The sequence below is a fragment of the Chelon labrosus genome (genome assembly GCF_963514085.1).
Source record: "Chelon labrosus genome assembly, chromosome: 11".
NCBI classification, from domain to species: domain Eukaryota; kingdom Metazoa; phylum Chordata; class Actinopteri; order Mugiliformes; family Mugilidae; genus Chelon; species Chelon labrosus.
The window spans coordinates 27,161,625-27,233,713 of NC_140344.1; the positions used below are offsets into that span (position 1 = coordinate 27,161,625).

At 43.4% G+C, this 72,089-nt stretch overlaps 1 protein-coding gene across 1 annotated transcript; it reads right to left on the bottom strand.

Moving 5' to 3' along the window:
- Positions 1-496: 496 nt before the first annotated feature.
- Positions 497-45,220, bottom strand: syt9b (synaptotagmin IXb; the record flags this gene model as incomplete). Its single annotated transcript, XM_084554594.1, has 8 exons — positions 497-574; positions 8,386-8,515; positions 8,595-8,766; positions 8,887-9,007; positions 21,091-21,631; positions 21,817-22,034; positions 24,744-24,919; positions 45,073-45,220. The coding sequence occupies 8 exons, from the start codon at positions 45,218-45,220 to the stop codon at positions 497-499; spliced, it is 1,584 nt and encodes a 527-aa protein (XP_084410720.1).
- Positions 45,221-72,089: the final 26,869 nt, after the last annotated feature.

Here is a 72,089-nt window from a genome sequence, read left to right on the forward strand (position 1 = left end):
CCATCTATGATAGCCAAGCACTCACATTAATCAACAGTTACAGCTCCACACGTTTGCCTAAAAATAAAAAGGATTTTGGTCCACAAACTGTAAAGTTGCTAAAAAAAAAAAAAAGTAAAGTAAAACAATAAAAGCCTGACCCGTTAGTTAATCTCAATCTGTTAATACTGTCAGCAACAGCTTAATATGACAAATAGAAAGCATCGTAGTAGTTCACTTGGAATGTAGTTAAGTAATTTTTTGGTTGTGAAGACACAGGAGGAGGAAGTAAGAAGTGGGGGTTAGCCTAGCTCACGCTAATGACTCGTCAGTTTGAGACTCGGCTTGTAGCTGATGTTACTACCGCGGTCACTTGTTAGTCACACCTTCTACTGTATTTTTAAATTTTTTTTCATTTTTTTAACATCTAAGTCGGACTATCCATAGGTCCATCATCCATCCATCCATCCTCTACCACCCTGAGGCCGTTGATGTGTGTGCGGGGGGTCGTGTGCGGTCATGGCGACGGAGGCGTCTTCAGGGAATTGGTGGATCCTCCTTGGCTTCCACTCACCGTCGCTCCCTGTCCGACCCACTGGACCGAAACAGAGAAAGAGAGAGTTAGCCAGTTAGAGACAGAGGTGGAACAAAAAGTTTTGGATGAACTGTCTCAGAGAATCGCTAAATATGAGTATAACTTTGAGATGAGGACATAAACACTATCAGAGAGACATTATTGCAGCATGGCCAACTGACATTTTGGCCTAAAGAGTAAGTTCACGTGGTAATGAAACACTTTATCCTCTGGGTGCAATACTTGATAACTAACTGGGCAAAACGTTTGGCGACGTGAAGTGAGCAAGTTGAACTAAAACAAACTTTGAGGTGACAATCCAATGGGATCATCTGATACAGAGTTACCCACACGTTTACCGCAAGGAAACACCGTCCTACTACCAAATTCATTATGTTGATAGTGGATTTAAAGTAAGTAGTACAGTATTTTCTTTTCAATTAGACACTGGTAATGGCAATCCACAGATTTTAAAGATGGACGACAGAACTGCTCCTCTAAAGTGAAACCAAAGCAAGTAGAGCTCCCCCTGGTGTCTGGCGGCAGTATAGGTCATAAGCTCCACCTCCTCCATGTTAGTGGATGGGACATGGGCCAAACTAAAAAACTCTAAATTACACATTAAATATTTTTTTTTTTCAAGGATGATTTCTGTCGTTTTAGGTAGTTAATATAATGCTGAGGCATATTCAAGTGTCAATTTATGAGATACGTTTCATTTTAGTTATTTGACGCTATAGAAACAGGATGTGACATAATGCCCACCACCAGTTGCCATGCCAACCGCTCTGTGAAGCGGTCCCATGAGACCGTGACAGTTGTAAAAACAACTTTTAAATTCAGGTACAGTGTATAATCCACTCTCAGACCGTACTGATCAGACTCTGGCTCCAAATTCGCAAGATGGCGCCGCCCGTATCCCCGGGAAAATAGCGTCAGCCTGGCCAATGCAAGGAAGTGGGGACGCGTAGTCCATATTTATATACAGTCTATGGTCTACGCAGTTTTACGCCGAATCATTTGGAATGAGAAATTTAAAACGGGTGTTACCAAAGCATTACAGCGCCAAAAAGCACATGGGCCGCCAAAAGACAGAGCTACTATTGATGTCATCTTTTTTAAACAGTACTAAAAGTGCGCTAATTAGTATTCCTATTTCAAAATGAATCAAATTACTACTTAGAATAAGAAAGAGGTTATCCACAGTCTGATTGTTTTGGTTTTTGCAGCTTGTCACCAAACGACAGACATGTTTTGTTGCCTCCAAGTGGCCGTAAAAGACCATTAATGCATCTTTAAGTACATTTCTTGTTCTTGTATTTCTTTTCTCATGTCATTTCAGACTCTAGCTTTTCCCCCAAACGCCCTGTAGTTGCTCCCTGGTGTGTTGCCGCCTCTCACAGCCTCCCGGCCCCTTCAGCTTCTAGCAGTTCACCCCCTCTCCGTTCTCCTGTTAGCTCCCTTGTACATAACCAGCCCCCTGTTAGTTGTCCGGTTATTTTATCCAGTCACAGTGTGGCTGTTCGTTATCGCCGCCTGCCCTTGGTGTCTTTACATCTGCTACGTTTGATCTTTGACAAGCTGTTACAGAGCCTTACTGTGAAATTTACCAATTAATCTGGATTCCACCTTCAGCTGCTCTGCCTTTGAGTCCTCTGTGTCCACATTTATAGAAGGTTAAAAACTTTAATAACCGTATATTGAGTACATCGTGCCCGCAAGGTCTCATTTCCTACATGAATTCATGTTTAATCAAACTTTTCTAAAATAAGTGACCACTCTAAAAGAAATGGAGCCAGTTTATGTTGTAGCATAGAAGTGGTGTGGATGTAGAGCTGTGTTTAAACTGGTTGACCACCTTCCTAATATTGTGTAGGTCTCCCTTGAGGGGACTCATCAGAGAATGGACATGGGCCTTCTGAGGGTGTCCTGTGGTGGGGGCTTTGAGGGGAGGGGCCTCTGTGGATCATCCCACAGATACTTGATCAGTTTGGGATCTAGTGAATTTGAAGGCCAGGTCAACACCTTGCGCGGATCTTCATGTTTTTTTTAGTTGTTCCTAAAGTGTTTTTTTTTGTGTGTGTGTCTGTGTCAGGCTGCATCCTGCTGGGGATGGCTGCTACCATCAAGGAGTGTCATTGCTATGGGGTGGGGGTGCCTGGTCTGGTCTAGGTGGGTGCTACATGTCTAAGTGACATCCACACCAATGAATGCCAGGTCCAGAAGTTTCCCAGCAGAACGTTGAATTGTCACGAGATCAATGTTATTTACTTCTCCTGTCCGGTCATAATGTTGTGGCTGATCAATGTAAAGAAGTATGAAGTAGTTTTGCAAAGAAAGGTTCTAGAGAAGTGTTCTCGTTCCAAAGGTCTCCATCTTGGCAGTGTCCCACCTGTCGCTCAAATCTGCCACAGCTTTACACCTTAATATATTAGCTTCTGTTTTGGCTTCATTTTTTAGAGACGGAGGAGGCTGCTTGGTTTAAATGTCTTCTGTGAAAAAGGGTTTATTCATTTTTAGGGTACCTTGTCAAATGTGGAGGGCTGTGGCTGCAAAGCGACAGATGGTGGACTGACAAACTGACACACCTGACATCCCTCAAAAGGAGTCATGCCACAGAAAGTCACGTGCACTCTGACGGGTTCATCTCTGAGAGTATATTTAAACCCAGGGCAAATATGTCTGAGCAGCTTAATGCGGCTAAACCTGTCAAAGCAATGCTGCACAGTCCAGGTGTCATTTAGGATCCTCTCTGAATACATCACTGTCGAAAACCACAGCGATGGCACCTTGGTGAACTCTGCAAATGTTTTTATAGTGTATTAAGCGAACTGAATTAAACTTTTAAATTAATGTCGTGGCCAGGACTCATGACATGTTAAGTTATTTCAAATATAAGACTAAACTGGATTCTATTTCAACCCTGTCAGAGTTGATTTCCTGATTTCGGTCTGCATCTCTTTGATCTGAATTCAACCTGCCCTGTGGCGTCCATGGTGACACGTTTTAACCTGAGCCAACCCTGCCACACCGAAAAAGCCAGAGATGCTGCATGGGCACAAAGCTGTCTTGGCAACACACTAACCTGCCTTCATGTTAGCAGCCCCTGCGGTCTTTTCATATATTTTTCCCCTCTTATCCAGCCACTCATTCATGCGACAAAGCAGAAGCAAGTGAGCTTTCAGCTTCCTGCGTTTCCTTTACTTTCCGCTCAATAGCGTCAGAACCGGCTTCAAATGGCTCTGGGGAATTCAGTAACATTTTGTTGTTGTTGGTCATGGTCTTGTGTGCATCTCTCTCTGTGTGTTTGCAGCCCTGGCTGAAGGGATCAAGCTGGTGAATTATTAATGCTCTCAGTCTGTGGTCAGGAGGTCGGCGAAGCTTACTCCAACACTTCAGAACAACCATAAAACCTAAAGTGGGGAAGGAACCTGTGTGTGCGTCAGAGAGAGTATGTGTGCATGAAAGACGGCTTATTGGAAAATATGAGATTGAAATCTCCTAATTTAATGCATTGTGCATCGGGAAAGTTTATTATTAGATGCATATGTGCACATAGCCTTGTGTGTGTGTTTGTGTGCATGCATGTGTGCATTCGGCCCAGTTCCCTCAGGGCTTTTGTAGATCTTTTAAAGAAACTCAAATAAGCCATTAGTTGCCATATCTCAGACAGACATGGCTGCTGTCCTCCAGAGCTGCTGCTAATGGCCTCAGACAAGAACCGCTACTGGAGAGTGTTTGACAGAACCCCGTGCGCGTGGGCCGCAGAGACGGTGAGGGAGCTCGTCAGACCTCGATATCGCTGTAAATATCAGGGTCGCTGACCTCCCACCCGTACCGACAGTCCTCCACTGATAAACACAACGAGACGGCCAGTGTTTCATTTACTTCCTTTACAGACTGATGAAATGCTCAGAGAAACGCTGAGTTGGGATCCTGGCGTCGGGATGTGGCAAATTGATTTTGAGGTGTAGTAAGAGGTGTTAGAGACCGTGCACTCTTTTTTTAAAAGCCGAACAAACTGCAGCGTGTTGATCCACCCACTGACCTACCTCAAATACACACAGGCCGAGTGAAGGCAGGTCATGACAGATGCAAAGCTGTTGCAGGTTCACAGAAGACTAATAAACTCTGCACAGCATATCCATAAATACACTGGCTCTCCTCCTGGATTTAACTCAGCATAGGTAGGAGCCTCCTATTGGATAATTACTGCATGGGTGATTATCTTTCAGCTGACAACAAGTTATTTAAGCCCAACTGATGCAATGAGTAGCTTCTCATTTCTTCAACAACCATGTCTAAAGACACATCATGTGGTCGTGGAAAAGATGTTAGTCTGTTTGAGAAGGGTCAAATCATTGGCATGCATCAAGTAGAGAAAACATCTAAGGAGATTGTAGAAACTACTAAAACTGGGTTAAGAACTGTCCAACGCTTTATTAAAAACTGGAAGGATAGTGGAGAACCATCGTCTTCCAGGAAGAAATGTGGTCGGAAAAAAATCCTGATTGATGATGATCGGTGATCACTTAAACGTTTGGTGAAATCAAATGGAAGAAAAACAACAGTAGAACTCAGGGCTATGTTCAATAGTGAAAGTAAGAACATTTCCACACGTACAATGTGAAGGGAACTCAAGGGATTGGGACTGAACAGCTGTGTAGCCTTAAGAAAACCACCAATCAGTGAGGCTAACTGGAAAAAAAAGGCTTCAATTTGCTAGGGAGCATAAAGATTGGACTCTGGAGCAATGGAAGAAGGTCGTGTGGTCTGATGAGTCCAGATTTACCCTGTTCCAGAGTGATGGGGGCATCAGGGTAAGAAGAGAGGCAGATGAAGTGATGCACCCATCATGCCTAGTGTCTACTGTACAAGGCTGTGGGGGCAGTGCTATGATCTGGGGTTGCTGCAGTTGCTCAGGTCTAGTTTCAGCAACATTATGTGTCCAAAAAATGAGGTCAGCTGACTACCTGAATATACTGAATGACCAGGTTATTCCATCAATGGATCTTCTTCCCTGTGGAATGTGGAAACATCTTGGTCATCTTCTTCTTTGGAAGGAATTCAGTGCTGTCAATTAAGTAGGACACAAGGATTTTCTTCTTCTTTTGTTCTATTTCCAGGAGCCTTGATGCTCCACAGCGCAGCAGAGCCACTTTGTTCTACAGATATTTATATTTTGATTCAACACTTTATAATAGTTGAGGCAGGAACCAAGACGAGAATTAGCATCACTTAGTTGTAAGCAGCACACATTTACCAAATCAGTCATCTGGGTGGCAAAATAATTTAAATAGGCTAGATTCATTATAATAATTATAGATGTAAATTATTGTTATTGACGAGAGTCAGTGACACAGCAGTTAGAGATGGAATAATATTCCTGGCCTCCCTCACCTCTCTCATAACGAACATCGACAGACGTCCTGTGGTCTAAATTAATGATGTCTGAAGAGGGCTTACGTCAGCCGACCTCACGGAGGCCCACCTCCGGCTCCAGCTAGCTGCTAACCGTTAGGCGGGGTACGAAATGCTAAACATGCCAACACATCCCCCAAGCGAAGCTGAAGTAAATCCTCAAACTCTCCAGGTGGGAGAAGAGACACATAATGAGCTGGCACATGCTAATACGTGTCACGGCGGATGCTAGGCGTTAAATTTACCGGGGTGACAAACCATTCCGAGGCATTCTATCTCCTGACCCCTTCAGCTGAGCACCAATATATTTAGCTTCGGCAACTCGACATGAATTTACATGAATCAGTCCAGCATCTGTTTTAGCGTGCTCTGTTTTTTTAATGAGTGTGGGCTGGGAATTCAGAAATAGAAACAGCTCTGTGAATGTCTCTCTCTCTCTCTCTCTCTGAAAGCTAGCTGCCTCTGTTGTGGAAATCACAGCAAAACAAGTCAAGTATATATCAGGGTTATGCAGTATTTGTGTTATGTAATTGCTTTATTTTTTAAATTTTTTATTATTATATCTCGAAATAGAAACCCACAGCGCGGCATCATGGAATATGACACTAATTTAAAACCATTTGTTTTTCTAAAATTAGCTCTGCTCTGGATTAAGAAGCTTTTTTTTTTTACTTATTTTTTTTACAGGGTGTTGTTGGAGGTGTTTCATTAACATTGCATTTCCTTCGCTTGATAATCAGATTGGATTTAAAGTTTGCTTCGCATGAATGAATCTGAATAGAGGAAACAAAACTTGATATGTGGGTGATAGGACGTGAGCCGAGTTGTGATTCAGATCACAAAGATCACAAAGACTGTGGTTGTGAAAACACCGTGACATTTATGGTACCCAGAAAATAAATCCTTCCAACTCTGGAGATCCCCTCACTTTACTGCGTGTGTTTTTATCTGAACGGGTTTAAACAGGAGACTAATGTGGTATTGATGGTAACTAATGATTTTGGCGTTCTTTTTATTTAGCGCCAACCTCAAGATAATTTCTTTACTTGCACTGCAACACACCTTAATACCTACCAGATTAAATGGAGAGACATCAAAGATTTTTGAGGATCCCCTGACTCTTGACATTTGTGGTCTTGAACGTTCCTCTAACCAACTAAGCCTAACTAAGCACTGGATTGATTGAAATGAAATTGGTTTGAGACATTCATGTTCACATCAGGATTAAAAGTAGAGAAATCAATGTTGTTTTTTCTCTACCTTTCATCGAACACATTCATGAGAACCAATTATTGCTGCACTTTGGTTACGACCAAATACCAGTCTTGGATTTGTACTTTGTGTTTGGTGCTAGTTAGCATGTTAGCATGCCAGCACGTTTATTTGATTGGTACTTGCTAAACATTTGCAGGTTATTGTTGCTGTTTTACACCGATCAGGCATAACATTATGACCACCTTCCTGATATTGTGCAGGTCCCCCTTGTGGTGACTCATCAGAGAATGGACATGGGCCTTCTGAGGGTGTCCTGTGGTGTCTGCCTACATAATGTTGTTAGTGGGGGGGCCTTTGAGGGGAGGGGCCTCTGTGGATCATCCCACAGATACTTGATCAGTTTGGGATCTAGTGAATTTGGAGACCAGGTCAACACCTTGTGCTGTTCTTCATGTTTTTTTTTTTGTTGTTCCTAAAGTGTTTTTGTGTGTGTGTCTGTGTCAGGCTGCATCCTGCTGGGGATGGCTGCTGCCATCAAGGAGTGTCATTGCTAAGGGGTGGGGGTGCCTGGTCTGGTCTAGGTGGGTGCTACATGTCTAAGTAACATCCACACCAATGAATGCCAGGTCCAAAAGTTTCCCAGCAGAACACTGAACTGTCACAAGATGGTTTAAATGTTATTTACTCCTCCTGTCAGTGGTTTTAATGTTGTGGCTGAGCAGTGTATGTCCCCTTGAAATGCATGTTAAGGCCATGTTAAGGCCATGGCACAGACAGGTCACGGTCAACTGTTTGTCAGTGTCGGGCTGCCAGTGAGAGTCTTTTTCTGTGGTGTTTCCCACGTCGTTGGTACTAGCTAACTGAGTATGTTGAGTCAGCAGCGGAACTAGGTGGTCGTAAAGATCAATCTGATTGGCTGGTAAGCTAGACAGGCTCTGTATAATGATTTGAATCTCTTCCTAGCTTCACAGCTAATAGTAGCTCCTCCTGTTTCCCCTTTTTAATGACAAATACTGAATACTGGTACCTGCTGGTAACAGGTGTTTTTCCTTTGAAGCTGTTGCCAAAGTGTAACTTTACTGTCCAGACACAGTTGGCCTTCGTTGCTGGCAGTTGTTTGACATTGCTTCGGTGTGTGTGTGTGTGTGTGTGTACATTTAAATGTGTTGTACACCACAACCCAGATCATTCCATACCTCTATGAGCGGGTGCCAGTGTGCGATGGGTTTCCGCGGGTACGTCAGCATCTCACTCCAGTGGTCTCGCCCCAGGCTCTCGGCCTCATTGCCCACCCTGCACACCCCGATCACTTCATTATGCCCGACCCTGCACGACAGCAAATAACAGCAAAACGTAAGAGACATTACAACCCACACATGAGGGTGAAAAACTGTGCACGGCTTACCGGTCGTAGTCCATGACGGCTATGAGGAGGCTGATCTGGTCGATGTTCTCAGGAGGGACATCAAACACGATGGCTTCATTGTAGACCGGGTTCAGAGTGTTACGCTTGGTTGACGTCTTTCTCTTCTTCAGCCTCCGGCCTTCGCACATCAGGGACACTTTCACGTATGGATCTAGAGTAAGAGCACAATAATTCTATTAGAGAGCCACCGACAGGAATAAAGCACTTGAAAACCTTCTGTGTGTTATCTTCCTATACGTTTTTTCAGTGGTATTATAACATCGTCAGTGACCTGAAGCTCCTGTGATGTCCATGGCTTTGAGATTTCTGGCTTTGATCATGGTGATGGTCAGCCTGCCGGCCGTGGGGAGATAGCACAATGAGAACATCAGCTCCCCCAGGTCCACATTGTCCTGTAAAGACATATATATGTATTTCTATATCAGTGCTGCTCGCTCGTTCTCCTCTCATACCGCGGCAACATTTTCATATCAAACCTTAATTTACATATGAGTCATTACTGTAGTCAAAGGTGGCACACGCTGGAATCTGTAAATATACTTAGTCCCATGTGAAAAGATCTGATTTTATTACAAGATCAGAAGGTGAAATAAATAATGCTAGATAATGAAACTGGTGCCAGGAAAATGTAAGCAGGAGAACAAAAACATAAATCTATTTTTGGGGTCTTTGAACTGAAATGAAAACCTCATTGGTTCAGGGATGAGGGTTTGTAATGAAAAAGGAAGGTTAATTCAACAGAAGGCACATTATAATAAGTGAATTACACAAGGGTTCACACCTCAGGTCATGCCCAGAAAAGACGTGGAAACATTTTTGGAGATCACATCTGCAACCTTCACCACTGAAGTGACTCATTAGTCACAGGAATATCAGAACTCGACCCCATTCTGGATTCTTGTCTCTTAAATCAGACTCGGATGGAATCCGCCGCCACGTCTGATGCTTTCCTACGAGAGCGTCCCTGCCTTTCGCAACTTCTCCGAGCACATGCCAAGCTCGTTTCCCAATTAACACGTCCGAAAATAACGTGTGAGGGCGTGAAGGCGGGCGGCGCATTTACACAAGAAGGTTTCTTACAGAGGGAAACTCTGATTTTTATGTTTTCTTCCAAATATAGGACCGAGGACGGAGGAAGAATTTTTGGATCACGACAAGGATTTTTAAGGGAAATTGCAACTAACTGACTCACAGTCTCAGTCGACACTACTTGCATTGTAACACACCTTAAAGGGGAATTACAGTTCTTTACTTGCACTGCAGCTGGCCTTTTTTTCTGGCATAAAATATGATCGTTTACTCACCCATATAACTTTGGTGTCATTTGGAGTCATTCGGAAGATATTTAGATCCAGCGGAGCGCTGCATATATCCATATAGTGGGAGTGACTGGGGCACCGAAACGCAGCCTCTAAATAACGCATTATCTGCCGCGAAACTCGTTTATTTCACCAATATTTTGTTATGATACGCTAGTGCTATTCCCCGTTGAGTCAGGAGTTACCTGTTTGGTCTGTAGATTGACCTACTAACCTCTGACCTGGATGATGTCACAGTCAACGTTATCGTTTTGAGCCAGAGTATACGGATGAGGAGCTCATTGAAAGGAGGATGCGGAGGCAGAGAGAGGAACAGCTGGCCAAAGAACAACAAACCGCTGCACGTCCGCGAATAGATAACAGGTAACTCCGGACTCAACGGGAAATAGCACTAGTGTATCATAACAAAATATTGGTGAAATGAACGAGTTTCGCGGCAGATAATGCGTTATTTAGAGGATGCGTTTCGGTGCCCCAGTCACTCCCACTATATGGATATACGCGGATCTAAATATCTTCCGAACGACTCCAAATGACACCAAAGTTATATGGGTGAGTAAATCATCGCATTTTATGCCAGAAATAAGGTTCAGGTTGGTAATTCCCCTTTAACACCTACAAGATTAAACGGAGAAACGAGACTTTTGATGATCCCCCGACTCTTGACATTTGTGGTCATGAACGTCCCTCTAACCAACTAAGCCCTACTAATCACTGGATTGATTGAAAAGAAACTGATTTGAGGCAATACACTTTTCTTCTACCTTTCATCCAACACATTTATGAGATCCAATTACTGTTACACTTTGGTTATGACCAAATACCAGCGTTAAGTCTTGGATTTGTACTTTGTGTTTGGTGCTGGTTAGCATGTTAGCATGCCAACACGTCGAATTGATTGGTAAACGTACTTGCTTAACATTTGCAGGTTATTATTGATGTTTTACTGAATGTTAGGGGTTGGGGCTTCTTTGAGGGGAGGGGCCTCTGTGGATTATCCCACAGATCGTTTGGGATCTAGTGAATTTGGAGGCCAGGTCAACACCAGGACAATTTTTGGATCACAACAAGGATTTTAAAGGGAAATTGCAACTAACTAACTGACACAGTCTCAGTCAACACTACTTTATAGCAGGTTAACACAAACTAAGCCGGCGTGTCTCGATGCATTCTGTCCCATCAGTGATTAATACACAAGCAGCAGTTAGTGATTTTGCATTTAGGCTTTGTCAGGAGCTAACCAATTAGCTAGAAAGCCTCATTAAAGGTCAGATGTAGCGGTTACAGTGGAAAATCCTTGTTCCACTCGCACGTCAATAAGTGCTGCTTCTCATGCTGATTAAGATTAACTGGAGTCAGATTAAATTGGCAGAGAACACATACACACACACACACACACATTAGAGAAGCTACTGCTCCGAGCTCGAAATTGCTGAAAATCAAATTCAACAAAATGAGTAGATTTATCACGGATGTCAGCTTCTGCAGAACACACACACACACACAGGGGTACAAAGAAGAATGTGGTCCAGGATCTGAGACGTTCTGACTTCATCACACGTGTCGCCAAGGCAGCATCCACCTCCAACACTGCATCGTCACCCTTGCTCCAGGCCTCGGGGCGTCAGTGGTTTACAGCTCATGATGCCTCCGAGGTGGAACGAGCGCAGGAACGCACAAGCAGACGACACGGTGGATCAACAAGCCCTTCAGCTCTCCACTCATAAATCCGATATCCGTCTCCCATCACACACAGACCCACACTCCGTTTTCAGACGATAGAGTGTCGGTCACTACTCTTACGAGCACTCAAATCAAGCCTGCGGTTGGGATTATGGTCACTCGTGCTCGGGCAATGAAATTAGACCGGCGCTCTAAAGTGCCTCAATAAATCAGACAGAGAGAGAGAGAAAGAGGGAGACAGAGAGTGGACAGTCCATCTTCTCCAATTATAATACTAACACCTGCTCTCCCTCAGGAGCAGCCAGGCCTTTATCTACAAGCCTCTCTCTCAGGCTGTGTCTTTCATAATCACAGACTGGCTCTAACTCGATCATCACTCCTCTGGTCCTCATTACTCCCTCTCCTCCTCCGTCCTTCCACCCGTCCAGGCCTTTCTTCAAAGCGTCTTGTTTGACACGGCGTTGACTGAGAAATTAACCAGATCCCCTTCCATCCCTGACAGAGTAGGAGAAATGTTTTAAACTTCCCCGGAAGCTCGCTCTGACACACGGCTGTGCTGTAAACCTCAGAACCAGACATCCTCAAAAAGACCAAAAGCTGACGATGAAGAAAAGAAGCTCAGCATGAAGAGGGAGCTGTTTGTCTTCGCTCACACCTGACACTGCAAAAACTGAACTCTAACTGAGATGACATATCTTAAAACAAGGAAAATGTGCTTGTTTTTTTGCCTTACAACATAATTCTTCTTATTTGGCAGCCCAAGCACCTTATTTTGTTTTTATTTTTATTATATTTGTTACCCATACTTCTTCTGCAATAACATGTGAATATAACATGTGTATATATGTACACTTCTATATGTTATATATACTTTGTATGTTCTTTATATATATTATTTAGATTTTTTTCACCCAAGCACCTTATTTTATTTTTCTTTTTTTGCTACCCATACTTCCTCTGCAATAACGTGTAAATATATAACCCCTGTAATTCCTTTTACACTTTATTCACTTTACTCTTCCTGTCATGTCATTTATGGCAAAGGTTTATTTTTTATTTATTTTGTATATACCTTGTATTGTTGTATTTTTTGTTTTTTCTTCCTTAAAAGTGTCTTGTTCTTGCACGTCACGCTGCTCACTTGTCCCATAAAATGACAAATAAAGTTTTCTGAATCTGAATCTGAACCTTCATAGATTCCACCTCACTGTACTTTTTATTTTTTACCCTTTTTTCCTGACTATAATTCCTCTTGTCTCTGAGTAATGACGCTACTGCATACCAAATTTCCCATGGGATAAATAAAGCAAGCATCCATCCATCTATCTGCATTCAGAAGCCACAGAAGCTGAGATCTCCTGGCTTTCAGTGACTAACACTGCTCCAAAAACACAGGGTCCTACATTTCCCACAATGCTAATCCATAACTTATTTCAATAGATTGTGGAAAACAACTTTCAATAATTCATAGCGTCAGTAGTGCTCAATAATTAGTTTGATTTAATTAAGTTTTTTTTTTTTTCACCTGCCTCCAGGCTTCATGTCCAGCTTGTTCACCGTCCAAATCCAAATTTTAAGTAAGAAGAAGAGACACAACCACAACTAGAGGAAAACTGGTTCCTCCACTCACTGGACGACACGTGAACCACAGTGTAAATGTGGAATTATCTGAGACACGTAAAAGTTGATTAAAATCCAAATCATTCCTTCTTTAATGAGTTTCTGTGTTGTGCGTGCTCAGAAGTCTCTTTCTTTCAGCATTTCACCAATATTTTCCTTCTCTGGTCACTGACATCATTGAAACCATCAAATGTGCTATTTTTAGACTTGTTTGTGCAGTTTAACACAAATGCTCCCACCACGGGGACCGTATCCATGGCAAACTGGTTACAGGTTCGTTATATTATTGGATCTTAACAGCTTTACATGGTTTTCATACTTTCCTGTATTATATTATGTTTATTTTAAGCAGTTTAAGTTAAACTGTTTTCTAAAATGATTAACAGAGAAAGTACACTATTATTAGAAATGTACAGAGAGTCTTTGAGGGTGGAAGTTGTGATTAAAATAAAGCTGTAAGTAGGTTTTTTATTTTTCAATTTAACTGCATGTGAACAACAAAAGAGCAAGACACTCGGTACCGCAAGGACAAATGAAAAAGAAAAGACGAGGGTTTGTTTCCGCTCACTTACACACTGAAGATCCTTTTACACGGGAGCCAATCAGCAGTCCGATGAATCTGCCTGAGTGAACATGGTGGAAGTAAATGAATCACTGCCTCTGCTGAACTCCAGCAAATGGACCCTGGCAGATTCAGGTTATGCTAAAGGGTTCTGCAGAACTTCCAGTAAAGAACAGCGAGAGAGACATAAACAAAACTCTCTCTGAGTGTCTTGTTTCGTTCCAGCGTGAAGAGGCCGAGTGTGCTGCAGCGTTCAGAAGAAATGTTTAGTCTTCCTCATTTATTACAAGTGGTTCTTTCTTGTGGACGCCCTCCTCACCGATTTAAGTGCTCATCTGTTGTTTTCTGTAAACGCGTGGAGGGAAGTTTTAAAGAATCATAGCGACAGCAGCTGCTGCTTCCTGGAAGTGTTTAGTCATTTTAGAATTTGAATTGTCATTTTAAAATCGAGTGACCCGGTAGCACAGCTGGCAATATGTGCGCTATCACCTCTCTGACCCAGTCACTTCCTGTCTCTTTCCACAAATAACTTTTCAGCAAAGGTTAATCAAAATTACTTGACATGTGAACAGGGCACTCCTAGATAATCTGCCCCATGCTGCACGTTTCTAGTTTGTTAAGAGGGAGAGAAATGTGCCTGAAAACACAGAATTATGTCTGAAAAGAAAGGAAAGAAGAAGAAATAGTCAGGGGGTGACAGGAATTCAGGTTTCAAACTTTTAACTGGAGCCGTGTCTGCCACACATAATGTTTAAAAGCAAGCCTGCTCATTCGTGGAGTGGCTGAACGTTTGTTTTAATCAAGCGGCACCCTGCAGGGCTGAAAATCAAGCTACTGACTGCAGTCGATGCAAATAGTTGTTCCTTAAAAGTCCACCTGAGACTGGTTCCAAAAGTGAGTCAGTCCCCCTCCGTGACCTCCATGTTAAAATATCCAAATTTACAGCGGGAATAAACATGTTTTGGTCTCTATAGCTTCTTTCTCCACTCATGATAACTGCACAAAGGTTGGATTTTTATATATCTCCACCTGGTGAAGATAACCATCACTTTCATTCAGGCTGGGGAGAAGCCGCCATCAGCCACCAGGGCCAACTCCTCTGGCCTGCTAGCAACAGCATAAGACTGGGAGTTGAAAGTTGACCTGGGGAAGCAACTGAAATTCCCAGAAACTGTCGCCACTACAACACTGCGGTCAGACATGCTGCTCATCTCAGAAGCCTCCAAACGGATCGTTCTCCTGGAACTCACTGTCCCTTGGGAGGACTGCATCGAGGAGGCTAATGAGAGGAAGAGAGCAAGATATGTCGAGCCAGTGGAGGAGTGCAGGAGCATTGGATGGCAAGATGCAGAGGGTTCGTAGGCCAGTCTAAATATATAAATATTCTAAATATAATAGGTGGAGGCCCTTTGCTTTTACGATGGTTGGCCTGATGCCACATGATCACCCATGAGCCCACCTTACAGCTGCCCTGTTGGCTTATATGTTCATGTGCATTCATGATTGGTTGTTTCCATTTTGCTTTCTTTGTACATTTTATACATCGGAGAAGTAAATAACATCGACCATCTTGTGACAATTCAGTGTTCTGCTGGGAAACTTCTGGACCTGGCATTCATTGGTGTGGATGTTACTTAGACATGTAGCACCCACCTAGACCAGACCAGGCACCCCCACCCCATAGCAATGACACTCCTTGATGGCAGCATCCCCAGCAGGATGCAGCCTGACACAGACACACACACAAAAACACTTTAGGAACAACTAAAAAAAAAACATGAAGAACAGCACAAGGTGTTGACCTGGCCTCCAAATTCACTAGATCCCAAACTGATCAAGTATCTGTGGGATGATCCACAGAGGCCCCTCCCCTCAAAGGCCCCCCCACTAACAACAGGACACCCTCAGAAGGCCCATGTCCATTCTCTGATGAGTCACCACAAGGGAGACCGACACAGTATCAGGAAGGTGGTCATAATGTTATGCCTGATTGGTGTAAAACAGCAATAATAAGCTGCAAATGTTTAGCAAGTACCAAGCAATTCAACGTGTTGGCATGCTAACATGCTAACTAGCACCAAACACAAAGTACAAATCCAAGACTTAACGCTGGTATTTGGTCATAACCAAAGTGCAACAGTAATCGGATCTCATGAATGGGTTAGACCGTTAGATGAAAGGTGCTGACCTCAACCAATGGGAACCAGTCAGTTGAGTAAAAATTCCTGTAAGCAATACCCATCCACACAAAACCACCTCATGAATCTAGGACGGTCTCCCTCTCCACGCGTCAACACTGTAAACAGAGTTTCTGAACATCTTCATCCTGCTCAGAGTTTTTCCAAAAGGTCACTTCTCAATGACTTTAAACTGCATTTACGTGTGGACAGGCCCTCGTCAATAAGGGCAAATGGGAGGACAAGTGCTTGTTATATGCTACCATTTATCACTGTTGGGAAATGGGAACCTCCTTCACTGAAACAACACACACACACACACACACACACACCGTGAAGGCACATGCTGACCCCATTCATCAAGTTCCTAAATACACGCCAACCAGTCTGCAGTCAATAGTATTGATCGGCCCTGCAAGAGCAACCGGTTACAGTGTCTCTGAGCTCTTCATTGCCTCAAAAAATGAGCCGGGAAGAAAGAGCAGCATGCATGTGATAACAGGACAGATGTTGATGAACTAATTGAATTCCCTCCGATTTACCCAACGGACAAGCTGCAAAGTATCTTGACATTAAGAAATCTTTGAATATGCTAATGTGCACCAAAATACCAAGGAGTGATGGAACCGCTGATTGTCCCGATTCCATGTTCCTCTGTGGAAGACAATGCACGAGATAAAACGCAGCATAACAAGAAAGATTCACATTTAAAACTTATCTTAGCTGTTATTTGTGCAAAAGTCATGGTGACACAAGATAATGCTACCAATTAGCACAACCCTGCTATCTTCTTTACACTGTGCGCTGCTCCTCAGACAGCTTTATATTCTTTGCACGTCGTTTCATTCTGTGAAAAAAATACTGAAGGAGGAAAAAGATTAGGAAACTATTAGCCGCTTGCTATGTGTTGGTCACTAAGGGGGCTGTTATATCACACAGTTTATGTATCACACAGTAATTATATTATCAACTCTAGTTTTAACGCCAAACCATTCCCTTATTCCCTCTTTCGTGCAGAAGCTGCACAGCTTGATATCTCAGATCCAGACAGCTTTGTTTTGGTCAACAGGAGAATAGGAGGCCAACATTTCACCAAAAATGCATCGACTTTCTTTTCCCTCATGGAATAATCTACCAATCACTGTGAGTAGTTAATCAGATGAGAAACCTGGGTAAACTTGGGTCCAATGAGTTCATAAAAAACGTGTCATATGAGACCGATGGCTTTTCCGTGACTGTGGCACAGCACACATTTATTTCAGAAACGGTGACGTCAATGGGGAGGCTGAGAACTAGAATCCCACTAACACCGAATCATCGTGAGGTCTATTTGTTAATGCCGCCGATGTGTCATGGGGGCTGCAGAGGTCTGTGCGGTTTCCAGAGGAGGTTTTTAATTACAGCTTCAGTAATTAACAGAGTGTGGATTAACGCTGAGGTGTTAACGCTTCTACGTGATATTTATACACAGAGCTCGGGGTTGCAGTTTATTAAAACTCACAAAAGGGTTGTGCTAATTTGACCTGTAAACACAATCCGGTAACAAACACGACTGGCCTTGTGATGTATAGCTCTGCAGGATGAACCGGATTTATTTTTATAGGCATGCAACTCCAGAATATATATGTACATTTCAGTCCAGTGCATATGGTCAGGGATGGCTAGAGGTTCATTCTGTGCCAGGAGCCATGATTAATGCACACAGACTGGAGAGTGGACCAGCGCAGGGTCCCTGCTTGTAATCCCAGGGGAGGTAACCTAGTTCTGCTGGGGACAGTGTGTGTGAGAGAGAGAAACTTTTCACATTTCTACGTTTCTTTAGGGGCTTCCTCACAGACGTAATATGGTGAGAAACACACATATGTTATACAAACATGAATCTAGTTAATTGGACCTTGAGGCAACGCTCAAACTCTTTGAATTAGACGTGAATTAGGCTGAGACCGGTGTTAAAGATGGCAACGACTGAAGCTACCGTACTGAGCTTCAAAACCACTTTTCAGGGAATTTTCCAAGGGTTTATCCATTCTTATTTACATGGCGTGTCTCCCATTGACTTCCAAGCTAAAATACCCAAACTAAACTCTTTTACAGCCTCCATACTGTTGCTAATTTCCCCATACACAACAACAACAACAACTGTTTGGTCTTGGTCCAGCCAAGATGGCAATGGCCAGAGACATCATACTGAGCTTCAAAACCACTTTTCAGGGATTTTTCCAAGGGTTTATCCATTTTTATTTACATCTTGCTGTTGGCATTTTTACAACAGCATTTTGATTTCTATAGGCCAGGTGATGACTGTTTCTTGTGCCAGGTCACATAGATAACACATATTGCCACGTGGTACCGCGATGATGACTCTCCCATTTACACCAAACAGCGGCCTCAACGGGAAGCGTCATGAAAAGGTTTTTTTGAATAACCATCTGAGGCAAATGTGAGTCAATTCCCATTGACTTCCAAGGTAAAATGCCGACAACCCAAAAAATATTTTACTACCTGGTACTCTGTTGCTAATTTCCCCATCCACAACAATTGTATGGTCTTGGTATTGCCAAGATGGCGACGGCCAGAGACGCCACACTGAGCTTCAAAACTGAAACCTATGTTTAACATTGCCCAGTGACTAACTCGCCCTCAATTCAGGATTTGTACATCAAATACATAACGGGGAGGTGACATGATGGCACGCATTCCCTCCCAAGGTATAACCTCCGTAATGGATAGCTAATCTAGATTTTTGAGCGATATCAAGTCACAATAAATTGGATAAATACATTTCAAATTCAGACTCTGTAAGAAGAAAACAATTTAAACAAAGTAAAGGGAAAGTAATTAAACATGCTTAAACTAGTATCCCAGAGTTGCTATTGGTAAACACACGCTATCCAAAGTTGGTGAAGTCCGGTATCTCTCACTGTTGACTTCAGTCCATGTTAGGGCAAATGGATGATAGATTTGGAATTATATTTAGAAAGCGGATGCCTCAGACCCGGAGACCGGAGACAAGACAGCTATACATCACATGTTGGATGCCTCAGAGGAGGGTCTAACCCATTTACGCTGACCTTATTTAGCTGGGGTTGCGCTTGGCGTCTGGTTGGTATTGGAGCAGTTTTCGTTATGAGGTGGGAGATTCGTCCCGCTGGATCTTTGCATTGTGGTCGAAAGTGAAGCAGAAACGGGTCAGAACTGGTTCACTGCTGACCCAGCTAAGGATCCATTTTTAAAAGAAACAGGGCTCATGCAACAAAAATCAATGCAAAATCTGCAGATTGGAAAGAATGTGAAACCTCTCGACCAATCAGTTAGTTGATGCATCTTTTAGTTGTTCCTAAAGTGTTTTTGTGTGTGTGTCTGTGTCAGGCTGCATCCTGCTGGGGATGGCTGCTGCCATCAAGGAGTGTCATTGCTATGGGGTGGGGGTGTCTGGTCTGGTCTAGGTGGGTGCTACATGTCTAAGTAACATCCACACCAATGAATGCCAGGTCCAAAAGTTTCCCAGCAGAACACTGAATTGTCACAAGATGCTCGATTTTTTACTTCCCCTGTCACTGGTCATAATGGTGTGGCTGACTGGTGTAATCACAATGTGGTTTAGTGTGCTAGCATGCTAGCATGCAAGTTTTTAGTAGTAGTGGACAAATCCAAATTTCCACCAAATGACAAAAAAAACAAGCACTGAGCCATTCCATGTAAAGCCAATTCATACAGTTTACAGTCAACTTGGTGAACCAAAGGAACACTTTGTTGTTGTATAAGGGAATAATCAGCAGGGATGCAGCCACTATGATTGAAAAGCAGTCACTATGAATCGGTTGCCGTAATCAGAACAACCGCCCATCCAGCCTGTGATGAGTATGGATTTTTTTTTTTGAGGTCCTAAGTAGCTGTTTTGATTCCTCTGTCCATCAGCACAACAAACACAAAGCACAAAAAACATTGATTAAATTAGCAATCCCCATTGCCCACTGCCATCGCTTCTTCATGTATGTCGTTTAAACGTCACATCCTCGCCCTTGACTCAGTTGTCTACCTGACGTCAGTATCTCTTCTTTCAAACTGTCTTATTGTGTTGATGAGATTGTAATTATGCATTACAAGAATTAGACTATATATAGAATGAGCTTTCCAACACTGAAGAAGTCTGCGAAGAGTCAAAGCTGTCACATTATTATTAGTAGCGTAAAACAGCACATGCACAAAAATACACGTAACCAATGGTGGAAGTTCAGCATCTCAGAAAGACTATACCTTCAGGATGCACATTTCTGGAGCAGAGAACACAGGTTTTCACTGTCTATTGCTTTCTAGAGCCAAGGTACAAGCTACCCTCTCAACACTGCGTTAACAACTCCAGTTGCAGGACAATACAATTATGATAAGAAAAGCCTTTATGAATCTCCAAGGGAGAATTTCTTTTAAATTTTAGATGGGATCAGGACTCAGATCAGCCGATACTGAATATTAAAAGATTGGTATCGGGTCGGGGATCAAAACAACTTGATCGGGACATCCCTAGTTAGCTTCTCTTTTTATTCTTATTCTGTGCACTGATTCATAATGAGTGTATACCGAACAGAAAGTACGAGTTTCTATCCCAGACCGAAACCTTTCCTCCAAGAGGAATTCCCTGCCAGGAGGCTATAATGTCCTTACTGAGTAACTCGGTGTACCAACACTGTAGATTTATCCAAGTGAATAATGTAATATAGACAGTGTCGCTGTATCTCTGTCAGACCAACCGCAGTCTTATGTTAGTGTAGATCTGGGTCACTACCCCCAAGTGTTTGCGACCGCTTTCATTAAACATTAACCGTGTCTAAGTATATTTCCGTGTCTCTGCCTCTTGAAACCATAGATGAGTTCCAAATGGAGGGGAAACAAGATACAAGTCTGTTGATATATTGTCTTCCCTCTGCTGTTGTTGCAGCGTTTAACAGAAGCTTTTGCTCTTTCAGACTGAGTAGATTCTGTCCAAGTTAAGGAAGGATCACGGGATTTAGGCTCGTACAGATAGTGCAGGTTGGCAGGTACAAGGAATGTGATGTAAACAGGGGGAAACAAAAGGAGAACATGTGCTCAAACGGTATAAAGAAAAGGATTCTCACCGAGGTCACATATTGTATGTCCCGGCACAGTTTCGTCTCCCGGGGAAAGTCGGCAAGATCCAGGAAGTTGTCCACCACCACCTGGCCGATCAAATCATGGCGAGAGAACCTGTCAAAGTCGTAGACGCTGAAGTGAAGCTTTCGGTTTGTCAGCTCGGCGTACGCCACGGGAAAGAGAAACACCTCATCAAACACGGGGTTGAGTGTCTTGCGGTGCACCTTGGTCTGGTGCTTGGTTTTGCGGTCGGGCAGCAGGTAGATCTTGACGTAAGGGTCAGAGGTCCCTGAGAAGTCCTTGGCAGGAAGGTCCTGGGCCTTGTGGATCTTCACGATCAGCTGCTCCAGGTCAAAGTCAAACTTCAGGATGAAGTGGAGGCGCCCGCAGCTGTCGCTTCGGCGTCCGTCTTCTGCGTCCACCGAGCGCTGCTTGTAGAGCTCGGGTTTGATTCGGCCCAAACCAGACAGAGACTCCTGGCGCTGGAACTGAGCAGGGTTGAAGTCTGGATTGGACAAATTCATCTGACGACGGATGGAGTTGTGCCTGAAACAGTGGTTTTATTTTAAGACATATCGTTAAAGCATTTTATTAAACCTGACTGTAGAAGCAACTGAGTTCACTAACAGATGCTGTACATGCTGTCTACTTGATAGAGAGGTCTCTGTGTGTCCATCTGTGTCTTACACACTAAAAGTTGGACAGTAGTTTAGTCATTAACGTGTACCAACCGTACAGACGACGTCGGCTCAGTAATCTGCCTCTGAACCCTGTCCCGGGCCAGAGTATGAACCTGGTTCTTCTCCACTTTGGCCTGGGCCTCCAGTGGGATGTCAGGCGATGTGTGGCTTATCTTTAGGGCCGACTCCGGGACAGCCACAGCCGAGGGGGGCCCTGAAGGTTCCTTCACGCAGCCGTCCTCGCTGTACTCCCTCTCCTCCCCGTCCACCTGCACAGCAGCACACATCAGTGTTTACTGTGAAGCCTGGTACAGAGATATTAACTCGGGAATGCAAATTCAGACTGACTTGAGGCCAGGCCTTTAAAGGGTTTTTTACAACCTGGACCTTATTTCTGGGATAAAAACTATCATTTACTCACCCATATAACTTTGGTGTCATTTGGAGTCGTTCGGAAGATATTTAGATACGCGTATATCCATATAGTGGGAGTGAATGGGGCACCGAAACGCAGCCTCTAAATAACGCATTATCTGCCACGAAACTCGTTCATTTCACCCGTTGAGTCCGGAGTCACCTGTTATCATCATCCAGGGTCTGTAGATTGACCTACTAACCTCTGAGGTCGTGGACGACGACTTTGTTCATGATGGACGTCCTTACCGTTTCGAGCCAGAGTATACGGATGAGGAGCTCGTTGAAAGGAGAATGTGGAGACAGAGAGAGGAACAGCTGGCCAAAGAACAACAAACCGCTGCACATCCGTGCATAGATAACAGGTAACTCTGGACTCAATAGGGAATAACACTAGCATATCATAATAAAATATTGGTGAAATGAACAAGTTTCGCGGCAGATAATGCGTTATTTAGAAGCTGCATTTCGGTGCCCCAGTCACTCCCACTACATGGATATACGATTGACTCCAAATGACACCAAAGTTATATGGGTGAGTAATCGATCATATTTTATGCCAGAAATAAGGTCCAGGTTGCAAAAAAAATGATAATTCCCCTTTAATGGTAGAGGACTTGTTTAATGAGATTTGACTTACTAATTTGAAATTCCAATATTGCATCTTTGCAACATGGCTCGTTCCTACAATATACCAGCTACACATCTTGAATACAAATGCAGCTGTATGGACTGCCGCTGAATAAAACACATATGACATGACATGACATGACATGAAGAGAATTATGTTCTCTAACTTTTTCTTTACTTCTTGAACTCTTGCTATAACTGTGAGGTCGCCAGAATTCTAAATTATTTGCCGTTGATTTAAACACCCACATGGTCACTGGTGGTCAACAACAGTGAGTTTAAATAATGCAGGTTGCCCGTGGTTGGTTGCATCGGCCACCGGGGGCAGCAAACTCGCCTCGAGCAACTGAACAGAAGAGCAAGTTGCTTTTCTCACAGATTCATTCCACACAATTGTTCTCTCATTACAGGGTAAGGTTGATTTGGCTGATAACAAATTCATGTTTATGGAGAGGATTTAGTGGATTTGTTTTTTTGCTTATTATTCTCATGTATTATTATTCTCATGTATTATTCCTTTTCATTACAAGCTTTGCAAAGCATCTCAAACAAACAAAAAAAAAGAAAGACAAATTAGTTTTTAATCTTTACTTTGTGTCTGGCATGTTGGATTCATGATCAGACTGTAGATTTAGAACGACAAGCTTTTAACAAGGTGTGTTTTTACCTCGTGACCAATCAAAGTCTAAACCTGAATCCGAACAGTGCATATAGGCTAAATATTACCAGAGGCTTCCTGTTTATACAGCAGCTCTGTTTCGTTTAAATTCATCAGCTGCATGCCCGAAGCTCCAAAACATTATACACGTTCTTTGCTAAAAGCCCTGCACACCCACACAGGTGTTTTCAGTCTGACGGATTAGACAGTTAGTCAGGTTAAAGTTGGGTGGAGCAGAGAAAGTGTCACACGTCTCAGTAAACCAGTCAGAATGATATATCAACACATACAGGGGAGTAGGGGAAATGTCAATCAAACCAATTCGACAGACGCCCACACAGTCCTCAGTGGAAGTCTGAGCATAAGGCAGAATAAGTGAAAACACCTGTGTGGGTGGCGTGTGTGTCATGATACTGAATTCTACACTTTTTTGCTTTTTCTGTTAGTTTGCCACGAGTTTCAGTTTTATTTAATTTGGATTTTCATGTTTTACTTTGCAGCACTGATGCCTCACGGCAAGAAGGTTCTGGGTTCTAACCCGTCGGCCGACTGGGGCCTTTCTGTGTGGAGTTTGCATGTTCTCCCTGTGTCTGTGTGGGTTCTCTCCAGGTTCTCCAGCTTCCTCCCACCGTCCAAAGACATGCTGGTTAGGTTCATTGGTGATTCTAAATTGGCCGTAGGTGTGAGTGTGAATGGTTGTCTGTCTCTCTGTGTTAGCCCTGTGATAGACTGGAGACCTGTCCAGGGTGGACCCGCCTCTCGCCCAGTCACAGCTAGGATAGGCTCCAGCAATTCTTGTCCTGGCGTCTTTCTGTTGGTTTTACTTCCCTTGTGTTTTCTTAATCGTGTGATTGTTTGCTCCGCCCTCGTTGGTTTCACCTGTGTCTCGAACATTGCATAGGCAACGATCAGGCATAACATTATCCTAATTGTGCAGGTCTCCCTTGTGGTGACTCATCAGAGAATGGACATGGGCCTTCTGAGGGTGTCCTGTGGTGTCTGGCAACAAATTGCTGTTAGTGGGGGGGCCTTTGAGGGGAGGGGCCTCTGTGGATCATCCCACAGATACTTGATCAGTTTGGGATCTAGTGAATTTGGAGGCCAGGTCAACACCTTGTGCTGTTCTTCATATGTTTGTTTTTTTTTTTAGTAGTTCCTAAAGTGTTTTTGTGTGTGTCCTTGTTTCAGTTACCATGAAACTGTAACACATTGGGTTGGAATCCATGCACATACCAATACTTCCACGATTCATGATGCACCTCCTCCTCCCACTTACCTCTGTAAGGACGGGTTGTTGGTCCCCTCCCATGAAGTGCGCCCCCTTGAGGACATCTGGGAGGAACCGGCCACTCAGCGGCACCCAGCACAGCTTCCATGTGACAAAGAGGGAGACGCTGAAGAGCGCCAGACCACAGGTGGTCACCAGCAGGGACAACAGGCTCACCGAGACATCTGGAAAAGACAGAGACGGTTTGATGATTTCTCAGCTGGCACAGACAAGACTAGCTGCCCTCGGAGGACAGTCTACCCCCAGAAACGTAATAACCACATTCAGAGCTCTGCACAGGAAAAGAAGACTGATCAAGACTGACGAGTGAGATCGAATTGGCTGATTACGAATTCATATCCACGGGATGTTTTGCAGAATTATTTTTGCTTGCCAATCGTTTGCTTTTCATGTAATTTTCATTTTCATTACAAAAAAACATCTGAAATGAAAAAGAGAGAAACAAATAAGTTTTTTTATCTTAATTTCCGACACACAGTCAACACTGATATGACAGATTCACAATCATACTGTAGCATACTGTAAAGTCCGCGAGATCTTTGACAAGGAAAAAAGGTGTTTTAAACAGCATAGCAGTTATTATTTATAAATCACATATTATTTATTGCCCTCATGGCTTTACAGTTGAGGATATTAGTGACTGTGTGAGTGGGTATCTTTCATGGTTTTTAGTCTTTTGCACTGTTCAAATGACAATAAAGCATTCAGATATATTCCCATTCATTTTCTATACATGGTAACTGCATGTGATCAGAAACAATAGAACCACAATCTGCATGTGCAGACCTTTAAATTCAAAGTGCTCCTATGCTGAAACCCTGCTGGAGCTCTAAATGCTATTTTAGATACAGAGTATTTCTGAACACATGGAAACAATGTCAATAAATTAAATTATGTAGTGAAAAGAGGTCTGCTGCAACTAACAAAAAATCAGTTTAAAGTTTAACTGGTGAAAATAGGATAGGTTGCCGTGTCACTGTGTAAATAAAGCATTAAAAAGTTGATGCCAGCTCAACTTTGATAAGCAGTGTGCGCCATAGCTGCAGCATTGCCAGATCAGGTGGTTGTTTTTGCAGTTTGGGATCATTTCTGTGGTTTTTCTAATTATTTTTTAATGCAGATTTAAAATGATCCCAAAGTGCATTTACTCCTTGAAAGGTTTGCTTGTGCAAATAGGCCTCCATAGACAGGCCTATCTACATGGCATCATCAAACCTAGTAGCTGGATGTGAGTAGCTGTGGTGGTTGGCTGCTGCGGTTCGTCGCTGTACGGCTTCTGTGCTTTGACTGCAGAGCTGTTTTATGGTAGGCTATGCTAGAGTAACCAGTCTGGGTGGTTAAAGTACTAAACAATACATCAGTCTAATGTTCTGAGTGGTTTTTGAACGGCTTTTGTGTGGGAAGCCGTTAATTGTGGCAGCATTGCACGACAAGTGTCAGGTGTCAGTTTACGATTCGTGTCACTGTCTTCCAGTGACAACGACTTTCAGGTTGTTGCTCTGTTGTGACAAGTGTGAACACAGCATGAGCTTTAAATTGTACTGCAAAAAAAAAATAAAAAATTAAAGAGACAAATCTTTAATCCATTTACATCAGTACGGGAAGAACTATGCATGAGATTAATATCATATATACTAAAAGCTTTGAAAGGTTGCATTTTAAAAGTCTTAACTTCTGTGTCGTTCATGAACGAACCGAATCCATTGACTGACTCTTTAAAACGAGACGCAGTTGGGAGCCGTTATTCCTTTTAATTTTATTTTATTTTATTTATTTGCTGTGTTTCACGCAGTTCCACGCAGAAGCTCACGCTTTGCAGCATCTGTCTATCTAGGACATACAGACTCAGATATCCCACCAAGAGACTACGTATCGATGGGATGTCTAAGTTTGAACGATTGTGATCCAAATCCTATCTGAATCATAAATAAATATGAAAATGATCCGGTCTTTAGAACTAAATTCTTGCCTCTCGTCTCTAATGACCATGATGGCGGTTCCTTTGCGGTGCATTCATGTTCGGCTTCATTGTTTTAGTCAAACGCGTCAATGTTTTCAGCATTCAGCAAGACAACAAAACTCAAACATGAGGCTAAAGCAACAAAGAGGATTTCGGGCTATAAAAGCCGCAATACCTTCATGTGAAGGTGACTGCACTAAAGGCCTGTGAGATGATCTAAGACCTCAGGAAGCGATTGGCTGCAAATAAGATTCTACAGACTGTCAAATGAGATGATTTAGTTTGTTCACTTTGTTTTTAAACTTATTTTAAACAGAATAAATGAAAGGAATTATGATATGATCTCGCATGAGAGACGAATGTGCTAAAGTCTTTCATTTTTCTTTCAGATTTAAACCGATTCTCAGTTTTTTCTTTTTACAGTTGTAATCCACATCCTCTGCCGTTTGATGTCTTTACTTCTTCTTCTTTAATTGACCTGGTTTGTTGGACTCTCTAATTTGTAGTTGTATGAACATTTTCCTAAACTCTTTTTTTTGTTTGTTTTATTCACTTCTTTATCCATCTGCATCTACGATATATTCACCCCTGGACTCCAGGAACGATTGACAGACATTTGAGACCATTGGACAAGAGTGTAGTTTTCCATTAGCGGAGGAGAGTTATTCCCCTCTTTGACTTCTAGGAGGTAATAGTCAGACAGAAAGCGCTCGTTGATGCTTCTTCCTCGTGAAGCGTCTTATCACAAACTCCTCTAAAAGCTCGGCTCAGACTGTCTGCTGAGGTGAGGGAGGACTGCGCTCTCTGGCTTTTCTTCTTTGCTGCTCGTCATTTTGAATCAGACTCAGACAGAATTTATGTCTGCCTTTTTGAGCATTCTTGCTCAGTACAATGCCCTGCAGACTCCACAATACACTGAGCATCTACACTGATCAGGCATAACATTATGACCACCTTCCTAATATTGTGTAGGTCTCCCTTGTGGAGACTCATCAGCGAATGGACATGGGCCTTCTGAGGGTGTCCTCACAACACAATGTTGTTAGTGGTGGGCTTTGAGGGGAGGGGCCTCTGAGGATCATCCCACAGACACTTGATCAGTTTGGGATCTGGTGAATTTGGAGGCCAGGTCAACACCTTGTGCTGTTCTTCATGTTTGTTTTTTAGTTGTTCCTAAAGTGTTTTTGTGTGTGTGTCTGTGTCAGGCTGCATCCTGCTGGGGATGGCTGCTGCCATCAAGGAGAGTCATTGCTATGGGGTGGGGGTGCCTGGTCTGGTCTAGGTGGGTGCTACATGTCTAAGTAACATCCACACCAATTAATGCCAGGTCCAAATGTTTCCCAGCAGAACACTGAACTGTCACAATTTGGTCAATGTTATTTACTTCTCCTGTCAGTGGTCATAATGTTTTGCCTAATGGTTGAAGCCAAGTGTTCTTGTTCCAAAGGTCTCCATCTTGGCAGTGTCTGACTTCAATTAACTCCTAGCTAATTCAAAAACGAGCTAAGGAGGTGAAGTGTGAGAGGACATGAAGTGGGGGGGTCACATCCACAGCTATCAACCTGTGATGGCATCCACCTGTCCCCCAAAGCTGCCACAGCTTTTAGATAAGTTGCCGTTCATTCAGTACATGAGAGAGATTGTTTTCTTCTGAGAATGAGCATGTTGATGTAGACCTGGTCTGATCGATAATCCATTTATCTCTGGTCATAAACAGCATTTCTTTTTTTCTTTTTTTTCCTTTTTCAGTGTTTCTCTTCCAATCAAACTCGAGAGCTTCTCGTGTGAGTGAGAAGCACTCAGACCAGGGTGAGTGGAGATAATTTGTGGATGCCATTAGAGCTCAGTTCAGAAAATCATCTTTTTTTTCTCAGACGCTGCTGTGAAAAGAACTATGACAACTACAAAAGATTTGAAATTCAACTGTGTGTTTCCTCTCTGTCTCACAGATGTGTACATACCACATAAAACAATGACACTCAACAGACAAACTGATGAGTGCACTTTTATAAGCTCTTGTCAAATATTCACACAACACACACAAAGTAAAAAAATTTTTTAAACACCTTTATGTGATATAACCAAAATTATTAAATGCAATCTATAATATAAAATCATTCTTACATAAAAAGACATATTCGTATTACTATGACCACTATGACATGACATATTGCGCCAAAGGTGAAGAGATGATTTGATCGCATCCAACAACTCTCTGCATCTAATCATCACTTTCAACTTAATGATACGCCACGAAGAGACCACCTTTATCGAGTCAAGGTACAGATTGATGTAATTAAGTGGCACAAGATGAAGAGATTATATAGTGGTGATGAGTATCCATAGCAACAACATCACTGGCTCCTGCAACGGAGCAGGTGGCCGTGAATGTAGTGGTGCTCACGGGTTCATTTTGATCAACCGTTTCAGTCACGTGTCCCTTCGCGCTGCACTTTCTCCACCCTGTGACTGGCCTCACACGTGTGTTTTGAAAAATTTGCAGAAAAGTTGGTGTATTTCAATGGGGGCAGAAAAGTTGATGTATTTTAATGGGGGCAGAGACCATGAAATATCCATGAAGTCCAGAGTGTTGTAGTGATGTTAGGTGGAAAAACATTTGGCGACGCCAACTGGCCAGGTACCAGGTAATCTCAACTTTGAGGTGGCAACCAAAAGGAGTTACGGACACAGTTGACTGGCAATTCCTCAATTCAAAATTTCCATTACTACATGGAAACTCCGTCCACAACTTTAGGTTCCTACAACCAAATTCACCAAGCCGACACTGAGCCTGGAGTGTCGGGTGGGCCGAGACGGAGCAGCATCATTGATGGTGTTTCCTTTTCAAATAGAGAGCGGTGGGGTGGCAAATTAACAAAAGGGTTACCTATGGTTACCTTTCCTCGATGTGTTCCATCTCTATGAATATAAAAAACTTTCAGTTTGAAACCAATCACAGCTCGTGCGGTCTACGTCGCTGCAATGCCTCATTTCTGGGGAAGTGCACGTCAGTTATGCTATGTTAAGGTCTACGTAGGGTCTATGTATGCTCTGCGCTGTCACCGTCAAATTGACGCAGGAGTCTAAACCACCTATAAGTCTTTCTGTCCTGCTGTTCAAGATGTGATGTTTACCTCAGAAATATGTTGAGATGTCTTAGGGGAAGTGGTTCATTTAAGGCAGGTAAATAGTCCTGATATAAAGTTGTACATTCATAGTCATCTCACTGTTCTTAAATCCAAAATGACTCTGCTTTTAGCTCAGTTTTGGTCTCTACCAACAAAGAATGATCAGTAAAAATACCTCACCAGAACAACCAGCACTGATCTGGAACCACATTATTGTCTAGTTTTATACATCACATGAACGATTTGAATGGACCACAGCAAATAGATAAATTGACATATATTTGGCAAAACTTAAAAGGTGGGATTATGTTGGTCGAAGCGCTGCATTGTCAGCTCATCAGAATTAGAGCACAGTCAGCAGTCAGATTTGAAATGAGGCAGGTAGAACAGAGTCCTCTTCGATGGGCACCAGCTGGGATTCATTTTTCTCAGCCTTTATTAACATTGTTTCCATTCAAGGCTAACCACTTTCCTTTCAACCCCTTGTAATATTTGTCAGAAAATGTATGTATTGAAAGCACAGTTGCTTCTTCTTTGAACATTTTTGCCTTTTTAAAACGACTAAAACAGCTCAGACATTCCCAGCGGTTTCATTCAATTACCTTTTTGTCTGAGCCCTTTCTAAAGCCACAGGGTTTCTCCGCTTTATACGTCCTCTCGCAGGGTGCAATCAAGGCCTAAACTCTATACAGCCGGTGGCAATTAATTGGATTCAGGAGCTCCATTAATCAGTAAGCTCACTCGTCACTAAAGGAAGTCGACAATTATAATTAAAAAAAAAAAGGTCAGAGAGGTTTTGATTAGTATAATTGTCTGTGGCGCCGTTGGTTGTGTTTTTTTTAATGCGACGATGAGTGACGATACAAAGATTCTAATACCAACAGGGATTTAAGTCGTGCCTTAAATCAAAGTGGAAGTGGTCTGAAGCTGAAATGTCTATTGCTAATCTCTCCGTTAATTTGTGGGTTACAAATTTTCATTAAGGAAAATACTCTGGGAATTTATCAACACCAAGTTTATGAACTTCAGACTTGCGTACTTAGTAGTTTGGACTTGACAAGTTTGACTCTGGAGGACGAATGATGCTCACTGTGGGATTGGAAAAGCACTGGACTTGATGACGCCCGCAAAATGCATTCTGGGATACAAAGCTACCCCGAGTTCTCACAAGTTACCTCCTGATACTTCCTCAATAAAATGTTTTTTGGACTGTACTTGATCAGTGATGGATGTTGCTCCACAAGAACACAAGTGCAGACATGGACGCATACTGATAAATGCCCTCAGATGCACAACTAGCCTAGATTCTGTGTTTTCCTTTCCACATGGGAGTTGGACTCTCCTGGATGATTGGATGATTAGAAACGTTTGTCATTTCTGATTTTGTCAACATCTATTTGAAACCAGGGCCTCCTGCTTCGAAGATCTTTGTGTGGAGACACCAGGCTCGGAATGGCAATCTGGTTGATCTGGCAAACCCTGGATTGGTTGACCCACACCAGTCTACGTGAAAATAAATATGGGAATACTAATTTGACCTGCTGGTTGTGGGATATTTAATGCAGGAGTGCCACATCTGACTTACTGGTTCTGCATGGTCTTAAAACCAGGCTTGAGTTGGGTTGCATAGACTGTATAAAGATGGACAGTTCCTCTAAAGTGAAGCCAAAGTTAGTTTTCATTGATGGTTTCTGTCATTTTAGGTAGTTAATATGATGTTTGTCAGTTTGACCAATGCAAGGAAGTGGGGACGCATTGTCCATATTTATATACAGTCTATGGTTTGCTCCAGAGGACAAGTGGTTACAGAAAATTAATGAATGAATGTTTTAGGAAAACTAATCCCATAGTATTTTTTGTTGGTCCTTTGTTGAAGCACTTTGTTACTTTATTTCTGAAAGGTGCTGTGGAAATTAATCTTCTTCTAAAATAAATAAGTGAGACACAATCCTGTCAACCAGCTGCTTCTCAGAAAACCTCTGATTAAAACAACACATTTCAGATTTGCCACCAGAGAATCAGATTGTCATTGTCCGACGGTGTGGATGGATCGTCCTAATAGAAGCCTTGGCAGAGGCGTTCTCCTGCCTCGGAAGCAAATCAAGCTTCAAACCCCAAAGTGAGCAGACACACAGATGGCTGCTTTTATTGATTTGGACTAAAGCTCCCTTTGATGGCATTGTGTAAATCAACAACACGCTCTAGGCTGGCTTGATTATCCAGAAAGGCTTACTTGTATTGAACCTCAGAATAGAAGGCAACTGAGGCAGAAAGGCAGGCTGCAGCACTGACTATGAAACTTAAATGCCGCCGCCTGTTCCACATGTTTAATTTAACATTTGTGTTATTTTGACATGAACCTGCCCTCACGCACTCTCAGATCAGAGCTACCTCATTCTTATTTCCCAGGAATTACTCGGCAGACATTTGTTTGTGTCCTTCTGAATGTCTTCAGGTGTAGAACTAAAATACTAAAAGAAAATCACGCTCCCTCTCAGAGTCATGACAGAATTCACACGCCTGCTTCTTCTTGTATATATGTGACGAGTGAACACTTTTGATGTCTGCCGAAATTCAGAAATCTGTTCGGAAAACCTTATAACTGAAGATTTCACTATTCTGATATTTTATATTCCGTCAGTATTTTAAAAGGACCATCTCAAACATTTTTATTGAATTAACACAGCGTTAAAAGAACCTATGGACCACTTGGGCTTATTAGGGCTGTCAATAGATTCAAATATTTAATTGCGATTAATCGCGCGATTAATGCATTGAAAAAAATAACAGTTTGAAAAAAATTAACTGTTTTAAATGTACTTTGGAAGATTTTTTTTTAAGTTAAGTTACTACTCTTATGAAGCCAAATGTATGTTATCATAACAATCCAAAACAAATGAATATACTCTGCAGAACATTGTTCTCCAGGCGTCTTGGTTGCAGTTTATTCAGCTGCTTGAGCTGATGGTAACTCAGTTCACATAAGGTGATAATAAGAGAGCTTGTGTGCAAGTAAAAAAAGAAATAAAACTGTGGTGTCAAAAGGAGTTTGTGTTAACATGTTAATATGAATACATTTGATAGCCAATAGGTTTGGAGATTGCTGCTAATGCAAACAGAACATTTCCTGCTGCTACAGCTTCGAAAGCAGTTAAATGTCAAAACAGAAACTAACTTTCATACTCGCAGGAAATCCACTGTCTTTGTCAGTGAGCTTATCGCTATTGTTTGCCAAGAACAACAACGCCCATTATAATGTTCCAGGGACTAACAGAACCAGAAGGAGCAGCTGCAGTGGGCTAGTAGATGAAGAGCTGCAGGTCCGTACATTGTGTCCTGCTGTTAACAGTCTCATTGTGTGTGCAGCATTAAATCAAGTCATATCTGCTCACAGAATGATGGAAAATGACCTGTCTGACTTCTTCAGTAAAAACAACAATAGTTTGTTTTGCAGCAATATTAAACCACTTCAAGCAGAACTGTAATCCTTCCAGTTTAATGTTATTAATTGATGTCTATGTATTTTTGATTACAGTTAACAGATGAACTGCTAGCGGTTAGTTTCATGCTCCAGTATGAAAACAAATATAGTATTTCCAAGGGAAAATTTATACAAGACACAACAGGCCAACATATATAAATACATGTCATAAGAATGTAAAGAAATTAAATTGATTTTAAACTCAAAACTGTTTTTACTTTGTTGCCTTAAGATAAATGCTAATATTAATGTGCTAGCAGTAACATGGCATGGTAATTTACCGAAGTCTTTAATTGCTGTTAGTAGTTGTTTGTTAGGTGAGGACGTCACTAAAATCACAACTATTCTTCCTGAATGAAACGTGGAAATCTGCAAAAAAAAAAGATGCATGTACGGATTTTAATACAGACAACAGCTGAACTTCCATCACTGGAAGATTTAACAAAATGAGCATTTTTAGAGACACTTTTTTTTTCAGAATGAAATTAAATTTAATTTCCTGTGACCAAACTTGCTTGAGCAATGAAATTAACTACCTTTGGAGATGTGAAAGAGACCCACAAAAGGCTCCGTCTCATTGCACACAAGCCTTGTCTGCTCGGGCTTTATACGACTCTCGGCTGGGAGTAAAATCAATTGTGTTTTAAAGTTTTGTGAGTGTGACTAACAGGCTGTACAACTCCAAAAAAAAGAAAAAAAAGAAAAAACGATTGCCAGACGATGAAATAAAACCGTTACTTTAACTGTGAAGTCTCCTCTGTGCTTTATGGAGCTCAGCATCACCTTCGAGGGTTGACTCCCGTCACCAATTATTGAAACACTTTTTATATCCACAGGTGATATTGATGAGGAGGACTGTCCCCCTGCAGCAGCTCTCCTAACAGGAGACACATTAATTTAGACACCAGCGCCCGAACCGCGTCTTTTTCTTTGCTGACATCCCTCAACAAGTTTGTTTTAAGCTTCACGTCATAAATCACGACCTCCACCTCCCTCTGCGAAGTTGTTTTTTCTTTACCTGTTTTCCTAGTTTGATGTTAGCGGCGACAACTGTGCAATCAGAGTCTTTAATGGGATGAGGCTTACCATGTATGGTTGATTTAAAGGGTGTGCTTTTGTAAATTGGACTTGTAGGGCACAATCACAGCCACATTCCTCCTGATGGCACACAGCTGTGGATGTGCACGTTTGATGAATACCAATTTTCTTTTCATTTTTTAAATTTTTTTTTACAGATTATGAGCTCTATCTGGGCACGCTGTGATGAATGAGGAGCTTAAAATTACTTCCTTAGACCTGTGTGGAGTCAAAGGACATTTGACACCAATAAAAACCAGAAGATCTCTGAAAATGTAATTTGAGTCGGTGGTCTGGAACGGAAAATGAGGCCACGAAGCTCCACCTGAGGGCTGGAATATATTTTCTTTGTGATTTTGGTTGTGTTTCCTGAAACTGGAGAAGTTTGGAGGCAAAGAAGAACATTTTGCCACAACTTCGTTAGTCTTTATTTTATGCAGAATCTAAACTCTGCTGTGCTCATCTGTAAACCTGTGGGCCAAGCCACAAGGGAACAAGGCAACGTGGATTTAATAGCCTGTCCTGTGAAAGCCAAACACCCCCATAAACCACCCAGACCTTCCCACCCTTCCTCTGCCTTTGGCTCCACTGCTACCTAAAATTACAGATGAACACTCATGATTCATGCCCTGCAGTCTGGTTTCATGTAAAACCACAGCCCTCCTCTTATTGTGTATTATTAACTCTATACATCATAAAGAGATAACCATGAGCATTACACTACCCGACATCGGCTGTCAGCTATTTTATTGTTGGTTTTATTTTTTATTATTTCAGTGCAGGAATACCTCTGCGGTTCCAGGCATCAGTGCTGATGAGTGGATTCAACGTCCCTACCCCTCTGAAGGAGCTCCATAATGGGCCCGTCGCACCTTCTGTTTAGTGCCCGAGCAGACACAAAATAACCTGCAATTTAACGACTACACTGAGGCAAACATCACAGGGTGGGTGACTATAACTACTGTTCCATCCTACACATAACACTGTATGTCTTCATTTATAAATCACATAGTTGCTCGCAAAGGTAGAAGGCACTGCTAGCTGCACAGCGATGGCGATGGTACGCCTTTGGTTCTGGTTCTCATTGTAGCATGCTAAACTGAAACGTGGCTAATCAGGTTAACTTCTGCACATAGTTTCTTTGAGACTATGGCATGTGGTTAGAGAAGGGACCACAAGGTCACTGGTTCGATCTCTGTAAACTGCACCCTAGACACCCTGCATGGCAGGGAACATGTTCCTTGTATGCATGTGCAAGAAGCCTAGAATTGTCAACAGTCCTTCAAAGGTCCTTCCTCGGCCCTTTCCCAGAATGATATCGCCATGACTGCAAACACTTCCTCTGCAGCATGTGTTGCAGTCATTGATTGGTATGGTTGCATTGATTCATCCCACCACCACCGAAACGGTTTAATACCACAAAAGCAACAAAAGATGCTTTTCGTTCAACACAATTGCATAACGTGTGTGCACAGTGTAGGAAACTATGAGTTTTTCATTCAAGTCTCTTATGTGCATATATACAGTATATATATCCCTCTATAAATATAATCCACAGTAGACTGTCTGGGACTCAAATTTTTGTACACTCTACTTTTCAAAAAGTAACATTTACAACGTTTAAAACATAACTTCATTCTAATCCTACATTTGTGTAATTGATTTTGAACAGGTGATAATTGGGCTTTGGCTGTTTTAGCCAACACATCACACCGACACATCATTAGCGTTACACTGTCTGCACCATTATCTTTACAAGAGGAATACTTGGATGGGTGGCAACGCATTGTCAAGAAACCCAACAAGTCCAGTTTACCTCATTTTAGCTTTGTTTTTTGGAGTTGTTTATATGCTAGATGTGCCGAATGTACACAAAATTGATATTTCAGCATTTCATATAGCTTAGAGAGTGCCTTCTAACTCATTACATCAGAAAACGCCAGATTTTTAGAGAGAAAAAGCTGATTTGTTTGTTTGTTTTTGTCAGATATCAGCACAATGGTGTTAGCATTTAGTTCAAGGCAGCGCAGCACTCAGCGTCACACTGTCGTTTTGTTGTATTTTGCAGCCTTCAAGTAAAAATTCATGGCTCTAACGTGGGAGGTCGTATACACATAATGCTTAACATTCAAGTCCTAACGTCAGCTGTAGGTCTGGAGAACGCCGCTGCTAGGCAACTGTTAGCGTCAACAGGGTGCCGTTCACATGGACTCCTGCCTTGAACAAGGTAAACACCACATATGAGGACACGGTCTGTCCTTTTGTTGAGGGAATGTGTGTTGATGAAGATGGTTTATCCCCAGTTTATCCCCATATACCAACTTGAGGACACGGTCTGTCCTTTTGTTGAGGGAATGTGTGTTGATGAAGATGGTTTATCCCCAGTTTATCCCCATATACCAACTTGAGCACAGCGAAACTATCTCCAGCTTATCCATTCAGATTTAGCCATGATTTCAATCAGCCAATCACGTCACAGCGGTCTCCTCTGCTGTCATTGCAGTTGTTGCGATCCTCCTCCACCCTGTTCACCTCCAGTCTTTATATCTAGTGCCCAGGTCGAGTTGATCAGTCCATTTCTCATTACGTCCATACCTTCAGCATTTTCTGCTTCTCATCACCACGACCAACACTGTCTAGACCCAGGGTTATTCATTAATTTTCTATATTCATTGTCTGTTAACTTAACAAGCATGTCTTTGGACGGTGGGAGGAAGCCGGAGTACCCAGAGAGAACCCACACAGACACAGGGAGAACATGCCAACTCCACACAGAAAGGCCCCAGTCGGCCGATGGATTCAAACCCAGAACCTTCTTACTGTGAGACATCAGTGCTAACCATCACACCACTGTTCCACCCGACCCAGGGTTATCTTATCCTAAACAGAGTCTTAACTTCACTCCTTCAATTATGATAATCTACAGATTAGTTATAATCACCAAATACTCTCATATTTCTCTTATTAAATCAAATCTGAAGGAAGACGTTCCTGATTGAACCCATCCATACCAAGAGCACATTCCTGGAAAACATACCACTTAATGTCCACAGGATGAACTGCAACCTTCAGGTTAACAGGATTATTGCGAGCAGATTAAGCCGATGATTATGGCCGATTTATCGTTTTCTGCCCAGCGTAATGCCTGCTGTTGTCAGGGAGGAAGCCTCAGCCCCGAGACATCTCATTAACTCTTCCATGTACACTAGAACTTCCTCTGGGGAGCTCAGCACTGAGAACAGCTCAATAAGGTGATGTTTCCCAGTCAGCAGTGGGTCAATAAGACAATATGTGAGGTGAAAGGGCATGGGAGTGTTGGTCTGAGGGGAGGAGTGGGGATAATATCGCGGAAACAACTTTTAGATGACGATAGAGGAACACGCAGTGGGAGAGAAGAGCGATTAACTTTATTAGGCTCATTCAAGAGATTCGCCAGAGGCTCAAAGATTTCTAAACCAAATATCCAATAATGTTATGTTGCCTGGCAACAATACCTCGAAAAATGCAATCAAGGGTGTAATGAAACCTAACCCATTCCTCCCAACGTTTAATCAATCCCTCATCACAGAGGCCAGCAAATGAAAGTCATTTCAAACTCTTCAGATGAACACGGTTCCCATGATTATGATCTGTATCAGTCCCTTCTGGTTTAAAGGGTGGGAATATGAAACAAATCGTTTTTCTATTCAGACGCGGACATTGCTGTCGGACACCAAAACAAACTTGTCGAAATAGGAACGCCATGAGCTACGAGTATGTGGCACCCCCACCCCATAGCAATGACACTCCTTGATGGCAGCAGCCCTCCCCAGCAGGATGCAGCCTGACACAGACACACACACAAAACCACTTTAGGAACAACTCAAAAAAAATATGAAGAACAGCACAAGGTGTTGACCTGGCCTCCAAATTCACTAGATCCCAAACTGATCAAGTATCTGTGGGATGATCCACAGAGGACCCTCTCCTTAAAGGATCACCCACTAACAACATTCTGTTACCAGACACCACAGGACACCCTCAGAAGGTCCATGTCCATTCTCTGATGAGTCACAGCTGTTTTAGTTGTGTCTCAGTCTATATTAGGAAAGTTGTCATAATGTATGCCTGATCAGGGTATATACCAGCCGTTAGCCAGATTGCATTTGTATGTTTTTGTTGTCCAGTTGCATGTTTTCTAATTGTCAGTAATCCTTGTTATCAGCTCCGTCTTCCTGCACATGTCACATCTTTCCTATTGTCTCATACTCCGTCGTCCTAATACGTGATACAAAATAAGACGCAGTCGAGGCAGAAGCAATAGCTCATTTCAGAACTGGTGCATCGAGCCACGAGGCGGTGAATGAAAAGTAAAACGTGTTATAAACGATATTTGTTTTTTTTATAAAAATAAAATCACAGCGCCACACTAAGAACTGCACAAAAGCTAAAGAACCCCCACACACATTCATTCAGCAGACACCCCTCATACAGGAGGTACACCTAAAGGAGTACACTGTATTTGAAAGTCCTCGTCCACATATGAAGCGATTCCACTGGTCATCCATCGTTTTGTAGCTGACAGTTGGTCTCTAGGGGACATTCCAGGCTCCAGTTGCCTAGGTAACACTCTGGTATATTCCCCACACCACACCAAGCAGAACATACAAATATTAGAAGTGTATGAATGGAGCTACCTGCACCATGGGTTCACTGAACCCTCCAAGTCCGCTATCAGCACGGTGATAGGAACTAAAGTTGTGGAAGGTGTTTCTTTGTGGTCAACTCTGGGTGTTTATCAATACTAAGTGGGCAAATTAAGTACTCGGTTTTTCGTAGTTTGGACAAGTGCAATTCAGAAAAACGGACTCTGGAGTACGAAAGGACAGTCCTTCTGAAACTGGAACATCAATGTGCTTTGTGCAATATCTGGCTGCCCCAAGTCTACTCAAGTTACCTCCCGATGCATCATTGATAAAACGGGTGGGGCAAGAACACAACTGAGCATTTGGACCGACATGGACAGATGCATACTTTGAATTGGAACAGTACTCAGGCAGCGACTGATTAGGTTTTACAAGAACACAAGTTCATCGCTCCATCCGAGTTCACCCGACGTACCAAGCATGCTATCAGCATGGTGTAGTTGGTGGTAGGAAAGTCAACTAATATACGTTGACTAGTCAATGGCATTACTCATAAAAACACAGTAGAAAGTAATGCTTTTCAACAATGCAATCTATATTCTTGACCTGAATACATATTGTAGCGTCTCACACAAGTTGACTGAAACACCGTCAGCCTGACATTTCTGATATGCAGCTCTAGCTCGGCAAACTCTCAGCATAACTTCCATCTCTGGCATGGTGCATTCACTGACATCAAGGACAAACTCTGGTGAACGCTGGGTGTTTGAAGTTTGATTCTGAAGTACACATCCAGTTACTTGGACCATACTTGATGAAATGTGTACTTTGAACTGGAATGGTACAACTGATGACATAACACAAAAAGTTGAGGTTAGTACGCGCCCACTTTCCATTACCAAAGGTATTTCCTCCAATTATCGCTACAACTCATTGAATTTCATAAACACTCCATGGTCTCTTGTCCCCACACTGCTGCTAGTCTCCTCCGATGTGCATACCCCTTAAGGTTGTTTGCAGTCTGAATCAGCGTCACCCAGCCGCCTCAGCTCCAGCCATGCTCCACATCTTTGCCCATTACTTAATTAGTTGGGATTGCGGTGAAGTCAGGCGCTGCCAAAATGGCAGCAGCTGTCACCGCCCACACTGAGCTACGCGTGACGTGATGGAAGGTTTATACATCATCATCCTTACATACCGTAGATGGAGTCACAGAACAATTTCATAATTTGCTCATCATTATCCTGAATGAAGCTGCAATGGAACCTGGAGATAATCTGCCATTTTTGATTTAGTACGACGAATTACCTTCCTTCACAGATTGGTGGTGGCTAAAGGTTTAGCGAGTCTGCAGCTTAACGCAGCACTCAGAATATACACATTAGCAGTGCATTTATTTGGTTGAGAAGCACTGAGGGAGCGTCACTGGAAACCACCTGGAGGAAAGACTGGCGTAAATGGAGCTCCTTTTGCATGACATTACAATATTTTTGCATTCCATATCACTAGCAGAAACCTGGAGAGACTTGGCCGCTTGTTTTTCTCAAATCTGTACAATCACTGACCTAAATCTACCTTTGTGTATGAAACTATACATATTGAACCATAAAATATACTTTAAATTTTTCAAATATCCTTGTATTCCTTCAGTTTTGTGGGTAGGAAGGAGCATTTTTCTTTTTCTTTTGAGACAAATGTGGGCGAGGAAAAGGTTTTTGTGATTGCATCTCCAATCTAGCACGCACAGCTGGTGCCATCACGGCGGTCCAGCGAGGAGCCGGCTGCACACTTAAAAATAGAGGTACAAGAGGGGTACAGCTTTAAACTAAAATGTGTGATTGTCTCAGAAACAGGCACACGACTGGCCCTCGAGAGCACACGGGTGGTTTGATCCAAAGTAGTTCATGATTTTATGAGGCTTTTATTGCAGAGCGGCTTTGCTCAATTCAGAACACAAATACAGAGCTGGGTTGATTCAGGCACATTAACATTATCATTGTGGATTTTTCAGTGTTTGTCGTGCTCTTAGGCAGGAGGTAAAATATGTGTATCACACCTGAGCTGAAAATGTTTTGAAGCTGAGTATGGAACGTTTATCAATGTTATCGAGTTCGATTCCAAAGTCAGACTCTGGAGGACGTGAGGGTGCAAGCATTGTCTCCTAAGAATTCTATTGTTTGTCTTTGAACTGACTCTCGTTCTTGCTCTGTTGGCACTGGTCGTCTACTGTGTCTGCACTGTTTGGACTGTTTTGTATTGTCTGCATAAGCTTCCAAACGTGCACTTTATGCTCAGTCCCTTGTATCGTATTGTGTCTTCATGCAGCTCCACGGTCCTGAAGGAACGTCCTCTCTGCACCTGCTATATATGGCTGAAATGACAAACAAAACCTCTTTGACCTTTGAGGTAGTTGATTCTGGAACTGGAACAGCAGCGTACGTGATGCATTCGAGATACATACTGGGATACCTGCCTGTACCACGTACACACACGATACTTCCCAGTGCATCCTCTATAAAATGGTATTTGGACCGTACTTGTTCAGTACTTTGAACTGGAACAGCACTTGTGCAGCGACTGATGAGGTTTCACAAGTCCACAAGAACAAGAATGCGCACTGATAAACAACCACGGTGTCTCTCTGGCCGTCGCCATCTTGGCGCAGCCTGATTTCACCCAACTCCCTGATAATCTCAACAGGTCATTTATACTTCACGAGAAAGTCAAGTGCTGAACTCTGGAGAGGTCCTCATAGGCCCCTCCCACTGCAGCAAACATCACACGTGCAAAGCATTGTGAGAGATGCCGTTCATTCAGCATGCATCCACACACAGTACGCCGATCTCCACCCAGGAGGGATTAGCGGCCACACTGCAAAGATTAGCATCTGGGAGCTAACAGAGAGGCCACTAGCATTTCTGCTTTTCCACATTAACCACTGCAGTTTCTGACCAATCACAGAATAATTGCCGGACACCACACGAGAAAAAAGTTCTGCCCGGTTGATGTGTCGAGAACAAGCTGCAAGAACAAACTTCTCGCTTCTGACGTAGTATGTAACAGCTGTTAGGACACCCAACAGCATCTCAGAGCAGCCCCTCCTTTAATTGTGCATAACTTCAGGCCTTGATATACTTTTAACACAGATGGCTTATAAAAGATTATCCTCCTCCAGTTGTCATGAATGGATAAATTGGTTTTAGAGATCTAATCAGGTTTCTGTACCACGGTGTAAACATGTTTATTTCTGCTGTAAAGTTGGACATCTTGACTCACTCTTGCAGTCAGCCTCTAGTGGTCATTTCCAGCACTGTAGTTTCTGGCATAGCTTCTCTTTCCTGTCCAACAATCGTCAGTACATCCACAGTCTGCCATGAACTTAAAATGACAATCCATAACTAAGCGTGAGTTGTATAATGTTCATCTTATGGATGGGGAGGAAAGGAACGGACTTCTCCTGCCGCACTGTTATTAATGTATGATGCCGTCTCTGAGGCATTGTGTTTTCAAGGTGTTCTTATGAATTCTCTCATGAATGCAATATCTTAGAAATGCCTTAAGGGATTTTATTTATTATTATTATTATTATTATTATTATCTGGCTCATACGTTTCCTCTGACTCAAGGGTGAACCAATTAGATCTTGGTGGTCAAAGGTTATGATGTCAGAAAACACATTTTTTGCCATAACTCAGAATTGATTTAATCATTTATTCAATTATGAGGAGTCCGCGCACTTCCCCCCAGTGCTTTTTCTGATGTTGAGATTCAAGGGATTGCCGTTGCAGCTTGTGATGAAACAGTCCTAGGTACTTGAAGGTTGATGAAGGCTTACAGAACATCCACCATCCACTTGTTTGGTCCCTGCCGACGAGGCCTTCTCAAAACTATAAAAACTGCAGAGAAACTGTGAAACTCCCAGAACTTCCGAGCGCATCTGAGAGCACAGAGCTCCAGCCTTTCCCAAACAACTGGCTCCAAGGTCCAGTTGTTTGCTGTGGCTCAAACTGGGAGCGCGTGCATTTGCGGCGGCCTAATACGAGGAGGAAGTGGGTCACTGGTCCTCAGGGGAGCCAATCTGGTAGCGTGAACTTCCTCTCCGTCGTACATGTTTAATGGTGGTAACATGTTTAAAGGCTGCGGCTATTCACAAAAAAACAAACAAAAAAAAATGTGTACATGTACACAACATACACTAATGAGGAGGAGAAAGTTAATATAACCAAACAGCTTTCATCACATGCTCGCACTATACTGAATATTTATTTTATCACAGTAAAAAAGAGATGACTTTGTGAAATCCTACTAAAATAAATGTTTCCTCTATTTAGGCACCGTCCCTTGCAAGTACCTCTGCAGTATTCGTGCAGGCCTTCCTTTGCTTTGACATATCCATGCATACATGTACAGTACAGCTGGAGCCCTATTAAAGTTTCAGCTAGTGCAGGGCTGCCAGTCAAAAATAACTGATTTAGACCGCTGATCTTTCCCTGGATCTGCCGGGGCCGTGTCTGCACAAAGCTGAGAGTTAAGCATGGGGAATATCGGGGCGGGGCTCTCTCTCTCTCTCTCTCTCTCTCTTTCTCTCTCACGTCCTCTCTCTACTCCGCCAGAGTAAAACAGAAATCAAACCCGTTCAGTCTTAACGAGGAGCATGGACCAGCACACACAAACATGTGAAAAATGCTTTGTGGACTTTTTGCTGGCACCAAAATGCGAGCAACAAGTTCAGAGCTCTCAAGCGTTCTCTTGCATTGAATCGGGGGGACGCGGTGAGCAGAGCAACTTTATTTGCTGAAATGAGCTTTTTCTTCTCTTCTCGGAGCAGCTGAGGGTTTTGGCCTTCAGTCAGCTTAACCAGCGACAACATAGGAAGCAGGAATGAGATGACTAAGCTCCCTCACATGTCACGGTGTCACACAGGAGATGACATGACATCTCTCTGCAGGGCACAGCCATCTAACTGCTTCTGCACTGATAAAATGTGGACTTTGGATGATCAGAAGAAAAAGGAAAGGTGGAGAATCAAAAAGAGAAAAGGTGAACAGTGAACAGTGAATGCTCTGCACTTATGTAATGGTTTCCTCCTTGTCTAGTGGCGTTCAAAGCGTTTTACAGTGGTGGCAGGGCTGCCCGGGCAAGGTGGTCACTTTCCTTCAGGAACAACTTTGAGTTCGGGGTCTTGAACAAAGACACTTTGACACCAGCTGAGCCGCAGTCACTTAAAAACACCCATATTATATAATTATATTACAGTTGCATTTAAGTAATCAATATTTAAACTCATCCACTGTGTGTGGAGGTCATTGTTTATATCCTGTTCACCTTATGGACACCAGTGAGTCAAGATAAAAATCTTTTTTTTTTTTTCTACTAGAGAGCTCTTTGGACTTTTGGACTGGATCATTTAATCTCTGCATCTTTTTCTCTTTTTTAAAGATGTGTCATGACCTAATCGGATGCACCCACTGCTTTAAACTTACTATTCAGACATTTAGAATAATTCTTTTCTTTTTTCCTGCCCGATGGACACACTTGTTTGTGGAACAAGTCTGGTACAAGTTACATCAGCCTCAGCCTCAGTCTGCTGGTCTGGATGAACAAGACGTAAAAATCCTGATCTTAAGTATTGTTGCACCCCTGCTTCAGTCTGCATAAAGAAACTCACCTTTTAAAGCAAAGATTTCTTAAATCTATAAATGAATGTTTCAGTTATCGGGTCAAAATGAATAAATTAATGCTAAAGCTTGAGAGGGGGTGTTTGGTTTATACTCTAGATTCCACATCTCTGAGCGTTTCTCTTAAATTCATAATGATAAAGTTTCAAAGAAACTGTTTTTCCTCTGGTGGTTGTGCATCACAGCTGCAGAGTAAAAAGGCTTCACGCCTGTTTGGGGGATTAGAGTCTGCTCAGGGCTTTTCTAAAAAATTAAAATTCGTCTAAATCATCCCTCAAAACACAACCCAACTACTCATTTATGTTAGACTCTTCTGTGCAGCCTCTGCTTTGAACTCTCAGAAAGAATTAAGACATGCGGATCCTGACCTGAGTCCGTGTACCGCGGTCTGGCCAGGCCCCTGAAGTAGTAGATGAAATCCAGGCAGTTGTCGTCCTGGACCTCTCCCTTGGAGCAGAGGTCGGAGAGCAGTTCCAGCGCCTTTCGACAAATCTCATCCTCTCTTTCTGCAATCATTGCCCTCCAGCATCCTTCTGACTGGTCGGCGACTCCGGCTGATCCTCCACCACTCACTCACACACTCACTCAGTCAGTCAGACACTCAGTCAGTCACACGCAGCCTCCACCAGCGCGAAGACGCACCAGAAGCGCCGCGGCTACACCCCTGGATAGCTCCGGACCAGTGCGCTCGAACAGCGCGTCCGCGAAATCCACCGAAACACGACCTGACCCGAGTTTTCTTTTCTTTTTTCAGATTTTTAAATGAAAGCAGAAGGTTTAAGTGGAGATGAGAGAAGTTTTAATTAGCTTTAAAAAAAAAAAATCCTCACTCGCACGGTTTTGTTGCTCAGCAGTGAAATAACAGCTCCAAAGCTGCGCGCAGCTCTCGCTCTTCTCCTCCTCCTCCTCCTCCTCTTCCTCCTCTTCCTCCCCTTTCCTCTTTCTCCTCCTGTTCTCCCCTCCTCTGTCTCCTGCTCCGCGTTGCTGCCGAATCACCAGCGAGTCTCCAGGCTTCAGCAGCGCCAGGCGAGGTCCTTGAATGAATGAATGCTCGGCTTTCAGTTATTTCTCAGTGCGCTGGGATGCACAGACAGACAGGAAGTTCTGCCTCCTTCAGCTTCAGCATCCCCCTCCTACACCTCCTCCACCTCCTCCACCTCCACCCATCCCTCTATCTGAAGCTGAAGCATCAGCATTCCCACTGAGGAAAATCCAGCAGGGATTTCTGAACAATGGGTTTCTTCCTGAACAACCAGAATCTCTCACTTCTTCTTCTTCTTCTTCTTCTTCTTCTTTGCTCTTTTGTCTAAAGTCAAAAAAGTTCTGGTTCCTCTCAACAGGTCAGCCTCACCTGTAATGGAGTTATACCTCTAAGCGCTAAATGAATAAATTAAGGAACAAGCCTGAAAGGAAACTAGTGGTCCGTCCACATATCCAAGTGTTCCTCTTAAATTCTTAATGGTAAAGTTTAAACTTAACACTTTTTCCTCTGGTGGATTTGCATCACAGCTGCAGAGTAAAGAGGCTGCTTGGTGCATTTCTAAAAACTCATCTAAGTTTTTATATATTTTTTTATATATTTTTGTATTACCTTTATTCAACTAGCAACTGTCACTTTATGGGAGCAACAGCAACAAAACAATTTCCTTGAAGGATGAATAAAGTATTCTGATTCTGATGATTCTGAAGTCAGCCCGCAAGACATAATCAAACCATCAAATCTTCCCCAAACAATGAAAATCACAAAATAGAAAGCAATTCGGATCCCTCTCACCAGGTACACTCATGAGTAATGGAGCGATATCCCCATGGGCCCCTGAGAAGCAGGTGTTTAAAAGGGGCGGGGGGGCTCCAACACCTGCGAGGGCCCCACATGCACCAGCCTGACCTTTACTGATGGAAGTAATGACGGGCGAGCGCGACAGATAAATGTCACGCCAAAGCCCCGGCGAAGACGCTAATAAAGGCCTCCCCGCCTCCGCCTCCGTCTCTGTGTGTTTGAGAAGTATTAGGAGAGGACCTTTAAGCGTCTCAACGAATAGCTGTGAGTGACGCGCGGGGGGAGGGGGGAAGCTTTTGTTGTATTCTTCGGCTGCGTTTATAACTCACAACAGATAACGGACATGCAGCGAAAAGGCAGAACGTGAACCGGATCCCGAGAGTTCAGCAAAGTACCGACCCAGAAAACGCTCCCACCGCTGTCAATACTGCTCCTCATCTGATGGAATAAATTATAGATGACAGGCCGCACGATGCAGGATGAAGAGAAAATGCGTCGGAGCTTTGTTTGTGGGAGTTGCCAAAAGTGTTAATAGCGTTCCACTTAAATGAATCACACACAATGTGAAATGAGATCAAACTAAAAATGATTCATCGGTGTCTGTTCCACGTTAAAACTAACCCACATTCATTCCTTTTCATTCGGACTCTCAGACGGTACGCGGTGTGATCAGACGCTGCCGTGCCTTGACCCCGGAGGTCGGCTTTTATCTATGTCGACATTTTGCTCAGATGTTTTTTCTACCATTCAGACGCTTCTTTTGTTCGGCCTGCGCTCGGTTTTCCTCTTGCAGAGGCGTCCAGGGAGGTCAGCTGCAGGGTTAGGATTCGGGCTCTCGAACTTCTGAACAGCATGAGCTTCTGTGGTCACAGGAATGTCCGGCTGTAGGAGACGGTGTCGCAGCCTTTACTCAACATTTCTTTTTTTATCTCGGTTTCATATCCGTCCCTCGGTTACCACAGAGACTGGTCGAGAATGATGAGAGGGCAGCAGCTATTTCAGCTTCACGCCGTCCTCTCTTTACATCCACGTGTTAAAGGGGACATTGGATGAAATTCTCGCTTTTGTAGCTTTTTCTACATTTAGCAGGGTGCATGGCTTGTCTGCCAGAAAAGCTGCAAATAATCCATGCAGTCAGTTTTTTATTGGTGGTCTAAACCTGAGTATTTTAGCAAGCATCTGAAGCTGCTCTGTGCTCGGCTGTAAGGCTCACCAGTGTCTTTACACCGAATCCCAGCCTCAGGAGAAACAAGAGCGAAGTGACTGAATTTGATTTTCCCAGGAAATGTCCCAAAACGATTGAGCACACTTTCAACCAAGTTGTTTATAAGGAATGGAGCCGAGCCAGTGGTCCGTCAACCACATTTAGTATTATTTAGCACGGGAGCCACATTGCACTGATGTGCTTATGTTTGCATATTTTCATTAAGGGCAGTAAAGGAAATCTCTTTTTAAAAAAGTTTTGATGCAAATTAAAAAAACAAAAACATGAAGTAATTTCTATACCCATAAAGAGTTTGCATGTATGCTTTAGCTGTGTACTGCTTGTGACGGCTTCCAGGCCTCAGACCTACTTTCTCAGGTGTTGGTGTTTGGTGAGTGGCTCATTAGTTCTGATGGCTGACACCTGGATTGATTGCTCACCTATATCAACAGGTGTCTGAGGGCGTATTCACACCAGGAAGGTCCGTTAGTTCACTTGCTTTGTTCCGGACCAATTTTTTTTTTCTTTTTTTTTTTTTTAGTGCGGTTCGCTTTCACACTGTGATTAATTTCAACCGGACTAGAATTTATAAACAAAAACACATGTGCTAAGGTCGTTCAGCCATTGGCTGGTAAACGTATAGGCGGGGTAAAGACGGAAGCCAAATGTCCCACGTAAATAGGCTACAATGGAGACTTTGCGTACTGTAGGTCTACTTGTTATTATGCTAGCAATATGGTTTATAAACTGAGCGCTGGAATCCCCTCTCTCTCATTTGTTTACTAAAAATCTTATATACTTCTGCATTTTTATGTGTTTTCTCCAGCATTTGAGATATCTGGACATCTGCCCAGATATCTAGGAGGCAGCGTGTCTCCTCAGAGCTCGGTTAAGCCACGGCTCATCTCTACCTAACCTACCTGCGTTTGTTTGCTTCACGTGTCTCTCTCTGTTGTGTGTGTCACTGGGCTATCCTACATTTCCCATAACTAGTGCAGTGCCCGTCGGAAGTATGTATTCCTATAGTGGGAGCTGAAGAAGATTTTTCAGTTGTGACCATTGTCGTGACCCATGTCTCGTCCCCACAAAGACACCTGCCCAGTTTCAAATCAGCGTTCCACAGACAGACAGACAGACAGACAGACAGACACAAACTCACCAAATAAGTTAAAAGAAATTCTTGATTTATAGATAGATGATCAAATCACTCATGTTTTGTCTGTAAACTGTAAAATAACGTTGAGTCTCCGTTGCCATGGTTACCATCTAGCGTTTGAGCCAGCGCAATAATTTAGAACTGTCATCAGGCAACTGGAAATATTAGAGCGGAGAAAATCTATTTTACCGATATATTTTACATTTCTTATCCAAACAACGTCAAACTTAGCAGTGCACATCTTCGTGCCCGTAGCGAGACACCTGGCCAGTTTCAAATCAATCGGGCCAACGGTTCGCGACATATGCGTGCCACAGACAGACAGACACACAGACGCTTCTTGATAGATGCGCGAAAACTACGGGAGCTCGTCAAATCCAAAAAGGTAGATTTTTGCAACTTGGGTCGGATCGAGGTCGGGCTGCTTTCACACCATAAAGGAACCGCACCAGGGTTCGGTAGGAACCGCTCCGAGACCACCTCCTCAGCTGGGTCTCGGTCCGCTTGTTTGGTCCGCACCAGAGTTCGAGTGATTGTATTCACACCAGTCAAAAAGGTCCGAACCAAGCAAGGAAACGAACTTGAGTTCATTTTAATCGAACTAAACAAGGCAGGTGTGAATACACCCTGAGTCTCTACTTTGGTTTGGTTTGGTTTGGTTGAGTTGAGCTTTGGTTTGGTTGGACTTTGGTTTATCTTGTGTTCTTCTATTCTTGCATTCACTCCCTCAAACACACATTAAAGACATGTCTCATTTACGGACTGAATATTTGATTTAAGTCCAATAAATCTTCTTTATTTGAAGAGCTTCCTGCGCGGTCTCCAGATTTTGTCCTTCCTTTGAGCCGGGTCGGGACACGGTTGTCAAAGTTCTTCTCTCAAACTGATTCAGGAGGAGAGACTGTTGAATCAGAAGGCTGGGTCAACACAGTATTTGTGACTGGGGAGACAAAAACCCTTTTGCATCAGATCAGAGAACGCTGAGTGGCTCTACCGCTGCTCTGCTACAGAGTTTTGATGGTTCACCGTAAAGGGGTGCGCACAGCAGAAGAAACTTGCAGCAATGAGGCGACAAGAGGCCTTAAAATCTTGAAGACTTTCCCCAAGTAGGCAACACAAAACACAGCCAGTGCCTTGTTGAACTAATCTCAAAGAGTTTCCCAAACCTTTACCGAAAGATGGTCAACCACTACTTTGGTTCCTACCACCAAACTAACCATGCAAATAGTCGACTTGGAGTGTGGGGTGAACCCAGATGGAATTGTTCTAGTTTCTTTTCAAAAATAAGAAGAGCTAGCTCTGTCCATATTCGCTTTTTTGTTTTTTTAAACCTGTTGTGTCTTTATATGAGACTTAAGTCTTGTCTTAAGTTCAATTTCAATTCAATTCAATTTTATTTATATAACGTCAATAACAATACAAATCGTCTCAAGACGCTTTACAAAAACCCGGCCTGAAACCCCCAGAGCAAGCCTGAAGGCAACGGTGGCAAGGAAATACTCCCTTTTAACAGGAAGAAACCTCGAGCAGAACCCAGCTCATATGGAGGGACCCATCTGCCTAAGGCCAGCCAGGTATAAAGAACTGGGGTGCTGGACGTAGCCTACGTTGGTGCAAGCCATTTATACTTATGCACTCGCCCTGTAGCAACGCCACCCAAAAACTTGTCGACGCTGTGTCTTTTTTTGCGAGTCGGGCAAAGTTTTGTTTCTACTTCCTATTTGACTTTGAACAATGGCTACTGAAGCTTTTGCCGAAATGTCCCCGAAGTCGAGTCGTACAAATGTTTGTATCTCCGAACCTCCTCAGTTAACCTTTCCTCGATGTGTTCCATCCTTAAAGATCCAAAACAATCAATTTGAAAATTGACACAGAAGCCTAAACCACCTATTACTTAGAAACATTTAGGGTTGGGTCATTTATAAATTGGTTAGGCAACTGTTGCAAAGACATGGACGACAATCAAATTGTGGACAGGGCCTAAGAAGAATAGGAAAGGTTTAAAAGGTTTGTTTAACCACGGAGAGCTGCTTCAAAGCTTCTCCTGCTTCTGAGTCTCCCTGAGTAAACCCTCCAAACGATGCAACGTCATGAGATGCCAGAACCACCTCAACGCCTTTTTAACGTGAAGGAGATGTGACTCTGCAGCCCTAACGCCAACCTGTTCCCCTTCAGCACCTCTCCCCTGCAGCTAAACTGAAAAAGTTTTAAAAAATAAAAAAGACTGTCGACCAGGGAGAGCTGCTTCCAAATCTCTCTGCTGGCTTGCTGCCCCTGATAGACACAGCTCTATCCTGAACCGGAGCGGCGTTGGTGAAGAATGACCTCTCTGTAACGGATCCACAAAGGACTCATCAGAGGAGTGATTCATCCGCGGCTCTAAACGAGGCTCGCCGGCTAAGGAGGCCGTCATAATGAGAACGCAACGATTTAATCTTTCCGCTGTCTGAGTGAAAATCTTTTATTTCTCAACGATCGATTGACAGATTGCGTCAGGAAACCCCGTCATCCGGAGGACAGATGATGCCGTTGAGGCTGACATGCCATTGTAAAGTGCAGATGAGAGGGTTGAAAGGGTTCCCGCGTGTCACCGTAGTCAATCTTTTGGTTAGATTGTGCTGACAGCGTGGCTCATAGGTATTCACTCTGCAGTCTCCATGCACACTGGAGGCGTAATGCGCTGTAAAACGGCTCATGCACCGAACTGATCAGTCCAGATGTTGTCTGTTTATGAGCCAATGATGCAACCCCATCGCATTTAGTGAAAAATATCATCAAAAAGCAAAAGCGTTGCATGTTGCTGCTCTGTGCAGCTCGGTTTGATTTGTGTGTGTGTGTGTGGGAGTGCATCTTGTGGGCGCCTCCGCTCCTCTGTTTGCTTGCATCTCTGTACACATGTGCACAATATTTGTTCATTTCCAAAGTGTCTCTGTGTGTGTTTGTGTGTTTGCGTGGCTGAGAGTCTTCGCATTCACTGACCCACAGTGCACCTGTGTGTTGGCCCTGGGGTGTGTCTGCAAGTCCGGTGGACGAGGGGGGAGCATGACTTAGCATTATTTGTGAGGATCCAGCCGGGGCTCGCAGCCAGCCCAGCTGCCTCGGGCGAACAGAGGGCGTCAGTTCGGCCCCCACACCGGTCGCTGTGTTCTTCTCTGTTTCTTAAACACTTCTCACAGAGCGGCATCCACATATGAACTCCTAACTGGAGGTTAAAGGGATGGCGGCTGGGATCTTGTCTTGTATCGTAATCAGTCAAACGTATAATTTCAATACATCTCCCCGTCCATTTTCGTCCACTTGATCCAAGCCAGGTTGCAGGGACATTGGGCTAAGCATGGCACACCTGACATCCCCCTCCCTCACAACGCGTTGTAGTCCTTCATGAGGAATCCCAAGCCAGATTCTGGGAGCTATAGAGTAGTGGCAGTTTTGAGACCCTTTGCATCCTAACTAGATCCATGACTGAGGCGCCTTGAGCAAGCAAGTTTGAAGGTTCTCAGTCATCCAGGTCATGATCTATCCAACAACGCTGAAAGAAGAGACACTGGACTTGTAGAGTTTTATTCTATTAGCAAGGAATAACAATAAAAGGGAGACTTAGAGAGCAGATTTAGAGTCTGCCTGAGTAAACCCTCCAAATGATGCGTCGTCATGAGATGCAACTCCCTTTTAACATTAAGGAGCAGCGACTCTGTAGTCCAAACTCATTCTGAGCTGCTCACTTTCAGACATCAGGATAAGGCCAGCCTCAGGTCTACCCACCTTAGGGAGGAAACTCATTTCCACCACTTCTATTTGCAATTCTGTCAGTTTCTCTGATGTGGAACGGGCAGACAGATTCTGCTTCAAAATGCTTGACGCTCCAATCTACTCGTGATACCTCACATATTCTGACATTATGTCACTGTGCAGCAGGAAAAGGGAGGACACAAAAGGTCTGGATGAACAACATGAAGTCAGTTTAATGAGGAGACTTACAGAAATAAAGAACACAAGGAGCTGAGGTGAAGAGCAGGTGGGATGTCCACAAGGGGAAGTGACAGGGGCGAGAATCTTTTTAAAGTAAAGGCACTTTTTAGAGTACTGCGGGACCTGGATGCCGTAACATATGCGTGCAGTCTACACCAATGCTATAGTTTGCCTCTTGGTATAGCCCCCTGGGGGTTTCAGGCTCAGGGCATCTGGTGATTGAGATTGATTCTTATTGACGCCGTAGAAATAAAATTGAATTTTTTCTGTCACTATCCAAAGTTTAGGACCGTAGGTGAGAGCTGGAAGATAAATCAACCGTTGCAGCTCCTTCTCTCTAAATTTGTGACTTGAAGAGAAAGTTTGCAGTGTCGTCAGGAGCGATGGAGGCAACAACAACGCCCAAAATGGTCATTTAATATTATACAAGGGTTGTTTTGGTGTGTGTCTGTGAGAACAAGCAAGAAAAGAGTGCTGATGCTATTTATATGTATTCATATGAACTTGATATTTGCTTTACAGGTCTGTGCGGTACTCTGCTGCCAAGCACAGGTGGAGGAGGTGGAACAAAGAGGTGTCATGTTTGTTCAGATAAGGCAGCGAAAAGAGAGATGTTGGTGTTTTTTTGGAGGGGGGCCTTCTATTGTCTGCAGCTGCTCTGCACCCACTGTGTATTTTATTAGAAAACACCGTACTGCCACCGGGTCTGGCTTCTTTTGCTTTAGTTCTCTGTGACATGGGCTCCATAAAATGATGGCAGCATTTCTTTGAGATACCTACGATGAGAGGACGTTAGTGCTGTCTTCGTACAAGAGAGATGTTGTGTTGAAGGGCTGAGGAGGTAGGAGTCAAATGCAGACACAAGAGGAGGCAGGAGGAGGAGGAGACAAAAGATCTTTAATGAGACTTATAAAAATCAGAAACAAAAAGCGCTGCAGGGTGGGCAGGGAATCAAAAAAGACTAGAACCGAGGAACACAAGGAAGCACGAGGAGCTAAACCAAAACACTAGGAAACATCAGCTGGGGTATATCCACAGCCGCCTTGACCAAGGACAAAGAGAAAGACGGGACTATCTACACCGATCAGGCATAACATCTCAGCAAGTGAACATCTTCTGCTGGGAGAACTTGGGTCCTAAGCATTGCTGCAGACCACTCTTTAACGGAAACTGTGTTCCCTGATGGCCTCTTTCTGCAGGAGAATGCTTCCTGCCACAAAGCAAAAAGGGTTGAGGAACGGTTTGAGAGGCACAACAATGAGTTTGAGGCGTCGATTCCCCAGATCTCAATCAAATCGAGCATCCACAGGGTGTTCTGGACAAACAAGTCCGATCTATGGAGGCCCCACCTCGCAACTTACAGGACTTAAATGATCTGCAGCTGACGTCTTGGTGCCAGATACCACAGCACACCTTCAGAGGTCTAGAGGAGTCCATGCCTCAACGGGTCAGGACTGACACAATACTTGGAAGGTCATAATGTGACGCCTGATCGGTGTGTGCGCACGTAGGTTGAGGGGTTGACAAGGCACAGGTGAAACTAATGAGGGCGGAGCACACGTAGGGAGAAACCAATCAAACGATCTCAGGAGGGAAACACAGGAAGTAAAGCAAGAAACAAAAACCCAAGGAAAGAACAGAAACAGGAAACACAAATAAAACCAAACGGGATTCCAACTGCGGTAATAAAACACAATATCATGACATCTAATCATCCAAAGGGGTTTGAGTTCTCCCTTTGTCGTCCCAGTAGAGAAACCATCCATGCTCATCAGACCAGGATTTGTTCTTCCATCTTCAACTGTCCAGTTTTCGGTCCTAACTGCTGAAAGACGCCCAACAACAAAGCAAACCAATGAGACATAATAAACCGTTGGCACAGATGACCTGCAGGGTCATCAGGAAGTCCAATGATTTGGGGTCTAAAGTGGTCTCCGAGCAGCTGTTCATCACCCAGACGGTTAACGAACACAAAAAACATCGACACGCAGCGAACACCGTGAGTTCGACTCCTTGTGTGCGTGTGTGCTTTATTTCACCTCCCGTAAAGAAAATCAATGTAACACATCTGGAGGCCCAGCGTTGTGTCCAATCTGCATATTAATTGAATTGAGCAGCACAGTTACACAGTCTCAAACGGCCTGTAGTCACATCCTTTAGAAACCTCACAGTCGGATCAATTTGACAGAGTTTGAGAAGGTGCCACTGTCTCCACGGACTACCGTGGGTGGATGGATGGAAACTGGACTTCTTTCTGTTTTTCGTGATTTTTGCATTTGCTTCCCTCGTGCCCGCGGCCTCTATCTGTCTGCGACGGGCGAGGCAAATTTGAGTAAAGGTCAATAGGAGATGAGGAAACAGGAAGAGAGGAGGAGGGGGTAAAGAGGAGAACAGTGAGGTAGTATTTAGAGGAGGAATCGAGGCGCTCGCCGAACAAACGAGTGAGTCTTTGAAGGATTTGGCATTTGACAGCAGGAAGTGAGAAGGGGGAGAGAAAGATGTGAGGGGGAGAAATCAGAGGTGATTATTTTACAATGAAGATGGAGAAGTCTGAGAGGAGCCTTGAACTCTTTCAAACCATCCGTCAGTCTGGAGCTTTTACCAACGCGTTTAGGTTTTCTTTAAAAATCTCTCCTGCAGATGTCATTCAGTTTGAGTCACTGAAACCCCTACTTCTAACACTAATATAATCCAGTTTAACTGTTCTGATTAGACATACATTGATCAGCCACAACATTATGACCACCATCCTAATATTGTGTAGGTCTCCCTTGTGGTGACTCATCAGAGAATGGACATGGGCCTTCTGAGTGTCATTGCTATGGGGTGGGGGCGTCTGGTCTCGTCTAGGTGGGTGCTACACTTGAACTTGAATTCATTGCAGCTCCTTTGGTTATCATCGCTGTACATTTCAATAAATAAATCGACTCATTCATACCGTTTCTCTTCTCCCACGTCCTACATTCAGGTCCTTCACCTTTCCTGCATGCATACATTAGCTATATCTCACATACACCTGAATTCTCTCCAGGAGCTACAATTTAAAGCTGCACTAATCAATATTTTTATACTCGGAAGGTGTCGGATGACTGGATCTGATGCAAAAGACGAAACACGTTCCTCTCTGCATACACGGGGAGGCGGTGGAGCGTGTGGACAGCATAAAGTTTCTGGGAATCCATACTTCCTCTGACCTCTCCTGGACTGTGAACACTTCACACCTGGTGAAGAAGGCCCGACAACGGCTCTTCTTTCTCAGGAAGCTGAAGCGGACTGGACTCTCTTCTCAGCTGCTTGCAAACTTTTACAGAGCCACGACTGAAAGCATCCTGTGTCTCAGTGTGACGGTGTGGTACGGCAGCTGCACAGCACAGGACAGGAAGGACTTAGTCCAGGTGGTGAGGACAGCGCAGGGGATTGTGGGCTGCCATCTACCAGATCTGGACTCTGTTTACGTTGCCCGAGTACAGAAGAGGGCCAGGACGCATTGAGACCGACCCCACCCACCTGGGCAACGTACTGTTTGTGCCGCTTCCATCAGGAAAGCGGTACAGGAACATTAAAACAAACACAAATAGACTCAGGGACAGCTTCTTCCCACCCTACCCTCCTCCTACAGAACCCTCACAACATCTCATAGACTGGGACTTGCACTAAGCTGCACGTTATTTTCATTTTAGCATCTTTCAGTTCTTTGTTTTGGTTTTCTGACCAGCAGCTTTTGGTTTTCACTCTCTGCTTTCATTGGCTGCGATTAGAGTTTCCAAGTTATCTGTTTGACATGGACGCTAAATAAGATGTTTGTGTTTACATGCCCCAGAATATAAATCTCTGCAGAAGCTTTTTGACAGTTATTTCCCCAACTTTACTGCCAACGCTGATTTCATTCAATAGAAGAAGACAGCCAAGATGTCTCCACGTCTCCAACGTCGCTGTCCACGTTGGTTCTAGCTTGGTTCATCTTCTCAACCTCCATGTTTCTGTCCTTCTTGGAAACTCCTCAACCTGATGTTTACCCCACGTGGAGCAGACATGGTCAGAGAGAATGGATTTATTCCAATAACCAGAGAGAAACCAGCACCATCAAGAGTTTACATGGTTAGCAGAGGTTTACATAAACCCCTTCTGATCCCCTTCCACAGCTGTTCCAAACGTCCCGACAAAATGTTCACCAACAACCTCCAGTATTTCATCCGTGATTGGAAACCCAGTACGTCCTTGCGGCAACCAAAGCACGGTTTTATATTTTTAATGGCGCACCGACGGCCCTCGCAGCTCTTTGGATAAGATTAGAGGAAAGCTCGTGGTTTCATAACTGAAATGAGGAATGAGGCAGGACGTGTTTACTTTATTAACATTTACCTGAAACAGCAATCATTTCCCAACCCTCAACCAAAGTGCATTTATTGCCTAAACCCCTAACCAAATGAGGGACTCTGGTTCCCAACATAAATCCGAACATAATCCCGGCAGCGGTTACACTTCCCCTCATAATGTAACTGGCAAAACAGATTTGTAAAGATGATAGTACTTTCTCAGACACGGGGTTTACCTGGGGGACCTTTATTAGATAACAGCAGAGAGATGACAAGTAATAACGGCGAAAGATGCAACAAAGGGCCCCCAGCAGAACTCAGAGTGGGGTCGTTATCGTTGACGGTGGGCTTCTCAATCATCTCTGACACAAAGGTTGGTCAATAAAAGGTTTATCTTAAGTGGCGTTGCTGTTTTCATCCATCCAATATGCCACTCTGTGCAAACATGTTCCTGATCAAATTAATAGTGTTCTATCATATTTTCCTCATCAAACATGTGAGAGAAGCTCAGTTTTGTCCCGGGCCCCCCCAAGCAGATCACTCAGATGCTACATAAGGAGAGGAGTTCAATGCATTTGTTTTGCCAGGAAGCGCGAGCAGCCATTCTTAAACCAGCTGGTAATGAACCAAGAGCATTTATCTCTTTCAACAGAAAAATAAAAAGCTTGAGGAATCAGGAAAGCTTGTTCTCATTACCTGATGTCTGGTGGCGTTCTCCTGCCGGATCAGAGATGATGTGTTTAATATTACATTAAGGATCGTTAGGAGTCTCGTACTCAGAATAAATGTTTTAAAAATGAACCGGTTAGCGAGCATTAGCGTCAGCAACGGACGATGAGCCTGAGACGGCAATTTATTTATTTACATAAGCTTCTTAAAGAAATAGACATGTGCACCCTGTTATCAAGTGTTCTACGTTATTTGTGATTATGAAATGGGATCAGATTTTCGGCTAATGAGCAATAGAGAAGGAAATTTGGAACCTTAAGATCACTAGTTTGAATCCTTACATCCATGACTGAGGTGCCTTTAGGTGCCTGTTCTTCATGTTTTTTTTAGTTGTTCCTAAAGTGTTTTTGTGTGTGTGTCTGTGTCAGGCTGCATCCTGCTGGGGATGGCTGCTGCCATCAAGGAGTGTCATTGCTATGGGGTGGGGGTGCCTGGTCTGGTCTAGGTGGGTGCTACATGTCTAAGTAACACCCACACCAAAGAATGCCAGGTCCAGAAGTTTCCCAGCAGAACACTGAACTGTCACAAGATGGTCGATGTTATTTACTTCTCCTGTCAGTGGTCATAATGTTGTGGCTGATTGGTGTATTAAAATTGGCCATAAAACAACTCTTGCACCTACGGCCATGTAAAACCAGTCAGTCATGTTACAGTGGGTACTTTTGTGTCCGACAGGAAACTGAAATAACAAATCAGATGAAAACACAACAAGATGATAAAGGCTGTAACCCGTGTGCATCAGTGTAATAGCTCTCTCCTGTTTATCATTTACCCTTTAATATTTTAATGCTTCATCGCTGACCAACAACATTAGTGTGGTGTGCAGCACTTTGCAGTAATACTAACCCAGGAGCTGGAGAGAGTACGTAGTAGATCTGGTCCATGTATCGACTCTGGCTCTCAGTAAAGGGACCACGTGCAGAATCATTTCTGCTGTAGGATGTGTGTTTGGCTGCAGCACTGAGAGACATGTGGAGCTGATACTTTTATGGTTAAGAGCTGGCGGATCAATCTGAGATCTTATGGGCCCGCTGTGAATCCCATTTACTGCGGTTGTAGAAAAAACAAGGGCAAGGACAGGCGTTGGAGCGGTTAACTTCTAGGAACGTTGATACTGCCAACAGCAAGTCCAGAAGAGTTCATGCAAGACTACACGGATTACATTGGACGGAATTTATGGACTTAAACTGATCAGCCACAACATTATGACTAGTGACAGTTAATAACAATCATCTTGTGACAGTTCAGTGTTCTGCTGGGAAACTTCTGGACCTGGCATTCATTGGTGTGGATGTTACTTAGACATGTAGCACCCACCTAGACCAGACCAGGCACCCCCACCCCACAGCACTGCGTCATAGAGCTGAGAGATAGTAGAGTTAATATTTGTGTGTTTGTGAGAGCTCCTATTATTATCAAAAAGGAAGACGACCGGTATCTATCTATCTAAATGGATATAAGCAATGGAGAATGAATGCATTTAAGGAGACGTAATGAGTGTAAATATGACGAAGAAAAACTCACAGTGCACCTTTAACATCCAAAGAGACGATGACTGTAATTTTTCTAACTCCAACCTTTGTAATCACAGCTAAATTACTGCGTGCCCCGCCTCAGGAGTGAGAGGAGAGCGAAATGGAAATGGAGAGGCGATATAATATTTATCACGTCTCCTAACCAGAGTGCTAAAAATGTCCTTCCACTTGACAGTTGGCTGTGCACAAATAATGCATCCGTTCATGCGCAGGCGGGCGAGGAGCAGGTCGGGAGTTCATCGACGGAGTAGTTTCGGAGTCGTGAGCAAAAGATTGCGAGTGCTTTGTTTAGTGTGTATCCCATGTTTTGGAGAAAGACAAGCTGTGCATGTTTTTATCTGAACCACGGCGGTGATGTTGACGTGACTGTAATTACAGCATTCTGTAGCTCTTCAGAGAGCGGCGCTGCAAACATGTTCGGTTCACCCCCAGTGAAAGCTTCACACCGGCTCTCTCAGTTAGGACAGTTTTGTTCTAAAAATGACTCCAACTCCAAAGCCGTGTTGTCTCTGTGAAGATAAAACGGCATTTATTTTAATGGCTGGAGGCATTTAAACAAAAAATGATATATGTTTCAGAAACTTCAACGCACAGAAACGAGAAAAAATAACCAAACGCAGCGTGAGGCTCATTAAAAGCCACACGAGCTGATGAAGGTGGAGCGGCCTTTGAGTTGTTACAGTCGACAAGACGGCGCTCCCACAAAGATGGAGGAAATACGAGGAGGAGGAGGAGGAGGAGGAGGAGGAGGAGGAGCTCTGTCCTTCTTCTCTTGAGAAGCTTCTCTGTTGGGTTATGTTTAATAGACGAAATCAGAGATCTAAAAGTTATACACCGATCAGGCATAACATTATGACCACCTTCCTTCCTAATATTGTGCAGTCCTCCCTTGTGGTGACTCATCAGAGAATGGACATGGGCCTTCTGAGGGTGTCCTGTGGTGTCTGGCAACACAATGTTGTTAGTGGGGTGCCTTTGAGGCGAGGGGCCTCTGTGGATCATCCCACAGATACTTGATCAGTTTGGGATCTAGTGAATTTGGAGGCCAGGTCATTGCTATGGGGTGGGGGTGCCTGGTCTGGTCTAGGTGGGCGCTACATGTCTAAGTAACATCCACACCAATGAATGCCAGGTCCAAAAGCTTCCCAGCAGAACATTGTATTTACTTCTCCTGTCAGTGGTCATAATGTTGTGGCTGATCGGTGTAGAGCTTCCCAGAAGACTGCAGATTTTCTTTACCTTTTCTTCGTCAACATGTATGTTGAATACTTTCTAAGTGTTAAACCTCCATTTTTCGTCTCTTTTTGGTTTTCCACATACAGTAAAAATATTTATGGTTCATAACTTCCACAATAAATGTAGGAGTCAGGAGTTAAAAAACTAAAATTAAACAAACTAAAATTCAATCAATTAAATAAGTGGTGGAGGTGTTTGTTTGTTTTTAAGTTTGCTATTTCCAAGAAGCTGCTGAAGTCAACCATGCCTCGCCAACAGAGATCTCTCCCAGGACTCGCAGTCGATGGCTGATTTGCATGCAGTGAGCTGGAATCTGTTTCAAAGTATTGTTAAAGACTCAGATATTCATGAGGCCACAGTTCAACAACCTGTCAATAAATGGAAATGGTTTAGTGCAGCGGCTACAGTCTGTCTAGGAGTGGGCACCCAGATAATGTGACTCCAGAACAAGAAGCAACAAAAGGAGTAACAGTGAAATGCAAACAGGAATTAGTAGAAGTGGTTATAAAAAGTCTGACAAAACCAAATCTTGACTCTCCTAAATGATAGCGGAAGAAGTATCGTGATTTATGGTTTCTTTGTTGACTCTGGGCCTGAACAGCTTTCCATCAGAAGAGAACTTTAATGTCAGGTTGTCCACAAGCTGTAGGTCAGTAGAAGCAAGAGGACAGTTAGAAACCAGGATGAAACGTAACAGATACATGTAAGTGCACCACAAAGGCCCCCACACTAACAACATCCTGTTGCCAGACATCACCCACAGGACACCCTCAGAAGGCCCGTGTCCATTCTCTGATGAGTCACCACAAGGGAGACCTGCACAATATTAGGAATATTAGGAAGGTGGTCATAATGTTATGCCTCTTAAAGGAGAATCAACAGAAGATTTTCTTCTTCTGTTGAATCAACTCGATGTTAAAACAGTTGGGGAAACCTTCTTTAACTATATATCCACCTCGGATCAGATCATTTTATTCAGTCAAACAGTCAAACCTTCCCCAACGACAGGTAAGTATCTAGCCACTGGTCGTCCCATCTTCTGGTCGTTAACAGAAACAACTCGAGAAACTTTTCTGATGGGCTCCACTCACAGAGTCTTCGTCTTCTTCGTCTTCTCCCGCTTATCCGGGTCCGGGTTGCGGGGGCAGCAGCTTCAGCAGGGAAGCCCAGACAGCCCTCCGGAGGAAGCCCCAGGCGTTCCCAGGCCAGACGAAAGATATAATCCCTCCATCGTGTTCTGGGTCGCCCCCGAGGTCTCCTTCCGGTGGGACATGCCCGAAACACCTCTCCCGGGAGGCGTCCGGGAGGCATCCTTACCAGATGCCCTAGCCACCTCAACTGAATCCCCTCTCGATGTGGAGGAGCAGTGGTTCTACTCTGAGCTCCTCCCGTATGTCCGAGCTCCTTACCCTATCTCTAAGGCTGAGCCCGGCCACCCCGGGAAGGAAACTCTTTTCGGCCACTTGTATTCCCAGAGTCTCCTTTTTAAACTTCCCACCAGTCCCTTAGAACCAAAGAAGCTACTCAGATGAAACGCCTTCAAGAAACTCCACGAGTCCAGTTGCCTTTCTTAAACGTTTTTTTGGTTACACAATGACCTGGATGACTGAGAACGTTCACAGACACAAATTAATCAGAAAATAAAGATTAGTGCACCTTTAAATAGTTGCTCCTTTAGTTAAATCAGGTGTATGAGAGAGAGAGTAAACTGGCTCAGGTGTGACTGCTGTACAAGCCTTCTCAAAGACAGACGTAAGGTCGAGGCTGTGGCTTTAACCCCACAGAAGAAGTCAAAGAAGTAGCTCCAGGCTGACTGACTGCCCTACATTCTCCTGCTGTATCGCCAGAAACTGGCTCCGTTTATAGATTATCCCTCAGAGTTATCCTCCACGAGGATGTTAGCCTTCCTGTCTGTATGAGGTGACCTTCAGTGCGATGAAAAGCCATCAGTGCCTCGTCTTTATCCCCTCAGCTTGCAGACAGATCAAGACAATAGCCACGGTATATATCCATTCAGCGGCTGTCGAACCATCTCCGCTTACGTCCGTCGCGTGTCTCGAGTGTGCGAGCGGTTGGAAGTGCGCTCTCAGAGTGTCTCCTGTCAAGCTTTGTGTTCGTCTGTAACTGTAATTATACCATCACCTGTGATTCAGTTCAATCAACAACAGCACACTGTACGTCGGAATAAGATGGAATGCTTTCTTTCTTTTTTAAATAATAATTAAGTCTTTCTGGGAAAGGCCTGCCGGACGTTGTCTCCAGTATCTGACACGCCCCGTGAATTGAAGGGTTCTTTTTTTATGGCCTGGAGTGAATTTATAATGTAATCTCGGGCAGGATTTGAATTAGATTTTCCTATTAGCCATTCCCTGACTGAACCAAGACATCTGCTTTGAATCTCGCCCGACACAATAGAATTATCTCTGAGTCTGTTTCAGTCGATGTCTTCCTGTCCCAGCTTTCTCTCCGGCTCAGCCCTCCTCCTTCTTCCCCTTTTTCCTTCTCCTCCTCAAAGTCTCTTCCTCGCGTCTCGATGCCTCCCTGTTCTGAATTTAATGTGAACTAGTTTGGAGCCTGATAACGAGGGACATATTTATTTATTGCAGCTATATATAGATCACAAGAAAACGGCTCTATCACCTTTTACTGTTGTTCTCTCGGTTTACCCCCGTACACGAAAAGTCTTCTCTCATCTTAAAGGCAGACACTCTCTCTATTTTTAAGGTCAGGCTTAAGACTTTCCTTTTTGATCAGGCTTATAGTTAGGGCTGGACTAAACCATCCCTTAGTTATGCTGCTATAGGCCTAGGCTGCTGGGGGACGATGCACCAAACACATGTCCTCCTTCTTTCTTCTGTCTCCTCTCTCGCATCCTCCACTTTCTTTTCTCTGGCACAGAGCTCTTGCCCTCTAATTTCCTATATACTACTAGTCATACAATTCTGAGCTATTACTATGTAGAATGTTTACTGCTGTGTGTGTCCCACCCCCCTTCCCCCCCCTTCCCCCCCTTCCCCCCCTTCCCCCCTCTTCTTGTGAGTATCTCTGGCCTGGAGTGGTGTGTTTCCTGTGGAGCTCTATACTACATCTGTTGTCGTGGTCTCATCAGCCTGCCCAGTCTTCATGGAATCCTGCAGTTATCCACTCCTACCTGAATGAACAATTCTCCAACCTGCCTATGATTCCTCTTACATTTTCAAACTGTCATGTAACATCATCAGTTTGTATCATAAGATTCCACATGTACACTTTAGTCAGATATGTGTATCTATGACAGATGTATGTTTATCTTGCTGTTCTCTTCTCTTCTCTCTTTGCTGTTCTCTTCTCTCTTTCTTCTGTCTGTACCCGGCTGGCCTTAGGCAGATGGGTCCCTCCATATGAGCTGGGTTCTGCTCGAGGTTTCTTCCTGTTAAAAGGGAGTTTTTCCTTGCCACCGTTGCCTTCAGGCTTGCTCTGGGGGTTTCAGGCCGGGTTTTTGTAAAGCGTCTTGAGACGATTTGTATTGTTATTGACGCTATATAAATAAAATTGAATTGAATTAAAGAAGCAGCAGCGCTTTGTCCTATAAAGTCTGAACCCTTTCCCCTTTTTCCCTTGGCATTTATGCTTCATTGTAAAGTTCAGGCTTTGATATATGTTTACCACCACTAATGATATTCCTCTCATGTAAAATCACGTGGGAGCGCAAGTCAATGCTTTTAAACCATTTAAATGTTTAAACATCGCACACAGTGTGCAGAATGTTTTTTTTTTAATACACATTTAGAATAAAGACTTGGCTCTTTTATCAGAGAAGCACTTTCTGAATTCATAAAGAATTAATAATGCAGTAGCATATGTGGTAGTTATATGCTGTGCTCATGGGGTATATGACTTTTCCCATTTGCTTTAATTTCCATTACTTTAAATGGACTAGGATTTGAACCAACTGCTTCCCTGACCACTTGCCAACGTGGGTACCCTGCAGAAAACAATAATATAAATAAATAAAATAAAATCTAAGAGATTAGCTGCATTGGTTGCAATTCTAATGCAGGGAGTTCTGATGCATTTCACTTGGGTCTAGATTTTCATGTCGCTTGCACAACACTGACATTGTCGGACGAGTGTGCGTTCATGCAAATAGATTCACATCATCCTACCTCTTCTTCAGACTATTCTGGCATTAATATTAGCAGAGTATGACCTTGATGTGGTTTCTGTCTCGTTGGCAGCAAGCCCGGCCACTGAGGTGCACGGCCTGTGTTGCAGCTGCTAATCTGCAGTATCTGCTTTTAAATGTTTATGCTAAGGAAGGTGTCTGTCTTGCAAACCGTAAAGCTGCAGTAGTGGAAGTTTTTTCAGTGGAATGACGGTGTTTGTTCATGCAACCACCAGAAATAACAGTAAACTGGAACGACACTCCATCTGTAAGTCACAGCTCAGCTCTTAGTCCATGTTTGCTTTCCTTGTACCACCGTTTCTACTCATCAGATGTCCTTTGTCTCTCAGTGCAAGCCACAGACTGTAAAATGATGGACGGCGGAACTGCTCCTCAAAAGTGAAGCCAAAGCGAGTAGCGCTCCCCCTGGTGGCAGACTGCAGTATAGGTCATAAGCTCCACCCCCTCCATGTTAGTGGGCGGAACTTGGGCCAAACTAAAAGACTAAAATACACGTCAAATAAATTTTTTCAAGGCTGATTTCTGACATTTTAGGTAGTTAATGTAATGTTGATGCATGTTCAAGTGTCAATGTTTTGGATATGTTTCATTTTAGATATTTAACGCTGTTAGTTGCCATACCAACCGCCCCGTAAAGTGGTCCTGTGGGACCGTGACAAAAAATAAGCAAGTACAGTGTATAATCCAACATTTCCTTGTCACTGGTGGAGGTAGAGCAGAGCGTAGTATTTATTAAACGATAACGTTAGTGAGTCACTGCGCAGACTCTGGTTCCAAGCTCGCATGATGGCGCCGCCCGTCTGCTGAAGTTCTTCAGCTTTAGTGAAAATTTTGGATATGTTTTTGTGAAGGGAACCAGCACAATCAGTTGAGAGGAATCAATTACAAGGAACTGCTTCCCTTCTGTGTTTGCAAACCCACATTTGAATCTTTCTGCTTGTTTCCACCACCAAAAAGACAAACATTCCCTCTCCTTTTAGCTCCGTTGTGGTTTCCTCCAACTTTTTGGTGGGGGCGTAAATGTCTCTTTGACTTCTAAATGCTCATTATCAGTTGCTGCCCAGATACAGTTAAAATTCAAAATACTACGTATAATACAAACACTTGCTCTGCTTCGTTTTATCAAGGATGCACCTGGAGGTAACAGCCGGGTACCCTAGGATGCATTTTGAAACCAAGTACGCTGCCGTTCCAGTTCGAAAATTAGCATCCTGCGTCCTCACATCCTCCAGAGTCCGTACTTCTGACTTGAACGGCTCAAGTCCGAACTACCAAGTGCACCAGTCGGAAGTTCACGCCCATATTCTCTGTGTTAATCCAAAAATAAAGAGCTGAAAATCCCCAAGAAGTTTAATAGCTACTCTCTTTGGGTCATTTGATATGACACACGGTTTAAAGGAGTCGAGGCGAAGCCTTTGATTAGAGCTGCCATCTCATTTTAAATATGTGCGCAGAATGAGGACAGGTGATATTAAAACGTTAAATATTTGATTACAGTCGAGCTCTGGAAGAAAAGACCTTTATCAGCGAATGCTTGGACACTCAGCTCTCAGGTCTAATTAGTGTTTAACCGGCAAGGTAGCATCACATTTATGCAGGAGGTGTAATGAAACAGAAGATGAAAGCCGACCGCTTCACTGTGTTAAATGTCGTATGGGATCCGGTAATGTTGAAGAGGTGCGAGGGGGCGTTGGGCAAATGTGAATCGAAAGCGCTAATGAGAGTCGATTAGAATGTAAGGGAATTAAAGGGCCGCTTTTTAGAGACATTAAAGGGAGTCTTGGCTTTGGCTTCAGACACGTTTACTCAGAACAATACAAGAGGACAAGGTGAACATTCCCTGTATTACAAAAAAAAAACAACAAGAAGAACATCTGTTGTGAGATTTCCTCCCACTGCAACGTTCAGCAGGGATCGATGGATATACCTGGACGCGCTGCACACTCGGGCGAGCTGCGTTCCCTGCTGATTGTGTGTTTGTTTGTCCTTGAACGAATAAGAGCTTTTGCTTATTAGCAGGGTGTGGTTTCCTGCATATCCACGGTGGAAATGAGCCCTCGGCAGCAGCAGCAGCAGCAGCAGCAGCAGCACTTTACTGGGGAGTGCTGTGATGGACGAGATACAGCACCAGACCCGTGTGGAGCCCTGTGCGCTCAAGAAATATCAGTGTGTTGCTATTTATGCGTTCGCCCGCCAATTAAGCTAACGTTCTGCAGAGGGTCTAGCTGCATAATTCCTCCTCAACGTAAGAGACTGCAGATTGCGCCCACTGAAGTTGGCGTTCAAGTTGATTATCTGCTCTCAAATGTAATGTACTTGCTCTTAAAATCAAGTGGAGGCAAGTACAAGTGCGGCTCCTGCAGTCTGCTGAATCACATAATGCAAATATAAAAGCATGCATTATCACATTAAGCTCTAAAAAACACGCCTGCTGATAGGTTGCTGCTTTAATTAGCTTAACATACGACTCAGGGGAAGACAAAGTAAAGTCCGGATGCACAGAGACGCTCTGTGCCCACTTTAAAACGACTAAATAAAATCTGGCTTTATTCGCTGGTAAACACAAACTAAATTACATACTGTATATATTATCTTACCGTCCACCTCCGCCATTTCTGTAAATGCCATAATATATATATATATGACTGGGCAGCACAGTGGTGTGGTGGTTAGCACTGATACCTCACTGATGCGAGAAGGTTCTGGTTCCTTTCTGTGTGTAGTTTACATGTTCTCCCTGTGTCTGCGTGGGTTCTCTCCAGGTTCTCCAGCTTCCTCCCACCGTCCAAAGACATGCTGGTTAGGTTCATTGGTGATTCTTAATTGGCCGTAGGTGTGAGTGTCTCTCTGTGTTCTCCCTGTGATAGACTGGAGACCTGTCTCAGGTGTACCCAGCCTCTCACCCCATGACAGCTGGGATAGGCTGTCGTACACTTATTTATTTATTTATTTTTATTTAATTTTTTATTTTTACTGTTATTATAACTGTCTTACACTTATTTTTTTTATTTTTTTTTATTTTTACTGTTATTATAACTGTCTTACACTTATTTTTTATTTTATTTTATTTTTACTGTTATTATTACTGTCTTTCACTTATTTTTTATTTATTTTTATTTTTTATATTTACTGTTATAAGTGTCTTACACTTATTTTTTATTTTATTTTATTTTTACTGTTATAACTGTCTTACACCTATTTTTTATTTTATTTTTATTTTTACTGTTATTATAACTGTCTAACACTTGTTTATTTTTTATTTTTTTATTCACTAGCGGTTTTCAAGAGTTTTGTTGTTTTATGTGCAACTGAGTAACTGCGTCAAACAATTTCCCTTATGGATCAATAAAGTCTAAACTTGACCCCGTTTGCAGCTCCCCTGTTTTCAGGTTTCATCTGTTCGAGTGCGATGTTTTCATTCCTGAGAATAACGTCGTCCATATGAAGGCTGCCTTTACACTTTACAAAGAAAGGTATTTTGTCTTTCACAATGTGATTTACCTTTTTGTCCAAAACACAACAAAGAAAAAGGTCGAGATGCTGTGCACGCTCACATGGAGACACATTCCTCCACTCATACCTATGCACCTTATTCCAGTCTCTATGGCAACTAATGTCCTTCATCAGGAACAGTGGACTCCTTCTTTCTTCTTCAGAACACTACAGAACAGTGCTGCTCATCATCCAAACTTCAGTCCCTGCTGTTATTCTGTCATCCGTTGTGTTCCTTTTTGTTCATCATCCGATTACAGAGACTGACAGCGTTTCTGGGATTCCACTTGATGATCAGGCCTCGCTTCCTTCCTGCGGCGCTGCTCCCCCCTGCGCACTGACGGTCTCCAATATTAATATCAGTGTGACATAATCCCGTCCGGCTCCTGATGCACGTTTGATGTCTTGCTTTTGCTTTTAGAGGCCGCTCTCTTCAGAGCCCACGACTGAAGGTGTTGCTTCAAACCATCTCTCGCTGAGGGGAAATGGGTGGAGGATGAGGCCTGGTGGTGTTGCATAATAAGAGGGTAGAAGGTAAAAAGAGAATACTCACAGAAGCTGACGTGATGGGGATCCCCTTGTTTGCAAAACCCCTTTGCATATGGTGTCTCTGTGTTTTTAGGCACAGTGTTTCATTTACACAAGCTGCTCCCTTTTGCAAACTGTCAAAGAATGGGTGTTTAAAGGAACGACTAAACATGAATGGACTGGATGGATTCAAGAAGGTTCTCAGTCATTAAGGTCAAGGTATAACCAAAAAACAAGGGCAACTGGACTTTCTTGAAGACATTGCGCCACTCATCTAAGTTGCTTCTTCTGTTCTAAACATCTGGTGGGGAGTTGGGGAGTGGAAGACCTCATCCCAGCCACAACGTCCACCATTTGGAGCAATAATCTTACCTAATCTTACCCAAGAAAGATTCTAGTGTCCCTACAACAACTGGAAAGGTAAAAGGTCATTGGCATACAGACTTTACAACCATTTGTATCCTGGAGGGGCCGTCCCGTGCATTTGTGGACAAAGGCGCTCCTCTCAGACCCATCGTCAACTCCGTAAACATCAACATTGCCACCATCCTGTCTCAGTTAGTTGGCAACTAGTTTTACAGTAATCACCCTCAACCGCTGGGCCAAAATCAAAACGAGGTGGAATCTTTCACAAAATGTTGATGCAATGGATAGCAACGTAAGTGGAGATGTAAGACTCTACTGTGTAGGTTGGGGGTGACAATAGCCTCAGGATAGCCCAGCATCTATTTTCTGTTTTGGTAAAGAGCAGACTCAGAACATGTGGCTATCCAATGTGGGCTTTGTCACTAGTCAGGCTGCTGGCGCTGAATCGGCAGCAGAGTCCGTCGGAAAGAGAGATCACTCCACTCTGATTGGATGTTCAGTTTAGAAAATCATTTCTTCATCTCATCTACAGATTCAAATCCACAACTTCCACAACAACTTCTAGCAGTAGCTCTTCTTAGCTTCCTAGCCTCCAAGCTAATAGTAGCTCTTCCTGTTTCTTTTGGATGGCTACTGCCACCTGCTGGTATGAAGAGTTATTTCCTTTCATGCAGGACAGAACGTACGTATCATCTAGCCGTTGGCTGTGGTCTTTGTGGTGTGTTCAAGTACAAATTATTGGTCCAGACCCAACAGGTCTTTGTTGCTGGTATTTCTTTGTCTGTCTGGTGCGTCCGTATCATTATGCACCCTGTTATTTTCCCCCGAAGCCTCTACAAAAATGGTGCCGTAAGCCAAAAACATTGAACCAGTTGCAGTCTCTGGGGCTGAAAAAGAGGTTCATGTGAGGCGGGTCCCATGTATGCAAATATCAGGTCAGGAAGCATCGTGATTAATGACTTTTGAATGTACAGTATAGGTCATATTGTATTTCGTGGTGGCAGAGAAGCTCTCTCTTCTTTACCCTGGATACGACCTTGCAGGCTGGTTTTGTACACATGATGCCTCCTTTTCAGATTTGCCATGAATAATGCTCAATAAAGTAAGGTGACATATGATTAAAATCCCTTTGGTCTTTTGCATTATTTACTCTGCCCCTCTGTCTGACAAACAGTAACTGATGATTGCACAGAAACATTAGACTACAAAGACAAATGATCCTCTGGGTGACTTCTTTCAGCCAAGCAACAGATGAGTCACGTCTCGAACAAGGCCTTTCTCCGTCCAAGGACTCCTGCAAACAACAAAATTTGTTTCCTTCATTTGCTTTGTGCATGGTTGAAAAGCCTTGGGCACTTATTATTCTAGGTTTTATGAGCTCACTCATATCAATCCATTTACCATGTGGCACATCATTTTGAGTGGTTTCTGTAAATCTGCATTAAATTATATTGTTGGCTGCTGCTGGGTAGAAGAAGCTTTCAAGATAAATGTGAACATTTCAGGTCATAGGTTACATAATTCAGGGGTCAGCTAAACAAACTATTGTTGTTTGACAATAGGTGTTGTTTGTCAGGCGATAACTGGTCTTTTCCATCCTTCTGTGAGCAGCTGTCTCCTGCTGGTCACAATGGAGGTAGTTGATTACCTGGCTGAGAAGTTGAAGGTGTGCACCCTGCTGCCTCCTGCAGCTCTTCATCTAGCTGCTCCTACTCGATCCACTGCACCCTGAAATATTTCAAAACGATCCGCTGTCACAAGTTACATTTTTCTGACACATTTTGAGTGATAATAATTTGATTGATTGATTGATTGAAGTGTTTATTTCGAATATGCAAACCAAAATAAAAAAGAAAAGTAAGGCAAAACATTTAAACATAGAAATACATATTCGAAAAGGAGTGAGAAGAAGAATAACTTATAAACTCCCACCCCTTCTCTTTAAATAATGAATGACAATACCAAGCTTCCTTGCAACTAGTTTAGATATGCCTGATACTTCTAGATAAATAAAATACATTCCTGACTTGAATAAGCTCAACATCCACAGCTAACACCCCCTTAACCTCTCCCTGCGCCGTGCATACGAGTAAATATTTGGTACGTGCATAAACATGTGGACCGCAGAGATTCTTCTTCTGAAGTCCTAAGCTCTCTGACGAGCACAAAGCGTCACCTGTGACTGCTTCACAATAAAAGTCAGCCTCTGCTTTGTCAGGTAAATGCTTTTAATGTGAAGCTGCAGCAGGAGGAAATAGTCACTTTGCATTAGCGGGAATCTCTGAACCTATCGGCTGTGATCTGATTTAGAGCTCTGCTTTCATATCTGGATATCTGTTCATGGAGGTTACGTCAGCAGTAACTTAATACAGCATGTTTTTTGTTAAGACACTCGGTCCAGTGTGTGCAAAAGATCTTGTGGTGCTGGACATGTAGCATACAGATCAGTGTGTTAGAGCACTGATTTCAATCTCAAACTGTACATTTGCAGGACACACATGCAAAACAGTGAGGGTTCTGAATCACTGCACACATGGATGTGCAAAACAACCGTGGCCCTGGAAAACAGGAGAACCGGTGCATCCTAAATTGAGAATTCACACACTTGATACTGGTTTAGAAATGTTCTCTCTCTTTGAAGCATTAACCTAGATATGGGCTTATTAGGTTTGCCCTAATTACATCTTCACAAGGTTTGTCATATTCATGTATTCATGACTTGTGTATGCAAAACATATCCTAACTAGAAAATGCAAATGTAGACGAATTTGCTTTGAATTGCAAGGAGACGGAAAGGAAAGGGTGAAGACCGGGACAATGGAGATGCTACGGTGAGCTAACAATAAACTGTACTCCAATTAAGCCTAATTAATGTCCCTACCTGGGGTTAGCGTGGCATTCACCTTGGC